The 72,089-nt window shown below is 45.9% G+C and overlaps 1 protein-coding gene and 1 long non-coding RNA gene across 2 annotated transcripts; both read right to left on the bottom strand.

The window, feature by feature from the left end:
- Positions 1-11,921: 11,921 nt before the first annotated feature.
- LOC137349200 (zinc finger protein 229-like) lies at positions 11,922-45,736 on the bottom strand (the record flags this gene model as incomplete). The annotated part of the gene is made up of 2 exons (XM_068014637.1): positions 11,922-13,453; positions 45,066-45,736. Coding segments are annotated over 2 exons (1,215 nt in total), but the record flags the coding sequence as incomplete, so codon positions are not given.
- On the bottom strand, positions 13,603-17,403 carry LOC137349201 (uncharacterized). The gene is made up of 3 exons (XR_010969282.1): positions 17,318-17,403; positions 16,628-16,748; positions 13,603-13,932 (listed from the first exon to the last, which is right to left on the bottom strand). It is a non-coding gene; the product is annotated as an uncharacterized lncRNA (long non-coding RNA).
- Positions 45,737-72,089: the final 26,353 nt, after the last annotated feature.

Consider the following 72,089-nt stretch of genomic DNA (forward strand, 5'->3'; position numbering starts at 1 on the left):
ATGCTGACGGATACATGGTGGGGAACCAGAGGAATCTTTAATAAGGAACTGTCTGGGGTTTTACCTGTCAGTGTAGGTCTAGGGGTGAATGATGCCACACTCCCCGAACTGTCTTACATTGAACCCAGTTTGGAACAAGATGAATTCAGTTTCCAGGAGAAAAGGGAAAAATATCACCCACAATTGAGGGAGACAAAAGCAGCCATTAGAGAAGCTGAGAGATCTTTGGAAAAGAAGATGATGCACAATTGTGATAATAGCGAAATCTTTTCCAGCTATGTTAGGAGACAGAGACATAGTATGATAGAGTTATATAGAATTACATTGAGTACATAGAGGCACATCGAATTGACAGCAGTGGTTCTCAAAGATTTATGGCTGAAGGGCCCCTTTTCAAATGGATTAATATTCACTGACCCCCTCCCCCGACCTAAATTATACTGTAAACTCATACAGTAATAGAGTCATAAACTCCTTGTATATTTACATTTCTGTAAAGTTCATCACTGTCCTGCTAAAGGGACTTGCAGGAAAGTTTACCAGGGCTGTTCGATATAGTGAACATTGATGTGATTGGTGATGTGAAAACTTTTATCCTCCCTTCAGCTGAAAAGTAACCCGACAGGAAATATCCACTGAGTCTCATTCTAAAATTAATTAAATAGTGAAAATGATACATTTGAGTTTAATACAGCTTTCTATCACCTCCCAGTGGGCCTGTCCTGTCCTGTCGCTGCTGGGTCAGATCCTGTCCAGTTCCACCAGTCCCGATAACATGGGCCATCTCGACATCCATGTGTGAGAAACTCAATCCCAGATCTGACTTGCTCCGAATTAAATTTCATGTTTAATTGAAGGGTCTCATTTCACTCTTAGGCATTGGGGGTGGCGTGGGGGTGTCGTTTTTTTCCCTGAGGTTAACATTATCATTAACATGACAACACTCACTGTGTCCATCCAACGTTCTCCTGGCCACACCATCAACTCACAGTCAGGATCATGTGTCTATAAAAGGGAGGTTATTCTCCTATCTATGCCACCCTGAATACCCTTGCCCTATATCTGCCAAGAGTAGGAGGTCCAGGGATTGTGAGAGGAGCCTCAGGCTATCAGTCTCAGTAATTCTGTAAAATAGAGGAAAACACGAGTGGGAGGAGGCTATTCAGCGTTTTCAGCCTGTTTTACCATTCAATTACATCAGGATTGATCTGTATCTCAGCTACATTTACCCAGTTTGGTTGCATATCCCTTAATAAACTTACCCCCCCCCCCCCCCGCCCCCCCCCCCCCCCCCCCCGCCACAAACTCCAAAAAGAAATCAATCTCAAGTTTTGATATTCAGTCTGTCAGTCTCTCACTATCCGTCACCCACTCCCTCTCTCTCTCTTTCACTCTCTCTTTCTGTCTATCTCTCACCTCCCCCACCCACCTGCCCGTCTGTGACGCACTCTAACTCTCACTTATTGTGTCAGTCTCTTTGTCTTTCATTTTCTCTATCTCTCACCCTCTTTCTGTCCCTCTGTCTTTCTCACTCGGTCATATTTTCTATTCTGCTGACATTGATTCTCCACCTCAGACACAGAGTAGCTGCCACTCCAAGGTCAACACAACACCCAAGATGAACCCAGGACTGTGACCTCATACAGAACACAATTGAACCAATGTTCCCAGTCATTTCCAATCAGGGTCCGTGAAGCTGACAGTGGATAAGAACAACATTAACCAGAGTGGAAGGAAATCAGACTCATCTTGGTGTGAATCAGCTGCTGACTTAAAGCCCCACTGATCTTCCATTTGTCTAATATCACCGTCTCCTTACTGTGAGTATTAGGAAAAGGCTGACTTGAGTGCAGCAGAAATGCTGATTTATCCAGAAATGTACAGAATTGCCACAATATAAATCCCAATTTAATTTTAAACTAATGCCCACAGATTTAACTGTGGGTTTATAACGTTGGCTCCTTCAGAGTGTCTCAACAACTAAAAGTCTCCTGTTAAGTACATTTCTTGAGTAGATTAACATATAAAACCAAGCTTTCAGGCATGATCCTCGATTCACACATCGAAGATGAGAGAGATGCTGTGGAAAAACAATAATTCCAGTATCTGAAAGTGATGAACAGACTGTGTTTTGCATTTATTGATCATGCGAATGTTACTGAATACCAAGGCTAGGAGAGGCTCTCTGGAAGGGATGAGGAGCTGGGACCTGTCCATGAGAGTAACTGAAAGGAAAAGAGCTGAAATAATCTAGAGCCAGAAAGGAGAAAATAGAAAAGTGGGTAACAGGACATCGATTAGTCTCCTCTTCTCCTGGGGAAATTAAAGACCTGACAAAGTGTGCCTTCGAAACAACATGAATTCATTTGACAGATATCAGAATATTAAACTCCAGCCCATTTACAGAGTTATTAACAGCAGGGCAATTAAATTCTATCAGAATGAACATGGTTCAGTCCTGGATGTGATTAACTACAGCAAAAGCAGAAGAATCCAACCCGAGAAGTCAGTTGTGAGCTTGCTGGCAAATGAGTGTTTATTCACTATTTGCCTGGATGAGTGCAGCTTCAACAACATTCAAGAAGCTTGACATCATCCAGGAGAAAGCAGCCGCTTGATTGGCACACCATCCACAACCTTACATATTCACTCTCTCCACCACAAGTGCACAGTAGCAGCAGTGTGAACCATCTATAAGATACGCTGTAGCAACTTGCCAAGACTCCTTCGAAAGCACTTTCCAAACCCCAACCTCTGCCACCTAGAACAACAAGGGTAGCAGGTACATGGGAACATCATAAACTGCGAGTTCCCCTCCAAGCCACACACCATACTTACTTGGAAACAGATCACTGTTCCGTCATTGTCGCTGAATCAATATCCTGGAAATCCCTTCCCAACATCACTGTTCGTGCACTGCAGAAGTTTAACAAGGTGGCTCACCACCATATCAAAGGGATTGACAACAAATTCTGGTCTTGTGAGTGATGACCACATTGTTAATAGCTACAGATGTCCAGTGTCAGCATCTTCAATACTTACTAAGAAATATAAGCTGAGCAGATTCTCTGCCCTCTACTATATCGTATATTGATCCATCAATCAGAGTAAACATGCAAGTCTCGCATGTCCACGGTCACTTGAACAAGGTCAGCCCACTGGATGAAACCTCTGGCACCCTGAGCTAGATCTCCAGTGCCTCCAGACCCCACAGCCCCCTTACATCAGTATCCCCTCACTTTTATACCCTGTAGTGATCCAGCTCTGGCACCTGACTCTTCTTTCTCTTTGTTACAACCGACTGCTCCTGTCAAAGCCCCCAATCAAAATATATGATTCTGATTGTGGTGGGATCAATGCACTATTAATTCAATCCTGCCACTCCACAGATCGGCTATCATTTAAAACTTTCCAAATTAAAGAAAGACCCAGCCAAATTGTACAATATATTAACCACCCCCCACCCCCCGCCCGAATGAGACTAACCAAGCCAAATGTCTCTAAATCAAAAAATTAACTCTTTAATTAGAAAAACTAAATTCTTAAACACTATGAAGATATGAACAACATTTTAAATAGAAAAAAATAGAGTCCTTGTAAATGTACAGTCCAGTGTTACTTGAAGTCCTCACAGTCATCTGATGCGGGAAAAGGGCTCTTCCACAGTAGAACGGTTCAAAGTCTAACTTCTTGCTTTCCTTCTCCAGTGAATTTCAACAATGAACGACTTGCAAACTTGCAAACACTTTCAATGGAATCAAGCTGTCTTTAGAGTTTTTGAGGAATAAAAGATTGTCACAGCCTAACTTCCCTTTCTTCATTTCAAATTGTCAGAGATCTCTGTTTTGGCTTGACTTTTTTTTTTAAACTTTGAGAGATAATAATAAACAGACTAAAATCCTTTCCCTTCAGTTTAAATGGTTGTGAGCTCTTTTTCCAGGTGCTGTCACCACAGCTGCGTCCGTGTTCTGTTAGAACAAACTGTCTTCAACTAAAAATCCAGTTCAAAACTGAATTGTAACAAATGTATCACATGAGACTCGCTCCCAGTGGCTTTTTCTATGGTGACGAGAATGCACCCTTTGAATCGCAGTCTCCAAATGGCTGTTTCTAAGGCAACGAAAATGCACCTTCCTATAACTCCTGAGGCGTGCTGGTTCTTAAAACAATACTGATCCTGCAAACCTTAAAGGCAAACCACTCATTCTCAGAAAAAAAATAACTACAGGACGATGACAGTCTTCGCTGTTGGGTTTTGACAAGAAGTGAGGAAAAGACAGCTGAAACTTCTCTAATCTGTCATTTTCAAGGACACATTCCCTGGTTCCCAGCAGTTACGTTTCTTCAGTAATTTTCTCATTATCCTTAAACTATTCTGTCTGCTGTTCATTCTGTTATTTCTTATAGTTTTACAATTATAGGTATAAACATCACACATTATATTCTAATCCATTCTATTACTCACTCTGGTTTCAGCTTATATTGTGGTTAACAACAAACACTGTCCTTTCCCCTGATCTGATTAGAGTTTCCAATGAAACAAAAACAAGAAATGCTGGATTCACTCAGCAGGTCTGGCAGCATCTGTGGAAAGAGAAGCAGAGTTAACGTTTCGGGTCAGTGACCCTTCTTCGGAACTGACAAATATTAGAAAAGTCACAGATTATAAACAAGTGAGGTGGGGGTTGGGCAAGAGATAACAAAGGAGAAGGTGCAGATTGGACCAGGCCACATAGCTGACCAAAAGGTCACGGAGCAAAGGCAAACGATATGTTAATGGTGTGTTGAAAGACAAAGCATTAGTACAGAATAGGTGTGAATAGACTGAATATTGAACATCAGCAAGTGCAAACCTGAAGAAAAACAACCTGAAAAAAACAGTGGGTAAGCAAACTGAACAAACTAAGATGAAATGAAATAAATGCAAAAAAAGATTGTAAAAAATGTAAAAAGGAATGCAAAAAAAAGGGAAGAAAAAATAACTAAAAATGACTAAAAATGAAAGTAAAGTGGGGGGCTGTCATGCTCTGAAATTATTGAACTCAATGTTCAGTCCGGCAGGCTGTAGTGTGCCTAATCGGTAGATGAGATGCTGTTCCTCGAGCTTGCGTTGATGTTCACTGGAACACTGCAGCAATCCCAGGACAGAGATGTGAGCATGAGAGCAGGGGGGAGTGTTGAAATGGCAAGCAACCGGAAGCTCAGGGTCCTGCTTGCGGACTGAGCGGAGATGTTCCGCAAAGCGGTCACCCAGTCTGCGCTTGGTCTCCCCAATGTAGAGGAGACCACACTGTGAGCAGCGAATACAGTATACTACATTGAAAGAAGTACAAGTAAATCGCTGCTTCACCTGAAAGGAGTGTTTGGGGCCTGGGATAGTGAGGAGAGAGGAGGTAAATGGGCAGGTATTACACCTCCTGCGATTGCAAGGGAAGGTGCCCTGGGACGGGGACGAGGTGGTGGGGGTAATGGAGGAGTGGACCAAGGTGTCGCGGAGGGAACGATCCCTTCGGAATGCTGACAGGGGAAGGGACGTCCAATCGCTCTACACCTCCATCCCCCACCAGGATGGTTTGAGGGCTCTCCGCTTCTTCCTGGAACAGAGGCCCAACCAGTCCCCATCCACCAACACCCTCCTCCGCCTGGCTGAACTTGTTCTCACATTGAACAACTTCTCCTTCAACTCCATGCATTTCCTTCAAGTAAAAGGTGTCGCTATGGGTACCCGCATGGGTCCTAGTTATGCCTGTCTTTTTGTGGGATATGTCGAGCATTCTTTGTTCCAGTCCTACTCAGGCCCCCTCCCCCAACTCTTTTTCCGGTACATTGATGACTGTATTGGTGCCGTTTCCTGCTCCCGCCCCGAACTAGAAAACTTTATCAACTTTGCTTCCAATTTCCACCCTTCTCTCACCTTTACATGGTCCATCTCTGACACTTCCCTTCCCTTCCTCGACTTCTCTGTCTCCATCTCTGGGGATAGGTTGTCTACCAATATCCATTATGAGCCCACTGACTCCCACAGCTACCTCGACTACACTTCTTCACACCCTACCTCCTGTAAGGACTCCATTCCATTCTCCCAGTTTCTCCGTCTCCGACGCATCTGCTCTGATGATGCTACCTTCCATGACGGTGCTTCTGATATGACCTCCTTTTTCCTCAACCGAGGATTTCCCCCCACTGTGGTTGACAGGGCCCTCAACCGTGTCCGACCCATTCCCCGCACCTCTACCCTCACCCCTTCCCCTCCCTCCCAGAACCGTGACAGGGTTCCCCTTGTCCTCACTTTTCATCCCACCAGCCTCCATATCCAAAGGATCATCCTCCGCCATTTTCGCCACCTCCAGCGTGATGCCACTACCAGTCGCATCTTCCCCTCCCTTCCCCTGTCAGCATTCCGAAGGGATCGTTCCCTCCGCGACACCTTGGTCCACTCCTCCATTACCCCCACCACCTCGTCCCCGTCCCAGGGCACCTTCCCTTGCAATCGCAGGAGGTGTAATACCTGCCCATTTACCTCCTCTCTCCTCACTATCCCAGGCCCCAAACACTCCTTTCAGGTGAAGCAGCGATTTACTTGTACTTCTTTCAATGTAGTATACTGTATTCGCTGCTCACAGTGTGGTCTCCTCTACATTGGGGAGACCAAGCGCAGACTGGGTGACCGCTTTGCGGAACATCTCCGCTCAGTCCGCAAGCAGGACCCTGAGCTTCCGGTTACTTGCCATTTCAACACTCCCCCCTGCTCTCATGCTCACATCTCTGTCCTGGGATTGCTGCAGTGTTCCAGTGAACATCAACGCAAGCTCGAGGAACAGCATCTCATCTACCGATTAGGCACACTACAGCCTGCCGGACTGAACATTGAGTTCAATAATTTCAGAGCATGACAGCCCCCCACTTTACTTTCATTTTTAGTCATTTTTAGTTATTTTTTCTTCCCTTTTTTTTGCATTCCTTTTTACATTTTTTACAATCTTTTTTTGCATTTATTTCATTTCATCTTAGTTTGTTCAGTTTGCTTACCCACTGTTTTTTTCAGGTTGTTTTTCTTCAGGTTTGCACTTGCTGATGTTCAATATTCAGTCTATTCACACCTATTCTGTACTAATGCTTTGTCTTTCAACACACCATTAACATATTGTTTGCCTTTGCTCCGTGACCTTTTGGTCAGCTATGTGGCCTGGTCCAATCTGCACCTTCTCCTTTGTTATCTCTTGCCCAACCCCCACCTCACTTGTTTATAATCTGTGACTTTTCTAATATTTGTCAGTTCCGAAGAAGGGTCACTGACCCGAAACGTTAACTCTACTTCTCTTTCCACAGATGCTGCCAGACCTGCTGAGTGAATCCAGCATTTCTTGTTTTTGTTTCAGATTTCCAGCATCCGCAGTATTTTGCTTTTATCTTGGTACTTGTTTGGTGATGAAGCATTTCGCCAAATGACTTTGGCAGTCTGCTCGGGGAACCATCCGACCGGATCCACCATCTCCTTTTCCTGTAGGGCCTTGCGGACATTCCGTGCAGACCACTGCCTGATGGATTGGTGGTCAAAGGTGTTTTCCAGCAGAAACTTTCCCACGAAGGATGGGTGGTACGGCACGATCCAACTGGATGAAGCGTTCCGCGGCAATGTGACCAGCCCCATCCTTCGCAACACCGGGGACAGATAGAACCTCAGCACGTAGTGACACTTGGAGTTTGCGTACTGGAGGTCTACACACAGCTTGATGCAGCCACACACAAAGGTAGTCATCAGGATGAGGACGATGTTGGGTACATTTTTCCCACCCTTATCCAGAGGTTTGAACATCGTGTCCCTCCGAACCTGGTCCATTTTGGATCCCCAGATGAAGCGGAAAATGGCTCGGGTGACCGCCACAGCGCAGGAGTGGGGTGTGGGCCAGACGTGCGCCATGTACAGCAACAACGTGAGCGCCTCGCACCTGATGACCAGGAAGGAGGGCAGGGTGCAGTTGTGAAACTGGTTGTGAAGCACCAGTTCAAAGCCTTCCTCAATGCATTACTGAGAGTGTGTAAGGCGAGGTGCACTTCTGATCACTCCTCACAGTGAGTGATGGTGACGGGATCAAAGTATTTTTTACATGAAGATAACCATAGCCAGCCTCAACATCGACGATAGCAGGCGGACTCTCCGCAGATTTCACAATCTCTCAGTCCTCAGGGAAGGGAGATATGTGGTGAACGTTCTGCAGGAAACCCACACCATTCTGGGGGACGAAGCCACCTGTCTTCTGGAGTGACAGGGTGGGGTCTACATGAGTCATCTCACCCCTATTTCTGGTGAGGTGGTTAGCTTGTTAGCCCCGACTTTTCAGCTGGAGATCTTGGAGGTCAAGGAGCTTGTGCCAGGCCACTTGCTGCACCTCACTGTTTGCCTGGGTTACATGACGCTCCACTTTGTGAACATGTTTGTGCCCAGGTCTGGCACGTTACAAGCGCACTTCTTTAAAGAAGTCTCCATTCTCTTGAGCTCTATCGATAGTGGTGAGTAAATTATCCTTGGGGAGGGGGATTTTAACTGTACCCTCGAGGTGAGGGATTGCTCTGGTTCCCATCGCGGCCAATTGTCATTGGAGAAGTTGAGGGAAATGACCAGCTCCCTTGACTTGGAGGGGATCTGGTGGAATCTTCATAACAATTTCAATGTCTTCACTTGGATGTCTGGAGGAGGAGGGTCACTTCTACATTACACAGGCATATGTCTCCAGCATCTCAGTGGCCTCCATGCGGCTGGTGCTGTGCTCGGACCACCATCTGGTGTGGGCAGAGCTCACTCCGCTCTGCAGTCAGGCAGAGTCTGCATATTGGCACTTTAACAACCAGCTGCTGGAAGACGAGCGATTTCAGGACTTGTTCCATTGATTCTGGGCCGACTGGAGAAGGAAGCAGGGGGGGCTTCCCCTCTTTAGAATCATAGAAATTTTAAGGCACAGAAAGAGGCTGCTCGGCCCATTGTGTCTCTGCCGGCTGAAAAATGATCCACCTATTCTAATCCCATCTTCCAGCATTTGGTCCGGAGCCCTGCAGATTATGGCACTTGAGATGCATTCCTTTTGAATGAGTTGACCGTTTCTGCCTCAACCACTCTTTCAGGCAGTGAGTTCCAGGCCCCCAGCACCCTCTAGGTGAAATGGTTTTTCCTCATCTCCCTTCTAATTTTTCTACCAATCACTTTATATCTATGCCCCCTCGTCACTGACCTGTCTGCTAAGGTAAATAGGCCCTTCACCTCCACTCTGTCCATGCCCCTCAAAATGTTGTACATTTCAATCAGATCTCCCCTCAGCCTTCTCCGTTCCAAGGAGAACAAGCCAGCCTATCCAATCTTTCCTCATAGCTGCATTTTTCCAGTCCTAACAACATCCTCGTAAATCTCCTCTGTACCCTCTCTAGTGAAATTACATCCTTTCTGTAATGAGGTGACCAGAACTGCACACAGTACTCAAGGTATGAGTACTTTGAGGCTGTGTTGCGATGTGGGCAAGATTCACATGTGCCTCCAGTCAGGAGTATGCGAAGGTGTCAACCAAGAGGCAGGAGGCCGAGATAAGTGCCTGGAGAGGGAGGTGCACAACATGGCCAGGCTGTGACAGACCCAGCCCTGTGGCAGGAGTACTAAGTGAAGAAGGGCGCATGGAAGGACATGCAGCTCCTAGGCTCCTGAGGCACATACACGAGGTCGCGGATCCAGATCCTGGAAGATTTGGATCGCGTTTCACCCTCTACTCGCTGGTAAATGCCAGTGGGTCCGTAAGCAGCTTGTTGAGCTGCTGGCCTATGATCCTCCATTTTGGTCCATTGTTCTGTCTGGATCCATCCAGGGAAGAGGCTGGAACATGGTCGCCTCCAGTCAGGATGCTCCTCTCCTGGCAGAGGAGAGGGCCCCGGCTGTCAGGGAGTCAGTTCTGGGGATGGAACGACGGGTTGGAGGAGTAGTCAAAGCCTCTGCGACACCCCTCACTGCGGGTGATGTGGGGGCTCAGGAGTGTGGAGAGCTGGCCCTGGCTCGGCCGGAACTGCTCATTGGATGCAGGCCTGAAACCCTCCTTGGGAGCCGGTCCCACACAACCCAAGCCCCTCTCAGAAATGCCCTCTGTACCATTCCACACCACGTGGAGGACAGTTCCAAGAGGGGCTGCTCCTGCACACTCTCCACTTCCTCGTCCTCATCGGCCATCAGGACATGCCATCTGGTGGCGAGGGCAAACCCCAGTGAAGGTCTCTATATGGTGAGTCCTCCCCTTTTATATCAAGAAGCTGGACTGGAGGGTGCTGAACAGGACGGTCCCGTGCAATAGACTTAAGTAGGTTCATGGACTCCCAGGCCGCCTGTAATTTCTGCGGCTTGGTTAGGTCCGTGTTCCATGTTTATACGGAATGTGTGAGCTTGCAGCCCCTCTTTAAGTGTATAAGAGGGCGGCTCCTCAAGTTTTGATTGAACTTCAGCACCATGCTCCTGATATTTGGGCACCCGGTGCAGAGGGGGGTGGGCCGGGAGGAGGATTTCGTCGGTCTGCTCCTGGGCCTGGCTAAGGTGGCAATTCACAGGTCCAGGCAGCAGGCCATCAGGGGTCTGTCCACCCTGATTGCCTGCCCTTCGTCCAAGGTTAGATTTGTGCCCGGGTGTCCCTGGAGAAGGAACATGTGACTTCCACTGGTTCGCTTGAGGCCTTCCTCGCCCGGTGGGCAATGCAGGGGCTGGAGTGCATCATAAACGCCAAAACTGGCATTTTCAGTTTTCATTTTATTTATTTTATTTTAATAAAGTCATTTATATAAAATATATATAAGGGGGCCTGAGGAATAAAGGCCCCACGACAAAAATAAATAAAAGGGGCCTGGGCCCTTTTTAGGCCACCTTGAAAAAAATGGGTTAGATACAGAGTGTGTGTGTTACCCATTCCTTTTCAGAAGGCTTTTGATAAAGTCCCTCACAGGAGGTTAGCAAAAATAAAGTACATGGGATAGGAGGTAACATTCAGGCATGGGTAAAGGATTGGTTTACAGGTAGAAAGCAGAGAGTAGGAATAAACGGGTCATTCTTACGTTGGCAGGCTGTAACTAGTGAGGTACCGCAGGGATCAGTGCTTGGGCCCCAGCTGTTCACAATATATATCAATGATTTGGATGTGTGGACCAAATGTAGTATTTCCAAGTTCACGTATGACACAAAACTAGGTGGGAATGTGTGTTGTGAGAAAAATTCAAAGCAGCTTCAGGGGGATTTGGAGAGACTTAGTAAGTGGTTAAGAACGTGGCAGATAGAATATAATGTGGAAAAATGTGAGGTCATCCACTTTGGTAGGAGGAAGAGATGTGCAGAGTATTTCTTAAATGGTAAGAGATTAGAAAGTGTAGATGGACAAAGGGACCTGGGTGTCCTTGTCAATAAGTCACTGAAAGCTAACATGCAGGTGCAGCAAGCAATTAGGAAGGCTAAAGGTATGTTTATCACAAGAGGATTTGAGTACAGGTGTAGTTAAGTCTTGCTTCAATTGTATAGGACCTTGGTTACACTGCACTTGGAGCATTGCGTGCAGTTTAGGTCCCTTTACTGTAGGAAGGATATTATTGCCATAGAGGGAGTACAATGAAGATTCACCAAACTTGTTCCCAGGATGGCAGGACTGTCTTATGAAGAGAGATTGGGAAACTGGCCCTGTATCCTCTAGAGGTTCGAAGAATGAAAGGTGATCTCATTGAAACCGAGAAAATACTTAAAGGGATAGACAGGTTAGATGCAGGTAAGATGTTTCCCCTGGTTGGGGAGTCTAGAACCAGGGGACACAATTTCAAAATAAGGGGGAAGCCACTTAGGACCGAGACGAGGAGAAACATCTTTACTCAGAGGGTTGTGAATCTTTGGAATTCTCTACCGCAGAGGGCTGTGGAAGTTCAGTCATTGAATATGTTTAAAGCAGAGATTGACAGATTTCTAAATACAAATGACATAAAGGGATATGAGGATAGTGTGGGAAAAAGGCATTGAAGTGGATGATCAGCCATGATCATATTGAAGGGTGGAGCAGGCTCGATGGGCTGACTGGCCCACTCCTGATCCTATGTTCCCATGTTCCCTGGATACCAAGGCAAGGAGCTGCATTCTGGGGAGTTGAGACTTGTCCATGAGAATAACAAAGGTACAAGAACTGAAATAAATTGGAGATTTAGACAGAAGATGAGGTGTTAGTTGTAGCTCAGTGGTTACATTCTCATCACTGAGTCAGTAGGTTGTGGGTTCAAATCCACCTCCAGAGACTTGAGCATAAAATCTAGGCTGATATTCCACTGCAGTACTGAGAGGGTGCTGCATTGTTACAGGTCCCATCTTTCCGATGACATCTTCAGCTGAAGGGTATAAAAGATCCATTGATGTCATTCTGAAGAGCAGAGGAGATCTCCCCAGAGTCTTGGTCAATATTCATCACCTAATCAACATCACTAAAACTGATTAACTGGACATTATCACATTGCTGTCTGTGGGAGCTTGCTGTGTGCAAATTGGCTGTCACATTTCCTGCATTACAACAGTGGCTGCAGTTCAATAGAATTTCATTGGTTGTAAAGTGCTTGGAGATGGCCTGATGTCATAAAGGCCTGAAAAAAATACAAGTCTTTCTTCGAGAGAGGAGACCAGGCCCAGAAATGGAGCAGTCGAGAACAGGATTTCATTTACTCTCTTCTTATCCTGGAGGAAACAAATACTCGACACACTGTGTGTTGGAAACAAAGCTCATTTATTTGCTATTGATCCAGAATATGAAACCTCAGCGCAGGTGGAGGATCATTAATATCAGCAGAAACAAACTCCAACAGAATGAACATGGTTCAGTCCCAGATGTGATTAACAGCAGCAATAACAGCAGAATCCAACCCCTGTAATCACTTGTGAACTCGCTGGTGTCTCAGAAGGTTTGATGACTGAGTGAATCCCTTCCCACACTCGGAGCAGGTGAACGGCCTCTCCCCAGTGTGAACTCGCTGGTGTTTCAGCAGGGTGGAGGACTGAGTGAATCCCTTCCCACACACGAAGCAGGTGAATGGTCTCTCCCGAGTGTGAACTCGCTGGTGTGTTAGCAGGGTGGATGACCGAGTGAATCCCTCCCCACACACAGAGCAGGTGAATGGCCTCTCCCCAGTGTGAACTCGCTGGTGTCTCAGCAGGGTGGACGACTGAGTGAATCCCTTCCCACAGATGGAGCAGGTGAAAGGCCTGTCCCCAGTGTGAACTCGCTGGTGTGTCAGGAGGTTGGAGGAGCAAGTGAATCCCTTCCCACATAAGGAACAGGTGAACGGCCTCTCCCCAGTGTGAACATGCCGGTGTGCCAGCAGGTTGGATGAGCAAGTGAATCCCTTCGTGCACACAGAGCAAGTGTACGGTCTCTCCCCAGTGTGAGTGTGTTGGTGTGTCAGCAGGTCATCTTTACTTTTAAAGTTCTTCTCACATTCAGAACATACAAAACATCTCTTATCAGAGTGAACAAGTTGGTGTCTCAGGAGATGGTATGACTGAATGAATCCCTTCCCACAGACAGAGCAGGTGAATGGGCTCTCCCCAGTGTGTGTGCGTCGATGAATTTCCAGCCGGGATGGATACTTGAATCCCTTCCCACAGTCCCCACATTTCCACGGGTTCTCCGTAATGAGGGTGTCATTATGTCTCTCCAGGTTGGATAATCAGTTGAAGCCTCGTCCACACACAACACGTGTCTGGTTTCTCTCCACTGTGAATGGTGTGACGTGTCCTCAAGCTGTGTAACTGGTTAAAGCCCTTTCCACAGTCAGTGCACTGGAACACTCTCACATTCAAAGGTCAATGATATTCAGGTCCTGATGAATTGAGTCAGATCTTGGTGAGAGGTTTGTTTTGAGTTTCCCGTCTGCCAATCCTCACCTTCTAATACCCTGCAAAATGAGTTGACAAAAGTCATCACGATCAGTCCAGGATAGAAATTCAGAACAGACAATTCTAGTTTCTATGGAAATTTTTTGGTACCACACCCCTGCCTGTTCGCCGTAGACCTGACAATTTTTTCTTGTCCGATAATTATCTAGTTCTCTTTTGAAGGCCTCAATTGAATCTGTCTTCGTCAAACTCTCAGGCAGTGCATTCCAGATCCTCACCACTCGCTCTATGAAAAGGTTTTTCCTCATGTTGTCATTGCTTCTTTCAAAATTACTTCTGGTTCTGGATCATGATCTGGAACATATGGTCCAATCAAACTAAAAGAAGCCAAAAGCACATTGGGCTCCTGTAGTCATTGATAGAGGACTTTCTGACCCACGGGGGATCCTGGGTAATTAATCTGCCATTGAAAGCTCCAATTGCTGAATGGATGATTCATTACATGTCATCCCATTGAGATTGGGGCTGGAGAGCCAATGAAGAAAATTATTAAATAAATTATAGAGATACCAGAGTGCCAAGACATCAACTGTGGTGCAAAGTACACTGGGAACTCTGTTCTTTACCCACATTTGGACTCAGGAACTAGATGTGTTTTCACAATTTGCAGATGACACTAAATTGGGTGGTAGAACTAATAATGTGGAGACTGCACTGAAATCCAGGAAGACATAAACAGGCCGGCAGACTGAACAGATAAATGGGAAATGAAATTCAACATAGTGAAATGTGAGCTGGTTCATTTTGGGAGGAGGGATAAGGAGGCCAGTTATTGGTTAGAATGTCAGAAATTAAATGGAGCAGGGAAGCAAAGAAATCTGGGAACAGAGCCACATAAATCACTAAAAAGGGCAATATAAGTCGATAAGAGAGCAAAGAAAGATCTGATGTTCTTTTCTAGAGGAATACAATGCACCAGCAAGGAGGGAATGTTAAATTTATAGAGAACCTCGCTTAGATGGACTGTTCTGGTCTCCATATTAAAAAAATATTGAAGCACTGAAGAAAGTGCAGAATAGATTTACAAAGATGTCACCAGAGAGGATGCTACTATCCAGCAAGATTGAGCAGGCTGGGGCTCCCTTGTCTGGAAAAGAGAAGACTAGGAGGAGATCTGATCGAGGTCTTTAAAATTATCAGTGAGTCAGATCACTGGGGCAGCAATATAAGACAGACATTAACAGGTCAAATAGAGAACTTAGGAAGAATTTCTCTACTCAAAAGTGGTGAGAATGTGGAACTCACTGCCACGAGGACTGGTTGAAGCAGATAGCAATGATGTGTTTAAGGGGAGGCTCAATACATTTATGAAGGAGAAGGGAATAGAGGGATATGGAGTCAGGGTGGGACAAGGGAATTAGACTGGGAGAAGGAACATGTGGATTATAAACACCAGCAAAGGTCCAGGGGTGGATTAATGCTCGGCTTTACAGGGTCCAGGGGTGGATTAATGCTCTGCTTTACAGGGTCCAGGGGTGGATTAATGCTCTGCTTTACAGGGTCCAGGGGTGGATTAATGCTTGGGTTTACAGGGCCTGGGGTGGATTAATGAAAGTTCAGGCTCTAAGTTTTTGACTATGGCCCCTAGTACTGGGTTCCCCAACCGAGGGAAATAATTTCTCTCAACCAACCTTATCTGTTCCAATTAATATTTTGTAAACTTGGATCAAATTAAGCCTTAATCTTCTCAATTCCAGGGAATACAACCCTCATAATGAGGTGATCCATTTTAGCAGAAGGGATAGGGGTAGGCAATATGTACTTAATGGCACAGTTCTAAGGAGTGTGCAGGGACAGAGGGACCTGGGGTTTCATGTCCATAGATCATTGAAGGTCGCAGGAGATATTGAGAAAGTAGTTAGCAAAGTATTTGGCTTTATAAATAGAGGTATTGGATGCAAAAGCAGGGAAGTTACACTGAACCTTTATAAAGTTCTCGCTCAGCCGCAACTAGAATATTGGGGCCTGTTCCGGTTTCCACACTTTAGGAAGGATGTGAAGTTCCTTCAGAGGATGCAGACGACATTTACCAGAATGGTTTCAGTGATGAGGGTATTTAGCTACATGGTTAGGTTGGAGAAGCTGGGGTTGTTCTCCCTGGAGCAAAGGAGATTGAGGGGGAGATCTGATAGAGGTGTTCAAAATTACGTCAGGTTTAGACAAGGTAGACAAGGAAAAGTTTTTCCCATTAGCTGATGGTACAAGGACTAGGAGACACAGATTAAGGTTTTGGGCAAGAGATACAGAAAGGATGTGAGGAAGAACTTTTTTTTTTTACACAGTTAGTGTCAATGACCTGGAACTCATTGCCTAAGAGGGTGGTTGAAGCAGAAACGATCAATGATTTCAAAAGAAAATTGGATGGACACTTGAGGGAAATAAACCTGTAGAAGTACGGGGATAGAGCTGGGGAATGGGACTGGATTGTTCTACAGAGAACTGGCATGGAATCAAAAAGCTGAATGTCCTCCTTCTGTGTTGTACTGACTTTGACTAATTTGTGTAATCTCTCCTCGTAATTGGAGTCCAGGTATAATTTAGTTAAATCGACACTGCACTCCCTCCAAGGCCAATATATCCTTCCTATTATGTGGTGCCCAGAACTGAACACAGTACTTCAGGTTGTGTGTATCTCAGTGTTTTTCCAATCACACTGTTACCTGAAATCTTTTCCGACAGACAGAACAGACAAACCTTTTTCCTTCCACTTTCAAAGCCGATGATATTCAGGTCCTGATGAATCGATTACCTCTGTCAGTCCTTGATGGAATGCTTGGGTTGAGTTTCTGTCTGCAAATCCTCCCTTTCTAAGCCCCTGTAAAAGGAGTTCGCAAAAGCCATCAATGTCAGTCCAGGATAGAAATTCAGAAGAGACAAATATTTTCTTGGTTTGAATTTCCAATCCGCAAATACTCCGCTGGAGGAAAAGGGGGAGCAGTGTGTGTGCCTGCCCTGATATCCCCCTCCCCAGGCCTGTCAGTCAAACCCCCCACTCGTCCCAGTCCACAGCTCAGCCTAGCAGCTTCCTGCACCTTGAGCCAGCCCTGCCCAGGTGTGGCCCAGTCCAAGGGGGAGTCTTTGTGGAACCAGGGATGAGGGTGGGGGGGTCCTCCTGCCCTGTGTTGTGTCCCAAATGGTTCCTCCCTCCCCCAGGCCCCTTTATAACTGAGCTCAGTTTCCTTTAAAGTTTTGTCCTTTGATGTGACAATTTATTAATCCCTAATTCCTGCAAGAGAGCTGGAAATCTGGCGGCCGTTAGTCCCGGGCCTTTCACCGGTAGAAGCCGCGCAGTTGCCGTTCCACTCGGTGCAAACAGGGGACCGGGAGCTTCTTATTGCGGGTGTCGAGGCCTACACCGGGTGTTCCTGAAGGCTCCCCGCTCACCCGCCAGCTCCGTTCCTCTCCTGCACTCCGCAGTTTCTCACCCGCTGCGGATCCGACTCGCCCAGCGCCAGCGCCCGGACTGATTGACGGCAGCTGCGGACCCATAGGAAGCCAGGGGGCGGGACTGGAGGACCGTGAGTCCTCCAAGCAATCGGAGCGAGTGAGGGGCGGGGCTCGCGGCAGGGAGTGGGTGTGGCCGTCCTCTTGTGCTATTGGCCCGGAACTGCCGTCAATTACCAGTGAGGTGAGAGGTCGCTGGCGGGGGGGCGTTAAGTCCCGAGTCCGCAGAGTGCATTGTGGCAGAGCATTTGGAGCATGCGCCTTGCGAGTGAAGACGGTGACCACTTCTTCATATCTGCAGCTGGCCGCGAGAGAGACAAAGGCAGACAGAGAGATGGAAACAGACAGAGACACACACACATACAGACAGAGAGAGAGAGAGAGTTAGAGACTGAAAGGTGTAGATACATTTCAGAATTCCATCTCTGGGTTCGTTCAGAAAGAAAGATTTGCATTTTATGGTTTCTTTCATGACCTCAGGACACCCCAAAGCGCTTTCCAGCCAATGCAGTACTTTTGAAGTGTTGTTAATGTAAGGACAGTGTTACAGAAAAAATGCAGAATCGCAAATTGCAAAGTAGCATCTTAAGAATGATGTGGAAATATGGAATATTTGTTTCCATATTGTCTCTTTGTTTGATGCAGATGCAGCAGATGTAAAAGTTTGCTGAATTTCGAAATGCTGCCCAGTTTAAATCTCACTCGTCCATCACTTTACAACAGACTGGCACCAAGAATCAGCTCGCCAAACATCTCATGACTAGATGGTCTGAAGTTCTCTTATGAACCTATTTTCATGGTTAATATTTCGGGTAGGAATCCTTAAGAAGGGATACTTCCTGCAACATAGAAGATCCACGGCTCATTTTCTGATGTTAAACAGTTGGAAATATTGCATTGTGCTCAGTAATCTCTCTGCCCCGTACCCCACCACCTGTAATCGTATATATCATGCTGCATGGCACTTCTTACATCCTTACCAACTTTGAGAACAAAATCTGAAGAGTTGGGGTGGATGCAGATGGGAAACAGATTAAGAAAAAGGAGAGTGAATAAATAATAAGGAAAGATAGAAGCGAGAAACAACCATGGCTGAATGAAGGAGCAGTGGAAAGAAAACTGGAAGGTGGGAAACACTGGTTATTAAGATTGTCTCCCAGGCAAATTTATTCCAGCAATCAGCTGCAAAACATTGACTAAAATAAATGCCTGTGATATAACAAACATGAATTGTACAAGTAATTCCTGTTTATATGATATTCCTAGTAGTTCTACCAATATTTGGCTCTTTCTGAGCCAGAGGATCTGTTGTTTTACAACCATAGGGATGTTACACGGTAATAGGGACTATTTATCAGAGCCACTGATTAATGTTTGTAAAATCTGTTCATTTCCCATTTTATTGCATGGAAATTATCACTGTACTTTCAGTGGGGATCATTCACGATGTCGAGCAATGTTTGGCACGTGTGGGGTGCAAGTGATGGCAGTGGAGAGACACTTGTGAGTGCCAACTACAGCTGGTAAGCGAAGGGAGCGATAGTGCGAGGCGGGTGAGCGGGGAGGCTTCAGAAACACCCGGTGAAGGGCTCAACACCCCAATAAGAAGCTCCCGGGCCTGCGTTTGTACCAAGCAGGTCGGCAGCTGCGGGGCTTCTCCCAGTGACAGGCCCGGGGTTAAGAGCCGCCAGCTTTCTCGGGGGCAATGTGCAGCAGGGCGCATGTGCAGCCATCTTGTGTCAGGAAGCAGGAGGAGAGAATGTTGTGAATTTCTATCCTGGACTGACAGTGATGGCTTTTGTAAACTCCTTTTACAGGGGCTTAGATGAGGAGGGTTTACACACAGCAAACTCAAACCAACAGAAATGTTTCTCTCTTCTGAATTTCTATCCTGTACTAACAGTGATGGTTTTTGTAAACTCCTTTTTACAGGGTATTAGAAGCGGAGGATTGACAAAGGGAAACTCAAACCAAGCATCACATCAAGGTCTGACAGAGTCACTCGATTCATCAGGACCTGAATATCATCACCTTTGAACGTTGAAGGAAAAATGTTTGTCTGTTCCGTCTGTGAGAAAACATTTTAGGTATCAGTGTGACTGGAAAAGCACTGAGATACAAAAAACCCTGGTTAGACCACATTTGGAGCACTGTGTTCAGTTCTGGGCACCACACCTTAGGAAGGATCTATTGTCTTTGGAGGAAGTACAGTGTAGATTTACCCGAATGATACCTGGACTCCAAGGGTTAAATTACAAGCAGGGATTACACAAATGAGTCATAGTAATTACGACACTAATGGAGGACATTCAGCTTTTTGATTCCATGTCAGCTCTATGTCGAACAATCCAGTCATTCCCATTCCCCCACTTTATCCCCGTAGTCCTGTAGGTTTATTTCCCTCAAGTGTTCAATTAATTTCCTTTTGAAATCATTGATCAACTCTGCTTCTACCACCCTCGTAGGCAGCAAGTTCCAGGTCGTTAACACTCATAGAACAGTACAGCACAGTACAGGCCCTTCGGCCCACGATGTTGTGCCGACCCTTTAACCTACTCTAAGATCAAACTACCTACATACCCTTCATTCTACTATCATCCATGTATCATCCAGTTAGCTGGCGTTGCCTGTGGGTTTCTACAGCTGAGGCATTTCACATGGGTTTTGCGACCTCAGTACATTTTCGCAGAGCTACAGGACAACTGGGCGGAAAGGAACGGAAGAAAGTAGTACAGTTACTCGCAACTGAACTCTGCAGGTTTTACCCAACCAGCCTGATTTTACATGTGCTGTGGGTGTGAGGCTACATTCTCCATCCTCGACCATGAACAATACGCAAAGCTCTGGTGTTCTGCAAAACCTGCGAGGAGCTTCACTGCCCTCTTTAGCCAGTCTGTGTGATACTAAGAAACATGATTATCCCCTCAGCATGGAATAGTTTATTCTGGAACATTATTCGATGGAAACCACCTCCCAGATAAATGATGCATTCAGTAAGGCACCGGCATGTATCCGTAGTTTTACGACATACCTACACGATATATAGAAACTGCATAAGTGATTGCTCATCATTGTATCTCGATCCAAACATTCTACGTAGCGGTATTTTAACAGTTTGAATTCTGATTGTGATTTTTCCATAGAATTTGCTGCACGTAAACTGGCCATTTGGTCAGAATATGGGTATGGTAGCCTACTGCTGAACGTAACCCAGAATGCCTGGACTAACGATTGGAAATTGTCAGTTCAAATCCCACCGTGACCACTGGGGAGTTCAAAATTCTGTTAATTAAATACATTTTGAATTATCAGCAATAGTGACTATGATTGTCACAAAAAAACCCATCTCGTTCACTCATGCCCTTTCGACAAGAAAATCTGCCGTTCTTACTCAGTCTGGCTTCTCTATGACTCCAGAACCAAAGCTATGTGATTGACTCTTCAATGACTTCTGAATTAGCCTCGCAAACCTCTCAGCTGTATTCAGGAAGTTGGCTCGCCACCAGCTTCTCGAGGGCACTTAGGGATGGGTAATAAATACTGGCCTTGCCAATGATGCTCAATGAATGATATTTTAAAAAAACAATCCATGCCAGTATTTATGCTCCACATGAGACTCCTCCCACCCTTCTTCATCTAATCACCCTTCTTCATCCAATCCTGTCAGCATAGCTTTCTATTCTTTTCCACTGCTAATATGATAATGAGTTCTACATTTTCACAATTCCCCAGGTAAAGGAGTTTCTCGTGAATTCCTTATTGGATTTATTGGTTACTATCTTATAGTGATAGCCCCAAGTCCTGGTTTCCCCCAATGAGTGGTTTGTGCATGATTTACATTAACCTGCTGTTAGTGTCATGTGGAGCACAATTTTCATCAAATCATCAAATATTTTTGCACTTTATTTTAATGTCAGCTGTGGCTCAGTTGATCGCGCTCTCACAGCTGGAGGTTGTGGAAATTAGAAACTCTAAGAAGAAAAAGTCACTGATAGGCGTAGTCTATAGGCCACCAAATAATAACATCACATTGGGGCGGGCAATAAACAAAGAAATAACGAATGCCTGTAAAAATGGTACGGCAATTATCATGGGGGATTTTAATCTACATGTAGATTGGTTGAACCAGCTCAGTCAGGGTAGCCTTGAGGAGGAGTTTGTTGAGTGTATCTGTGATAATTTTCTTGAACAGTATGTAATGGAACCGACGAGGGAGCAAGCTATCCTAGATCTAGTCCTGTGTAATGAGACAGGAATAATTAATGACCTCATAGTTAGGGATCCTCTTGGAAGGAATGATCACAGTATGGTTGAATTTAGAATACAGATGGAGAGTGTGAAGATAAAATCCAATACCAGGGTCCTGCGCTTGAACAAGGGGAACTACAACAGAATGAGGGAGGACTTGGCTAAAGTAGACTGGAAACAAAGATTTTATGGTGGGACAGTTGACGAGCAGTGGAGGACTTTCAAAGCAATTTTTCAAAGTGCTCAGCAAAAGTATATTCCAGTGAAAAGGAAGGACTGGAAGAAAAGGTGTAATCTGCCATGGGTGTCTAAGGAAATAAGGGAGGCTATCAAATTGAAAGAGAAGGCATACAAAGTGGCCATAAACAGCATGAAACTAGAAGATTGGGAAAACTTTAAAGGTCAACAGAAAGCCACAAGAAGAACGATAAAGAAAAGTAGGATAGAACATGAGAAAAAACTAGCACAGAATATAAAGACAGATAGCAAAAGTTTCTATAAATATATAAAACGAAAAAGAGTGGCGAAAGTAAACGTTGGTCCTTTAGAGGATGAGAAAGGGAATTTAGTTATGGGATATGATGAAATGGCTGAGGCATTGAACAGGTATTTTGTATCGGGCTTCACAGTGGAGGACATTAATAACATGCCAGTAATTGACAAAGAGACGAACGTAGGTGAGGACCTGGAAACAATCATTATTACGGAAGAGGTAGTGTTGGGCAAGTTAATGGAGCTAAGGATTGATAAGTCCCCTGGCCCTGATGGAGTGCATCCCAGGGTACTAAAAGAAATGGCGGGAGAAATAGCAGGTGCACTGGCGGTAATTTTCCAAAATTCACTGGAATCTGGGGTAGTCCCAGCAGATTGGAAAACAGCAGATGTGACGCCACTGTTTAAAAAGGGAGGTAGACAAAAGATGGGGAATTATAGACCGGTTAGCTTAACCTCTGTAGTGGGGAAGATGCTTGAGTCTATTATCAAGGAAGAAATAACAGGGCATCTCGCTAGAAATTGTCCTGTTGGGCAGATGCAGCATCGGTTCATAAAGGGCAAGTCATGCTTGACAAATCTTTTGGAATTCTATGATGACATTACGAGCAAGGTGGACAATGGGGACCCAGTGGATGTGGCCAAAAGGCCTTCGACAAGGTGCTGCACAAGAGGCTGCTGCATAAGATAAGGATGCATTTCGTTAGGGGTAAAGTATTAGCATGGATAGAGGATTGGTTGACTAACAGGAAGCAGAGAGTGGGGATAAATGAGTGCTATTCTGGTTGGCAATCAGTCGCTAGTGGTGTGCCTCAGGGATCGGTGTTGGGACCGCAATTATTTACAATTTATATAGATGATTTGGAGTTGGGGACCACGTGTAGGGTGTCGAAGTTTGCAGATGACACTAAGATGAGTGGCAGAGCAAAGTGTGCAGATGACTGTGAAACTTTGCAGAGGAACATAGATACATTGAGTGAGTGGGCAAAGGTCTGGCAGATGGAATACAATGTTAATAAATGTGAAGTCATTCATTTCGGTAGGAGTAACAGTAAAAAGGATTATTACTTGAATGGTAAAAAGTTGCAGCATGCTGCTATGCAGAGGGACCTGGGTGTCCTTGTGCATGAATCGCAGAAGGTTGGTCTGCAGGTACAGCAAGTAATTAGGAAGGCAAATGGAATTTTGTCCTTCATTGCTAAAGGGATTGAGTTTAAAAGCAGAGAGGTTTTGTTGCAGCTGTATAAGGTACTGGCGAGGCCGCAGCTGGAGTACTGTGTGCAGTTTTGGTCTCCTTACTTGAGAAAGGATATACTAGCACTGGAGAGGGTGCAGAGGAGGTTCACTGGGTTGATTCCGGAGTTGAGGGGGTTGTCTTATGAGGAGAGACTGAGTAGATTGGGATTATATTCATTGGAGTTCAGAAGAATGAGGGGGGATCTTATAGAAACATTGAAAATCATGAAGGGAATAGATCAGATACAAGTAGAGAGGATGTTTCCACTGGCAGGTGAAGCTAGGGCAAGAAGGCATAGCCTCAAGATTAGAGGGAGCAGATTTAGGACTGAATTAAGAAGGAACTTCTTCACCCAGAGGGTTGTTAATCTATGGAATTCCTTGCCCAGTGAAGTAGTTGACGCTTCTTCAGTAAACGTTTTTAAAGCTAAGGTAGATATCTTTTTGAACAATAAAGGAATTAAGGGATACGGTGAGAGCGCGGGGAAGTGGATCTGAGTCCACGAAAAGATCAGCCATGATCTTATTGAATGGCGGAGCAGGCTCGAGGGGCCGGACAGCCTACTCCTGCTCCTAGTTCTTATGATCTTATGATCATATTTACCGTGGAGAAGGTCCTGGAAGCTAGTGAGTTCAAGGGAGGGAACACCGATATCCTGGAGCATATCAGCGTTACAAAGGAGGAGGTGTTGGAGGTTTTGAAGTGCATTAAGGTGGATAAATCCCCAGGGCCTGACCAGGTGTATCCTAGGATGCTATGGGAAGCAAGGGAGGAGATTGCTGGGGCCCTGGCAGAGATTTTTGTATCATCGTTAGCCACGGGTGAGGTAACGGAAGATTGGAGGATAGCTAATTTTGTGCCTTTATTTAAGAAGGGCAGCAGGGATAAGCCAGGGAACTACAGGCCGGTGAGCCTTACATCAGTGGTGGGAACGTTATTGGAAGGGATTCTGAGAGACAGAATTTATATGCATCTGGAAAGGCATGGTCTGATTAGGGATAGTCAGCATGGCTTAGTGCGTGGGAAATCATGTCTCACGAATTTGATTGAGTTTTTCGAGGAGGTGACCAAGAGGATTGACGAGGGCAGGGTGATGGACGTTGTCTACATGGACTTTAGCAAGGCCTTTGACAAGGTCCCGCATGGTAGGCTGGTCCAAAAGATTCGAACACATGGGATCCAGGGTGAGCGAACAAATTGGATACAAAATTGGCTTGGTCATAGGAGGCAGAGGGTGGTAGTAAAGGGTTGTTTTTCAGATTGGAGGCCGGTGACCAGTGGTGTGCCACAGGGATCGGTGCTGGGCCCTCTGTTGTTTGTCATATATATTAATGACTTGGATGTGAATGTAAGGGGCGTGATTAGTAAGTTTGCAGATGACACCAAAATTGGTGGTATAGTGGACAGTGAAGAAGGTTGTCTAAGGTTACAACAGGATATAGATCAGCTGGGAAAGTGGACAAGGGATTGACAAATGGAATTTAACGCAGACAAGTGTGAAGTGATGCATTTTGGGAAGTTAATCCAGGGCAGGACATATACAGTGAATTGCAGGGCCCTGGGGAGTGTTGTTGAGCAGAGAGACCTTGGGGTGCAAGTACATAGTTTCCTGAAAGTGGCAACACAGGTAGACAGGGCGGTGCAGAAGGCGTATGGCATGCTTGCCTTCATGGGCCGAGGCATTGAGGACAGGAGTTGGGACATCATGTTACAGTTGTGCATGACATTGGTTAGGCCGTATTTGGAGTACTGTGTGCAGTTCTGGTCGCCGCACAACAGGAAAGATGTGATTAAGCTAGAGAGGGTGCAGAAAAGATTCACAAGGATGTTGCCTGGTTTGGAGGGCTTGAGTTATAAAGAGAGATTGGATAGGCTGGGTCTGTTTTCCCTGGAGCGAAGGAGGCTGAGAGGGGACATGGTAGAGGAATATAAAATTATGAGAGGCATAGATAGGGTAGATAGCCAGAGTCTGTTTCCCATGGTAGGGGTGACTAAAATTAGAGGGTATAGATTTAAGGTGAGAGGGAGGAGGTTTAAAGGGGATCAAAGGGGTAAATTATTCAGACCAAGAATAGTGTGTATCTGGAATGAGCTGCCAGAGGAGGTGGTGGAGGCAGGAACAGTAGCGACATTTAAGAGGCATCTGGACAGGTACTTGAATGAGCAAGGTATAGAGGAATATGGAATTAATGCAGTCAGATGGGATAAGTATAGATAGGCATTATGGTCGGCATGTATGTGGTGGGCCGAAGGGCCTGTTTCTATGTTGTCTGACTCTATAACTGCTCACAGTCCTTCTAAGCAAGGTTCTCTGTAAATTTAACATTCTCTTCCTGCTGTTGCATTGTATTCCTCTGGGAAAAAAAAACATTAGCTCTTTCTTCGCTCTCTTGTCGACTTGTGTTGCTGCTTTTAGTGATTTATGTGACTCGGTGCCCAAATCACTTTGCTCCTCTGCTCCATTTAATTTCTTAAACACTAACCAATAACTGGCCTCCTTACGCCTGCTCCCAAAATTAACCAGCTCACATTTCACTAGGTTGAATTCCATTTCTCATTTATCTGTCCAGTCTGCCAGCCTGTTTCGGTCTTCCTGGATTTCAGTGCAGTCTCCATATGGTTAGTTCGACCACCAATTTGGTGTCATCCACAAATTATGTAAACATCCCTCTAATTCCTGTGTTCAAATGTGTGTAATGAACAGCAATCCCATTGTACTTCACACCATAGTTGATGCCCTGGGCACTTGGATTTCTGTATAATTTATTTAATAATTTTGATCTTCGTCTGTCCGGCTCCAAGCATCATGGGATGACACAAAAATAGTCATCCATTCGACAGTTGTTGCTTTCAATGGCAGCTTAATTTCCCAGAACTCTCCATGGGTCAGAAAGTCAATGATTACAGGAGCCCAGTGCGCTGGTGGACTGTGTTCTGAGCATGTGCAGTACAGCTGATGGGGAGACGGACTGAGGTGGAACAGGCAGCTTGGGAGGCGGGAGGAGGGGGTGGAGGTGGAGGGGCGAGATTCCGGGTGCAGGGGATGAACTGGAGCCGTGGGTGGGTGGGAAGCTTCATAAACACCCGGGATCGGCCTCAAGCCCTGAATATGAGGTCACAGGCCCCGTGTTTACCCCGCGGTGACTGGCCTTGGGGGGAGTGGGGGGGGGGGCACTGGCCGCCACTTTGGACAGTGTGGCTATCTTGGTGAGGGCACAGTGAGTGGGCGGGGCTTCACAGTCTGTTCTGAACCGGATCCTAGTGCCCGGGAAATGGAGCATCCTGGACAACAGGGTTTTAAGCAGCTTCACCCACTCCCAGGCAGCATGTTTGCAGCCCAGAGGAGTCCGTGGGCCATGTACATATTCAGTGTGAGAGTTTACAGACCCTGTATAGTTACCTGAAGGGGCTGATCCTCAAATTGAATATCATAGAAATTGACAGCATGGAAGGAGGCCATTCAGCCCATCGTCAGCAAGGAGCCATCCAGCCTCATCCCACTTTCCAGCTCTTGGTCCATAGCCTAGTAGGTTAGGGCATTTCAGCTGCATATCCAAGTACTGTTTGCATGTTGTGAGGGTTTCTGCCTCTACCACCCTCCCAGGCAGTAAGTTCCAGATCCCCACCATCCTCTGAGTGAAAATATTTCCCCTCAAACCCCCTCTAAACCTCCTACCTCTTATCCTACATCTGTGCCCCTGGTTATGGACCCCTCAACCAAGGTGAATAGGGCCTTCCTATCCACTCTATCCAGACCCCTCATAATTTTATACACTTCAATTATGTTTCCCTTCAGCTTCCTCTGTCCCAAGCAAAATAACCCTAGCCTATCCAATCTTGCTTCATATCTAAAATTCTCCAATCCTGGCAACATCCTTGTAAATCTCCTCTGTACCCACTCTAATGCAATCACAACTTTCCTATAGTGCGGTGACCAGAACTGCACGCAGTACTCCAACTGTCACCTAACCAGTGTTTTATACAGTTCCAGCATAACCTCCCTGCTCATATATGCTGTCCCTCGATTAATAAAGGCAAGTATCAGGTATGCCTTCTTCACCACCTTCTCTACCTGCCCAGCCACCTTAAGGGATCTTTGGGCATGCTCACTCAGGACCCTCTGTTCCTCCTTACTTCTCAGTATCCTACCTTTTATTATGTATTCCCTTGCATTGTTCGCTTTTCCCAAATACATTACCTCACACTTCCTCGAATTGAATTCCATTTGCCACTTGCCGACCTGACGAATATATTGATATCCCCCTGTAGTCTACAGCTTTCTTCTTCATTATCAACCACATGGTCATTTTTTTTTAATCATCTGCAAACTTCTTACTCATACCCATTCAAGTCCAAATCATTGATATATACCACAAAAAGCAAGGGACCGAGTAATGAGCCCTGCGGATCCCCACTGAAAACAGCTTCCAGTCACAAAAACACCATCAATCATCACACTTTGCTTCCTGCCTCTGATCCAACTTTGCCTCCAACTTGTCACTTTAGATTAGATTGGAGATACAGCACTGAAACAGGCCCTTCGGCCCACCGAATCTGTGCCAACCATCAACCCTATATTTTCCTACCACCTACCTATACTAGTGACAATTTATAATGGCCAATTTACCTATCAACCTGCAGGTCTTTTGGCTTGTGGGAGGAAACCGGAGCACCCGGAGAAAACCCACGCAGACACAGGGAGAACTTGCAAACTCCACACAGGCAGTACCCGGAATCGAACCCAGGTCCCTGGAGTTGTGAGGCTGCGGTGCTAACCACTGCGCCACTTTGCCTTGGGTCCCATGGGCTTTTTACTTTCGTGACATATTTTCCATGTGGGATCTTATCAAAAGCTTTGGTTACACTTTAGTCCCACTCTAAGTCTTTGGTTGCTTGGTGTGGAGGCAGATGGATATGTCAGAGACTCTTCTCCTGGACTTGCTCTTGGACCTGGTTAAAACGGCAAAGTGTAGATTCAGAATGTGCGGGAACCATGTTGGGTGTGGGTGGGGGGGGGGTGGAGGGTCACTCTGGATGCCAGCCTCTCTTCCGTGGTCTTGTCCGTGCCCAGGTGGCCCTGGACAGGGAGAAAGCTTGATATCTTCTGTGTCCCGGGGTACCTCAGGGTACAGAGGGTCTCATAGACACTGGTAACAACATTCTAGTTCAGTTAGTCATAGAGAGAGATACAGCACTGAAACAGGCCCTTCGGCCCACTGAATCTGTGCCAACCATCAACCACCCATTTATACAAATCCTACATTAATCCCATATTCCCTACCACATCCCCTCCTACATTAATCCCATATTCCCTACCACCTACCTACACTAGGGGCAATTTACAATGGCCAATTTACCTATCAACCTTTTTGATATTGTTTTTGAAATTGTTGGAACGTTGTTGCCTATTTTGGCTTATTTTACTTTGAATGGACCACATGGTTGGGGGAACAAGAGAGAAAAAAATGTTCCCTAGAAACTAGAATTGTTTGTTCTGAATTTCTATCCCAGACTGACAATGATGAATTTTGTAAACTCCTTTTGCAGAGTATTAGAAGGGGAGCATTTGCAGATGGGAAATTCAAACCAAACATCACATCAAGATCTGACTCCATTCATCAGGACCTGAATAGCATCATCCTTTGAATGTTGAAAGAGAAATGTTTCTCTGTTTTCCCTGTGGGAACAGATTTGAAACATCAGTGTGACTGGAAAAGGACCGAGACACACACACACACACACATGAGAGTGTTCCAGTGCACTGTGGAAAGAGCTTTAACCAGTTACACAGCCTGAAAAAAACATTACCATTCACAGCGGGGAGAAAACGTTCACATATTGTGTGTGTGGACGAGGCTTCAACTGATTATCCAACCCGGAGAGACACAAGGACACCAGCACCACGGAGAAATCGTGGAGATGTGGGGACTGTGGGAAGAAATCTAATTACCCATCCCAGCTGGGAATTCATCAACACACTCACACTGGGGAGAGACTGTTCACCTACTCCGAGTGTGGGAAAGGATTCACTCAATCATCCAACCTGCTGAGACACCAGTGAGTTCACACTGGGGAGAGGCCATTCACTTATTCTGTGCGTTATCCCACTTCACTGAACACCAACTTGTTTACACTGACAAGAGACCTTTTAAATGTTTTGAATTTGAGAAGAGTTTTAAAAGCAGAAATTATCTGATGAGACACCGAAACACTCACACCAGGGAGAGGCCATTCACCTGCTCCGTGTGTGGAAAGGGATTCACTCAGTCCTCCCACTTGCCGAAACACGAGCCAGTTCACAAGTGACTGTAGGGTTTGGATTCTGCTGTTATTACTGCTGTTAATCACATCCGGGAGTGGACCATGTCGGGGTTTATTTCAGTTTATAATCCCTGTACCTGAGTTGGAGTATATTCTGGATATCCATCACATAAGTCAGCTTTGCTCAAACAAAGAGTGTTCCAGTCCTTGATTTCTCCAAGTTGGGAAACTGATGCTCTGTTGCTGAGTGTTCCATTTTTGGGCCTTTTCTCCTTTGTTAATGGAAGACTTGTATTTGTATAGCACCTTTCATGACCTCACGATGACCCATAGTGTTTTACAGCTAATGACATTCTTCTGATGTGCGCTCTGTGCTGTTGGCAGCCGTGGCTGTGTGGGTAGCACGCTCACCTGTGAGTCAGACGGTTGTGGGTTCAAGTTTTCTCCAAGACTTGAGTACGAAAATCAAGGCTGACACTTCAGTGCTTTACTGAGAGAATAGCTCAGGTCCCGTCCTGGCACCCTGTCATCCCCCTCAGATGGATGTTAAAGATCCTGTTTCGCTATTTCAAAGAAAAGCAGGGGAGTTATTCCCAGTGTCCTGGTCAACATTTATCGCCTCATCAACATTAGTAAAACAGCTGATCTGGTCATTATGGCTTTCCTGTTCGTGGGATCTTGCCGTGTGCAAATTGGCTGCTGTGTTTCCGACATTACAGCAGTGCCGACACTTCAAAAGAAATTCATTAGCTGTAAACTGATTTGGAACATTCTGAGGTCATGAAAGGTGTTATATAAATGCAAGTCCTTCTTTTAATATTGGAAATACGGCAGGAAAATTGTGCACAGCAAGTCCCACAAACAGAAAGGTGGCCATGACCACAGAATCTTAATGCCACACACACAAGAAGTGTGATTATACAAATTCTGGACAAAATCTGAAAAGTTATAAAAACTGACTTTGTCGTTTAAAAAAATAGACTTTTCTTTTAAAAAGTGAACAATGCTTCAAAATGGCTGCCAAAGGAAAAAGGACTTGGACTTTGTATATTCAAACAGTCTGACAAGGACAAAGGAAAATATTGTAAGCTAAGAGGTGTCAATTACACCCATCCCCCAATATTCCAGAATTGAATGGGTTCTTCTGAAACAAAGAAGGTGTGAAGTAGCCACGTCCTGGGCCATTGTGCGATCACCACTGGGGAGAGACCAAAGCGTCTCCTACCCGGAGGTGAGAAGTAATGCAGCTTTATCTTAAAAAGCAGCCAAGAGAGAGACACCCGAGAAAATAGAAGGCAGTGTCCAGAAACATGTTTCCAGCAAACCAGAAAGCACATGCCCTGCTGCAGAATTCTGTATCTACTCTGTACAACAGTGAACTAGAAGTGATCCACTGACTTCAATTGAACTTTCAACCAAGAGAGAAATTTAAAAACACCTCAGGCCTGCAACCAATGAGAACTGGATTTCCAATAGAATTTAACAGGTTTACCATGACCTCTCCAGAAATATACCCCCTGCTCCATTATAATTACTTCACCTTTTTCCCTCTCTCTCTGTCTCTTCTGTCTGTGTGTGAGCGAATGCATGAGTGGATGTGGTTGTGAGAATTTCGGGATAAGGCGTATTGAGCAATAAACAATTGATTTTCTGTTTTAAAACCGACATGAAAACCTGTTACTGTCTGTTTATTTGACAAATAAAACACCAAGGGGCTAAATCCTTATAGCAAAGCACACTTGCTGTAGCCAGGTGGGGGTTGAACAGTGGGAACCACTCAAATCTCACCCATTGGCCGTAACATTAGTGATGTTGCTTGAAGGATAAATATTGACAGCACACTGGGGAGAAAACCTCTGCTCTTCAAAATAACTTTTTGGGATCGTTTGCGTCCATCTGAGAGGACAGATGGGGTCTTGATTGAAGGTATCATGTAAAATACGGGACCTCTGACAGTTCAGTGTTCCCTCAGTGCTGCATTGAAATATCAACCGAGATTTTGTGTTCAAGTCTCTGGTTGTGGATTTGAACCCACAACCTACAAATGCAGAGATAAGAATATAAGCACAGAGCCACGACTAACACGTCATCGTTACTCTAGGTTATTTCATTTCTCAGAACTTCGGTTATTCTCATGGCCAGGTCCCAGCTCCCTGTAAATTCCAGAGTGCCTCTCCTAGTCTTGGTGTCCAGGGAAGGTATAGATAACATGCACATGTATCTGCCCTTGAAGTGTTTTATGGGACAGTTGAGATGGAGCTTAACTTTGTATATAACCCCGTGCTATACATGCCCTTGGAATGTTTGATGGCAGAGTGTAGAGGGAGTTTTACTCTGTATCTAACCCACGCTGTATCTGGCAGTTCTCTGAATGCCCCATTCCTGGGCACATTTCCAGAGGTACAATGAGTGTCCCCGACATTTTTGTACATTCTGCTGGATATTTCATCCCTGTGTCTGAGTCTTTTGGGGATGATTTGAATTTGATGTCGTCTAGTTACTGAGCTACCGACTAGTGGAAAAAGTTTTTCCTCATTTACCAGATGAACTTTTTTACCCCTCCCTCAGATCTACAATGACCCTTTGTTCTAAAGAAAAGAGCCCCAATTTCTCTAATCTCTCCCTGATAACTAAAGCCTCTCATCCCTGGTATCATCTCAGTGAATCTCTTCTGCACCCTCTCCATGGCCTTTACATCCTCCCTGGTGTAAGATCCTAAATCCTGACCCAGTATTCTAACTGCAGCCTAACCAATGATTTGTACAGGTTTTACATAACTTCCGTCCATTTGTACGCCACACCCCGAATTAAAATGTCTCGGATCCTATGTGCTTTTTAACAACTTTATCAATGTGTCCTCCTACTTTTGAAGGTTTGGGTCTCTGAACCCCTTGTAGGTTTCAGATATTAATGCAACATGGCTAAAATGCATTGCCGTCAAATGTCTGATATAATGCACATTATGGAACAGAGAAATTTAATCTGAGTTAGAAATTCAAAACAGGCGCTTTGTCGCAGACAGGTTGCCATGGAAACCGTGATATGACACTTCATTCCACAGAATAAGCTCATTGGAAACTCTAAAATAAAAGCAAAATACTGCGGATGCTGGAAATCTGAAACAAAAACAAGAAATGCTGGATTCACTCAGCAGGTCTGGCAGCATCTGTGGAAAGAGAAGCAGAGTTAACGTTTCGGGTCAGTGACCCTTCTTCGGAACTGACAAATATTAGAAAAGTCACAGATTATAAACAAGTGAGGTGGGGGTTGGGCAAGAGATAACAAAGGAGAAGGTGCAGATTGGACCAGGCCACATAGCTGACCAAAAGGTCACGGAGCAAAGGCAAACAATATGTTAATGGTGTGTTGAAAGACAAAGCATTAGTACAGAATAGGTGTGAATAGACTGAATATTGAACATCAGCAAGTGCAAACCTGAAGAAAAACAACCTGAAAAAAACAGTGGGTAAGCAAACTGAACAAACTAAGATGAAATGAAATAAATGCAAAAAAAGATTGTAAAAAATGTAAAAAGGAATGCAAAAAAAAGGGAAGAAAAAATAACTAAAAATGACTAAAAATGAAAGTAAAGTGGGGGGCTGTCATGCTCTGAAATTATTGAACTCAATGTTCAGTCCGGCAGGCTGTAGTGTGCCTAATCGGTAGATGAGATGCTGTTCCTCGAGCTTGCGTTGATGTTCACTGGAACACTGCAGCAATCCCAGGACAGAGATGTGAGCATGAGAGCAGGGGGGAGTGTTGAAATGGCAAGCAACCGGAAGCTCAGGGTCCTGCTTGCGGACTGAGTACCAAGATGTAGTTTGGCTGGTGGTGAGAAGAGCCCTCCCCATCAGATCCTTCCTGCATGCCCGAAGTCTCACCCCCTCTGCACAATGCCCTCGAGGTGGCTGTGGTGGGGAAGAGACGGTTGCCCACCTCATTCTGGAATGTGTCTTTACAAAGCAGGTGTGGAAAGAGATGCAGTGGTATTTGTCAAGGTTCATCCCAAGCAGCTCTGTAACGCAGGAGTCTGTGCTGTACGGGCTGTTCCCAGGGATGTACACCGAGATCAACATCAACTGCTGCTGGAGGACTATCAATTCAGTGAAAGACGCCCTTTGGTCTGCCCAAAACATGCTGGTCTTCCAGCGCAAAGAGTTGTCCACGACCGAATTTTGCAGACTGGCACATTCCAAGGTCCAGGACTACGTGCTGAGGGATGCACTAAAGCTTGGGGCAGCCGCAGCAAAGGCTCAATGGGGAAAGACCACAGTGTAAGGTCCCGCCACCAAGCTGAGCTGAGGGGCTGGATCCATGGAAAACCCCTCGAACTGTATCCAGAAAATATTTGTTTGCTGTAAAATGTACATGGCACGAAAAATTAAAAGGAAGGATTGTGAGGCAACTCACTCCTGTATTGAAGGAAACTGACCTCCTTTGCACTATTTGTATTTTTTGACTTGGTGCTGTTTGGAACTGTATTGTAATGTATTTTTTTTTACAGATTTTTATGAATAATGTATACTTTGGAAATTAAAAAAAAAAACTGTACCCTGCCCTCCATCTTGAGAGTGGCACGGATGGACCAGTTGATCAGCACCAGATTCAACCACCGGCCGAGGGCCAACTGAACTTTATTGTGGCAACCCATGCAGGCCGCAAGGAAGTCCTGGAGTTCCGGGTTGGGGATGGGAGGAGACTCGGTAGGAGGCACGAGGGAGTCCACCGCCTCACTAGTGATGGATTCAAGATCATCCTCTGTGCCCCACACCAAGTCCCCATCCTCCTCCACGCCATCACCGCCAGCAGCCGACACACCCACCATGCAGCATGGGGGTGGACATCCCGGTCGCGTTAGCTGGTCCACTTCCATCACGATCTCACCCCCAGGATCAATGGCAGAGGAGTCCTTGTTGGGTTCTTCTATGGAACTGGAGCCTATGGCGCCAGTGGTTCAGGACCCTACCCCCCACCTCTGTCCCCAGGCTAGTGAGTGGCCCAGTGGAGATGGTAGTTCCCGACTCCGGAAATACAGTCAGAACTGGGACCAGAGGCAGAGAGAGGAGGCCATTTCCCGCCTCGCCAGTGCCCACAGGCCCAGCGGATGGGGAACTACGCAAATTGGCCTCTGGGTTGGGTATCCTGGACTGGAGTATCAGGCTGCTGGGAGGGCTGACCCTCACATGTCTTGCCCTCACCCAGGACATCCGACCCATCGGCCAAAGCAGTAATTTCTCCCGTGGTCCACCACAGGCGGGCCCTCTCCAGGTCTCCAGGCTCGGACCATCATCTGGTGTGGGCGGAGCTCCCTCCACTCCGCAGTCAGGCAGAGTCCGCATATAGGAATTTTAATCAAATCCAGGTCTTAACGATCAGAGACTCCAGGTATTTGGGTTTCTGTATGAGTTATTTAATAATTTCATCACAGTCCGACTACAGAGTATCACTTTTCGTCACGAATTGGGGCTGCAAACGGCTCGTTTGTTACCCAGCATTCGCCGCATCAGTGAACGTGCTCTATGTACGCTACAGGAGCCCAGCACGCAAGCGCAGTGTGAGCCTGTATCTGGAGCATGCGCAGTGTCAGTATGATCAAAATCGTAGAAGCGCTGGAGACGCTTTTGCGAGTGAGAGTGGGCGGGGCTTCAGCCCAGGTGTTAAGCAGCCTCCCCAGGCTGCTTGTGATGTTTGCAGACTAGAGGAGTCCATGGGCCATGTATATATTCAGTGTGAGAGGTTGTAGTCCCAGTATAGTTATTTAGAGGAGCTGTTCCTCATCTTTTAGTTACATTTTAGCCCCAGGCTGCTAATCTTTGGTTGCTCAGTATGGAGGGGGTGGTTAAGTCGGAGGATTTTCTCCTGGACCTGCTCTTGGGCCTGGTTAACACTGCAATGTGTAGGTCCAGTATCTATTGATGCTGGGAGTGTCACTCTGGCTGCTATCCTCTCTTCTGTGGTCTTGTCCGTGCCTGGGTGGCCCTGGAGAGGGAGCACACTTGATACCTTCTGTGTCCGTTGAGCACCTTAGGGTACAGAGTGTCTCACAGACACTGGTAACAACATTCTAGTTTAGTTGGGAAGGTTCCCTTTGCTTTAGGCACTTTACAGCATTCTAGGCTCAACAGTGAGTTTAACAACCTCAGATCATGAACCCCATTTTGATTTTTTATTTGACCATGTGCTAATCTTAAACTTGTTTTTCGGACAGAGCTGTTCATTATTCTGCCATTAACACACTCCCTGGACAAATGCTTTTTCTTTTACTGCAACTGTTAGCTTTCCCTTTGCCTTCTGTTCCACGACATCTTTGTAATTTAATCTTTCCCACCCTCTGCCCTATCTCAGACCTTCCCTTTTGTTGTTCTTCCCCCACCCCCCCACTCCTCCCCTGCTTTTACTTTTTTACTTCCTCAGAACCTATTACATTTCTAACTTTGGCCAGTCCTGATGAAAGCTCATCGAACGGAAAAGTTAATTATGTTTCTCTCCACAGTTTTACTACCCAATTTGCTGTCATCTGCAAATTGTGAAAACATCCCTCTAATTCCTGAGAACACATGAAGGTAAAGAAAAGAAACTCCAGTATACTTTACACCATAGTTGATGGCCCGGGCACTCAGATACCTGTACAATTTATTTAATAAATAATACTTAATAATTTTTTCAATTGCCTCTCTGGCCCTAATCTCGATGCGGTGACACAAAAAAATCATTCCGTCAACAATTGGAGCTTTCAATGGCGGAGTGTTTACCCAGGACTCCCCACGGTCAAAAAGTCCCCTATCAATGGTAACAGTAGCATAGTGTAGTGGCGCAGGTTCGGACTGTGCATGCGCAGTGCAGGTAGTGGAGATGAGCTGAGGGGGAACAGGCGGCTTTGGATGCGGGAGGAGATTAAAGTCCACCATGATTACAGTAATGCCTTGTTACATGCGCCTCTAATTTCCTGATCTACACTCTGCCCTACACAACAACTATTGTTAGGAGACTGATAAACAACTCCCACCAATATTTTCTGCCTCTTGCTGTTTCTTATTCCCATGAAACTGATTCTACTTGTGGATTTGCTGAATTAAGATCCGTTCTCCCTACTGTCTTTATTCCATCCTTTATTATCAGGGCGACTCCTTCTCCATTTCCATTCTGTCTATCTCTGCTATAGGTTAAGTATCCTGGAATACTTAGTTCCCAACCTTGGTCACTTTGCACTCATATCTCTGAAATGGCTATGAGATCAAACCTATTCATTTTTATCTGTGCTATTAATTCATCTAATTTGTTGTGAATGCTTCGTGCATTCAGATATCGTACCCTTAGCTTTGACTTTTTTTCTAATTTTCCCTGATGTTACCTTTGTCACTAATGTCCTATTATCTTTACTACTCTCACTGTCCCTTCCTGACCCATTCGGCTTATTTTCATCCAAAACACTGCTCTGCTCTGGAGCCTTGGCATTTTCCTCGCTGCTTTTCCATTTACCCTTTCCTGAACCCAACCCCCTCACCCCTCCCCGGACATCCTAGACAACAGGGTTTTAAGCATCTTCACCCACTCCCAGGCTGCAGGTGATGTTCAAAGCCTGGAGGAGACCCAGGACCATGTAAATATTCAATGTGAGAGGTTACAGCCCCTGTACAGTTAACTGAAGGGGCTGCTCTTCCACTTTGGTTATACTTGAGCCCCACTCTCCTAATCTTTGGTTGCTCAGTGTGGATGGGGGTGGGTAAGTCAGAGGATCTTCTCCTGGACCTGCTCTTGGGCCTGGTTAACACAGCGATGTGTAGGTCCAGGATGTGCGAGAACCATGTTGGGGGTGGGGGGTGTCACTCGGGCTGCCGGCCTCTCTTTTGTGGTCTTGTCCATGCCCAGGTGAAGAGGGAACATACAGTGTTCACCGGTATGCTTGATACCTTCCACAACCAGTGGGCACCTCAGGGTACAGAGTGTCTCTTAGATACTGGTAACACCATTCTGGGACTTTGTTGCTTATTTTGAGTACTTCAGATTGATTGGACCACACGTTTGGGAAGACGAGAGACAAGAAAGAATGTTCTATAGAAACTGGAATTGTCTGTTCTAAATTTCTATCCTGTACTTACAGTGATGATGTTTGTAAACTCCTTTTACAGGGTATTAGAAGGAGAGGATCTACAGAGGGGAAATTCAAACCAAACATCACGTCAAAATCTGACAGAGTCACTCAATTCATCTGGACCAGAATATCATCAGCCTTTGAATGTGGAAGGAGAAATGTTTGTCTGTGGGTAAAGATTTCAAACATCAGTGTGACTAGAAAAGCACCGAGACACACACACCCGAGTGAGCGTGTTCCAGTGCACTGACTGTGGAAAGAGCTTTAACCAGTTACACAGCCTGAAAAAACATCACACCCACAGCAGGGAGAAACCATACACGTGTTCTGTGAATGGATGACGCTTCAACTGATCATCCAACCTGGAGAGACACAAGGACACCCGCACCACGGAGAAACCGTGGAAATGTGGGGACTGTGGAAAGGGATTCAATTACCCATCCAAGCTGGAAACTCACCGACGCAGTCACACAGGGGAGAGGCCGTTCACCTGCTCCGAGTGTGAGAAGGGATTCACTCAGTTATTCTGCCTTCAGTCATACCACTGAGTTCACACTGGGGACAAGCTGTTCAGTTGGTTTCAGTGTGGGAAGATTTTCAGGCAGTCATCCAACCTCACTGAACATCTACGTGTTCACACCGGGTAGAGGCCGTTCAGCTTCTCCGGGTGTGGGAAGGGATTCATTTGTTCTTCCCACCTCACTGATCACAAATGTGTTCACACTGGAGAGAGACCATTCATCTGCTCCTTGTGTGGGCAAGGATTTATTAAATCATCCCACCATCTGAGACACCTGCGGGCTCACACTAGGGAGAGACTGTTCACCTGCAGAGTGTGGGAACAGATTCACCGCTTCATCCACCCTGCTGGCGCACCAGCGAGTTCACACTAGGGAGAGACCATTCACCTGCACAGAGTGTGGGAACAGATTCATCAGTTCATCCGCCCTGCTGGCGCACCAGCGAGTTCACACTGGGGAGAGACCGTTCACCTGCACAGAGTGTGGGAGCAGATTCACCAGTTTCATCCACCTTGCTGGCGCACCAGCGAGTTCACACTGGGGAGAGACCATTCACCTGCACAGAGTGTGGGAGCAGATTCACCAGTTTCATCCACCTTGCTGGCGCACCAGCGAGTTCACACTGGGGAGAGACCATTCACCTGAACAGAGTGTGGGAACAGATTCACCACTTCATCCACCCTGCTGGCGCACCAGCGAGTTCACACTGGGGAGACACCGTTCACCTGCACAGAGTGTGGGAACAGATTCACCACTTCATCCACCCTGCTGGCGCACCAGCGAGTTCACACTGGGGAGACACCGTTCACCTGCACTGACTATGGGAACAGATTCACCACTTCATCCACCCTGCTGGCACATCAGTGAGATCACACTGGGGAAAGGTCGTTCACCTGCACTGAGTATGGGAAGGGACTCACTAGTTCATCCACCCTGCTGAGATACCAGCGAGTTCACACTGGGGAAAAACCTGTTTACCTGCCCCGTGTGTGGGAAGGGATCCCAGCTCAGCTGACACAAACTTGTTCCGACTGTGAGGAGAGCTTCAAAAGCAGAAATAATCTGATGAAACACCAGACACTTCACACGGGGGAGAGGCCGTTCACCTGCTCCGAGTGTGGGAAGAAATTCACATGTTCACCCACCCTGCTAACACACCAGCGAGTTCACATGTAGGGTGGTTAGAATTAGCTTTACTTTATTCTTTAATCCGATACGAACACATTAATTAAAGGAGTCAGTTTTATTTTATACAAATGTATTAACAATTAATCCTAAAACCTGACTGAGTTATGAGTTCTATATATATTAAATTGTATCCATCTTGATTATGTAGCTTGAATGTAGCTTTACTAAAGTAGATGCTCAAAGAATCAGTTTCTGTAACTCACGAATACAAATTTCATATTGTCTGTATGAGCACAAAGGGATGATAACTAAAGTGAATAGAGCCTTTGACAGCTACTGGCAGGTATCCTATCCGTTCAAGTCCCAATTAAAATAGGCTAGCAAGTGACATCACAAGGTCTGAGCCAACCATCAGGCCAAACACAAGGTAGCCTGTTGGTCAGAGAAAGGGTTAAAAGTCAGGGTCCGCAATGCCTCAGGGCGCGGAGACCAGGAAGCTTCACAGAAATGAAACCACAGATGTAGAAAGACTCCAACACATGACTTTGAGAGAACAAAAGAACCATTGATAGACTGAACAGGCTTTCATGTCATCTGCAACCAAAACTTGATCAGAAAGTGCAACCGTGAGAGCTGTGAAGTCATTACCTGAATTTTGTAATTATCACTCCTTATTTATTCATAGGTTTTCCTGAATTACTACCCCCAAGCATCTTGTTGCCATATTGGTTATAATCTTATCAGGACAAGAGTTAAAAGTGAGACACAAAGAAAATAAAACTCGCTTATAATTAGTGACCATGAAGGGACAAGTCTGAAACAGGAATATTTGGTCAGTAAGGAAGGATTTTAGGTGTTTCGTCTGGTTAAAAATCACACTAGAAAGGGTGCTGGATTATTGTGAACTGAGATTCTTTAAGAAAATGACATCTAGAACAGTATCTTCTCAGTACAAGGAAAAGTTGGACATAATGTCTGACATCGATATTCAGACATTACAGACAGAGTATTTAACAAAGGGAGAACAAGACCAGTCAAAGACGTAATAGCTTTTATTCAAGAATGAGTAGACAGTAAGAAGTTGAAGACCATGAAGACAAAGCACCTTCTGGCATACAATGCATATTTTTGTGCCCTAAAAGACGATGAGATTGTCAGGGGAAAGAGAACGAGATTGAAGATTTTAAGCAGTTACTACAAAAATAAGAAAAGCAACCAAAAAAAAAGCTGGAGTGAGAGAACGTAAATGAGCTGAAAGATCAGGAAATGTGAAACTTACAAAGGCGGGTCGATCAACTGAGAAGAGAGGCTGATCAAATGGTGTATGTGCTGTGACAGCAGAGCTATTCTGGTATTACTGCTGGAGCCATAAGGGTAGAAGCGCAACAGTTAAAACAAAAACTTAATGAGTGTAAGAACAAGGACACAAAGCTCAAGCTAGAGCTGGGAGACAATAGGGGTGCTCTTTGAGAATACACTAACCATCGCCACTGAGAGGCAGCCCACTTTCAGTGTGAGCTGGAAATTTATGAACTAAAATGGAAGTTGGATAGGCAGCAAGCCCTGGTGTCTACCATTACGAGGGAAGGTGAGCTCCTCTTAAAACGGGAGAATGATCTGGATGCTTGTGTATCTGGTGGTGACTACACCCAACATAGTAAATGGCTGCAAACAACCAAAATGAGGGACTCTCCAGAAGTACCATTTTCCACTGTTCCTGTTATTACACCTCCATCCCCCACCACAAAGGCACAGAAGTCCCTGCTTCTGTCACAACGAAAGCCACTATTAAGAATGTGCAAGGTATTACCTGCCACCCTGGTTTACTAAAAGCTGTTTGGTTCATGGCATAACAGAGACAGTTCAAATATAAAATAAAATCCTGGGTTATGGAGAATGGCGAAGGGGAGAAGAATTAAGTTAAAAAGGCCCACAGCAAAAGTCAAAAACTGCTGTGAGAAAAGAATGTGTGTGTGCCATGTTCTGTTTTTAAGAGAATGGCAACTGGATTTTGTTTGGATGTTGGAAGCTTCTGCAAATGAACCTCTGTTCTTATCTGTTAACGCCTGTGCTCTTTTCTGCAGAGCTAAATGTTCTTAACTGTTTGTAGTCTGGCTGTTGACGTTACAGGCATAAGCTTGTTACTTGTCCTCCCTATGTATACCTTTTGTGTGAAACTTGAAACATGTTTTGGTTGTGAATCGGTTGAATCCTTGTGTGTTCCTTGGGCTCAGGAATGGGAATTTAACACAACTTTTTTGGCACTATGAATGCATAAACCATTACAGGAATCAATATTTCTAAATTGTTTGGAATTTAAAAAGTGTGAATGTGATTGTTTTCAATGAGGAGGAAACTTCTCAAAACACAGAATAATACAGTGCAGAAGAAGCCCGAGTCTGCACCAATGCATTAAAGACACAAATACATGCAATTGCGTCACTTTACATAACTTTTCTTTTGAAGAAAAACTTTCCTGATCAAGAAAAAAAAACAAACTCCAAACCAAACTTCATTTTAAACGTTTTTTCCCCCCAATTCTTTTTGGCATTTCTGACTTCAATTTTGCTCAAATCCTAAGAGGAGGTCGAGTGTAGCCCCTTCTTTAGTAGGGCCATTCACATACTGCTTCAGAAAACTATCCTGGACACACTTAACAAATTCTTCCCCATCTGATCCCTTAGCACTAAGGCAGGCCCAGTCAATATCAGGGAAGTTAAAATCGCCTACTATTACAACCCTATAATTCCTACACCTGTGATTTCCCTACATATATGCTCCTCCAATTCCCTCTGATTATTGGGGGGCCTATAGAATAATCCCATCAAAATGATCACCCCTTTCTTATTTCCAAGTTCTACCCATATGGCCTCTCTGGACATTCCTCCCTAATCAATAGTGCAACTGTCCCTCCTCTCTGACCTCCACCTCTGTCACGCTGGAAGCATCAGTACCCCTGAACATTGAGCTGCCAGTCCTGCCCATCCCTCAACCATGTTTCTGTAATAGCTATAATATCACAATCCCATGTACCAATCCATGCTCTGAGTTCATCTGCCTTACCTGTAAGGCTTCTTGCATTAAAGTGTAGATCACAGGATAGCAGCCGTCTGAACAGAAAGTAAAGGGATTCAGAAAGAAACTGTGACAGGGGCGGGGTGCAAAATATAACCCAGAAAAATAACGTAAGTAAAGGAAAAGAAATGGGGGTAGAGGTAATGATCTAAGGAAAAGGACAAAGAACAATCAGAGTAAGAATAATTAACTGGGGGAAAGCCAACTTCAATGGGGTAAGGAGGAAGCTGGGGAGAATAAATTAGAGTCAAAGGTTGGCAGGAAAACAGTAGCTGAGCAATGGGCTACCTTCAAAGAAGAGAGAGTTTGAACACAATCAGGGTATGTTCCCTCGAAGGGGAAAGGGAGGGCAAATAAATCCAGAGCTCCCTGGATGACAAAAGAGGTAGAGATTATGATAAAGAAGAAAAATGTGCTTATGACAGATGCCAGGTAGAAAATACTATTGAGAACCAGAATGAATATAGAAGGCCCAAAGGGGAAGTGAAAAAGAAAATAAGAGAAGATAGAGAGCATGAAGAGAGACTGGCAGTTAATATTAAAGGGAATCCAAACGTTTTCTATGGACATACAAATAGTAAAAGGGTGGTAAAAGAATTAGTGGAGCCGATTAGGGACCAGAAAGCAGATTTACACCCGGAGACAGAGGGCATAGCTGAGGTATTAAATGAATACTATGCATCTGTCTTTACCAAGGAAGAAGATGCAACCCAGGCAGTGGTGAAAGAGGAGGTAATTCGGACACGAGAAGGGTTTAAAATTGAAAAAGATGATGTATTAGATAGGCTATCTGTACTTAAAGTGGATAAAGCACCAGGACCGAATGAGATGCATCCAAGAAAACGGAGAGAAGTGAGGGTGGAAATCGTGGAGGCACCGGCCATAATTTTTCAGTCTTCCTTAGACTCGGGAGTGGTGCCAGAGGACTGGAGAATTGCAAACATTACACCCTTGTTCAAAAAAAGGGGTGTAAAGATAAGCCCAGCAACTACAGGCCAGTCAGTTTAACTTCAGTGGTGGGGAAACTTCTGGAAAAAAAATAATTCGGAACAAAATTAATAGTCACATGGACAAATGCAGGTTAATTAAGGAAAGCCAGCATGGATTTCTTAAGGGAAAATCACGTTTAACTAACTTGCTGGAGTTTTTTTGAGGAAGTAACAGAGAGAGTTGATGAGGGCAATGCTGTTGTCTATGTTGTGTACATGGATTTTCAAAAGGAGTTTGAAACAGTGCAACACAACAGACTTGTGAGCAAATTTATAGCTCGCGGAATAAAAGGGATGCTAGCAACATGGATACAGAATTGGCAGAGTGACAGGAAACAAAGAGTAGTGGTTAAAACAAATGGATGTTTTTGGGGGAGCTGGAGGAAGGTTTGTAGTGGAGTGCCCCAGGGGTCAGTTTTGGGACCCTTGCTTTTCCTGATATATATTAATGACCTAGACCTTGGCGTACAGGGCACAATTTCAAAGTTTGCAGATGATATGAAACTTGGAAGCAGTGAACTGTGAGGTGGATAGTGTAGAACTTCAAAAGGACATAGACAAGTTGGTGGAATGGGCAGACAGGTGGCAGATGAAGTTCAATGCAGAGAAATGTGAAGTGATTCATTTTGGTAGGAAGAACATGGAGCGATAAATAAAAATGAAGTGTATAATTGTAAAGGGGGTGCAAGAGCAGAGGGACCTAGGTGTACATGTGCATAAGTCATTGAAGGTGGCAGGACAGTTTGAGAGCGCGGTAATAAAGCATACAGTGTCCTGTGCTTTATTGATAGGGGCACTAAGTACAAGAGCAATGAAATTATGTTGAACTTGCATAAGACACTAGTTTGGCTTCAGCTGGAGTACTGTGTCCAGTTCTGGGCATTTCACTCGAGGAAAGACTTGAGGGCATTAGAGAGACTACTGAAAAGATTCATGGGATCAAAAGGTCCCACAAACAGCAATGTCATAATGACCAGATCATCTGTTTTAGTGATGTTGATGAAGGGATAAATAATGGCCAGGACACTGGGGATAACTCCACTGCTCCTCTTTGAAATAATGCCATGCGATCTTTTACATTCAGCTGAGGGGGAAGACGTGGCCTCAGTTTAACGTTTCATCCGAAAGACAGGACCTGTAACCATGCAGCACTCCCTCCGTACTGCACTGGAGTGCCAGCCTTGATTTTTGTGCTCAGATCCTGGAGAAATCTTGAACCCACAACCTTCTGACTCAGAGGTGAGAGTGTTACCCACTGAGTCACAGCTGTCAACAGCACTGAGTAAACATCAAAAGAACTTCATTTCCTGTACAACACTGTGGGATATCCTGATGTCATTAAAGGCACTATACAAATACAAGTCTTCATTAACAAAGGAGAAAGGGCCCAAAAATGGTTCAGTCCTGTTAGTGACATCAGTCTCCTCTTATCTTAGAGAAATCAAGAACTGGAACACTGTTTGATGCAAAGCTGATTTATTTGACGTATCCAGAATAGTAAACTACAGCCCAAGTACAGGGATTATAAACTGAAATAAATCCCAACATGGTCCAGTCCAGGATGTGGTTAACAACAACAATAACAGCAGAATCCAATCCCTGCAGTCACTTGTGAACTCGCTGGTGTTTCAACAGGTGGGATGACTGAGAAAATCCCTTTCCACAGGTGGAACAGGGGAACGGCCTCTCCCCAGTGTGAACTCGCTGATGTTTCAGCAGGGCGGATGAATGAGTGAATCCCTTCCCACACACTGAGCAGGTGAACGGCCTCTCCCCAGTGTGAACCCGCTGGTGTGTCAGCAGGGCGGATGAGTGAGTGAATCCCTTCCCACACACTGAGCAGGTGAACGGCCTCTCCCCGGTGTGAGTGTGTTGGTGTCTCAGCAGGGAGTAAGACCGAGCAAATCCCTTCCCACACTCAGAGCAAGTGAACGGCCTCTCCCCGGTGTGAGTGCGCTGGTGTTCAGTGAGATCAAATGATCGCTTGAACCCAATCCCGCAGTGAGAGCACCTGAACGGTCTCTCGTCAGTGTGAACACGTTGATGGGACATCAGTTCAGCAGGACTTTTATAGCAATTCCCACAGTTTCGACATTTAAAAGGTCTCTCATCAGTGTGAACTCTCTTGTGTGTCAGCAGGTTGCATGACCGAGTGAATCCCATCCCACACTCTGAGCAGGTGAACGGTCTCTCCCCAGTGTGACTGCGCCGATGAATTTCCAGTTCTGATGGGTAACTGAATCCCTTCCCACAGTCCCCACATTTCCACGGTTTCTCCGTGGCGCGGGTGTCCTTATGTCTCTCCAGGTTGGATAATCAGTTAAAACCTCGTCCACACTCAGAATATGTAAGTTTCTCTCCGCTGTGAATGGTGTGATGTGTCCTCAGGCTGTGTAACTGCTTCAAGCTCTTTCCACAGTCAGTGCACTGGAACACTCTCACTCGGGTGTGTGTGTCTCAGTGATTTTCCAGTCACACTGATGTTTGAAATCTTTTCCCACAGAGAGAACAGACAAATACTTCTCCTTCCACATTCAAAGCCTGATGATATTCAAGTCCTGATGAATTGAGTGACTGTCAGATTCTGACATGATGCTTATTGTGAGTTTCCCATCTGCAAATCCTCCCCTTCTAATACTCTGTAAAAGGAGTTTACAAAAGTCATCATTGTCAGTACAGGATAGAAATTCAGAACAGACAATTCTAGTTTCTATAAAACATTCTTTCCTCTCTTGTTCTCCTGAAGCATGTGGTCCATTCAAATGAAAAGAAGCCAAAATAAGCAACAAAATTCCAACAATAACAAAGCGAACCTGCCTAACTCGACCAGAATAGCATTACCAGTGTCTATGAGACCCTCTGTACTCTGAGGTACTCCCCGGAAGCAGAAGATATGAAGATATCAAGTGTGCTCCCTCTCCAGGGCCACCCGGGCACGGACAAGATCACGAAAGAGAATCCGGCAGACACAGATACACCCTCATCCCCAACTCAGTCCCTGTACATCCTGGACCTACACATTGCTGTTTTAACCAGGCCCAAGAGCAGGTCCAGGAGAAGATCCTCTGATTAACCCAACTCCCTACACACAGAGCAACCAAAGATTCGGAGAGTGGGGCTAAAGTGTAACCAAAGCTTTTGATAAGGTCCCACACGGCAGATTCGTCACCAAAGTAAATGCCTATGAGATCCAAGGCAAAGTGGCAAGTTGGAGCCAAAAGTGGCTCAGAGGCAGGAAGCAAAGGATAATGGTCGATTGTGTTTTTGTGTCGGGAAGGCTGTTTTCAGTGGAGTTCTGCACAGCTTCGTACTCGGTCCCTTGCTTTTTGTGGTATATATCAATGGTTTGAACTTTAAGGGGTTTGATTAAGAAGTTTGCAGGTGATAAAAAAAAATTGACCGTGTGGTTGATAATGAAGAAGAAAGCTGTAGACTGCAGGAAGATATCAATGGACTGGTCAGGTGGCAGAACAGTGGCAAACGGAATTCAGTCCAGATGCATATGAGGTAATCTATCTGGGAAAAGCAAAATAGGCAAGGGAATATACAATAAATGGTAGGATACTGAGAAGTATAGAGGATCACAGGGACCTTAGTGAGCATGTCCACAGATCCCTGAAGTTGGCTGGGCAGGTAGATAAGGTGGTTAAGAAGTCATACAGGATACTTGCCTTTATTAGCCAAGGGACAGAATAGAAGAGCGGGGAGGTTATGCTGGAACTGTATAAAACACTGGTTAGGACACAGCTGGATACTGTGTGCAGTTCTGGTTGCCGCACTATAGGAAAAATGTGAATGCATTCGAGGGTACAGAGGAGATTTACAGGGACGTTGCCTGGACTGGAGAATTTTAGTTATGAGGAAAGATTGGAAAGGTGAGGATTGTTTTCTATGGAACACAGGAAGCTGAGGGGAGACTTAATTGAAGTGTATAAAATTATGAGGGGTCTGGATAGAGTGGATAGGACAGCCTTATTCCACTTGGTTGAGGAACTGTAACCAGGGACATAGATTTAGAGTAAGAGATAGGGGGTTTAGAGGGGAAATATTTTCACCCAGAGGGTGGTGGGATCTGCAGCGCACTGCCTGGGAGGGTGGTAGAAGCAGAAACCCTCACAACAATTAAAAAGTACTTGGATATGCAAATGAAGTGCCCTAGCCTGCTAGGCTATGGACCAAGAGCTGGAAAGTGGGATTAGACTGGATGGCTCCTTGTTAACGATGGGCTGAATGGCCTCCTTCCGTGCTATAAATTTCTATGATATTAAACTTGAGCAGCAGCCCCTTCAGGTAACTATACAGGGGTTTTAACCTCTCACACTGTATATATACATGGCCCATAAACTCCTCTAGGCTGCAAACATCACATGCAGCCTGGGAGTGGGTGAAGCTGCTTAAAACCCTGTTGTCCAGGATGCAGCATCTCCTGGGCTCGAGGAGCTGTTTCAGAACTGTGATACCCTGCCCACTCTCTGTGCCCTCACCAAGATGGCCACACGTGCGCCCTGCTCCCCTGGGCCTGCTCCCACGGGGTAAACACGGGGCCTGTAGCCTCATATTCGGGGTCTCAGCCCGACCCCTGGTGTGTATGAAGCTTCCCAGCCCACCCACGGCTCCAGTTTCTCCCCTGCGCCCACAATCTCCTCCCGCCTCCCCAGCAGCCTGTGCTGCCTCCATCACCTACACTGCAAATGCTCAGAATATAGGCCGATTTTCCACCAGCGCACTGGGCTCCTGTGGTCATGAATAGGGGACTTTCTGACCCGCAGGGAGTCCTGGGTAATTAAGCCGCCATTGAAAGATGTAATCGTTAAATGTATGATTATTTTCACACCATCCCATTGAGATTGGGGCCGCAGAGACAATGAACAAAAATATGAAATAAATTATACAGAAACCCGCGTGCCCGGGCCATCAATTATGGCGTGAAGTACATGGGAACTCTGTTCTTCACCCACATTTGGACTCAGGAATTAGAGGATCTTTTCACAATGTGCAGATGACACTAAATTGGGTGGTAAAACTAATAATGTGGAGACTGCACTGAAATCCAGGAAGACATAAACAGGCTGACAGACTGGACAGATAAATGGGAAATAAAATTCAACAGTGAAATGTGAGCTGGTTCATTTTGGGAGGAGGAATAAGGAGGCCAGTTATTGGTTAGAATGTAAGAAATTAAATGGAGCAGAGGAGCAAAGAGATCTGGGAACAGAGTCACATAAATCACTAAAAGGAGCAACACAAGTCGATAAGAGAGCAAAGAAAGAGCTGATGCTCTTTTCTAGAGGAATACAATGTAACAGCAGAGAGGGAATGTTAAATTTACTGAGAACCTCACTTAGAAGGACTGTGAGCAGTTCTGGTCTCCAGATTAAAAAAGGATATTGAAGCACTGAAGAAAGTGCAGAATAGATTTACAAAGATGTCACCAGAGAGGATGTTACTATCCAGCAAGATTGAGCAGGCTGGGGCTCCTTTCTCTGGAAAAGAGAAGACTTGGAGGAGATCTGATAGAGGTCTTTAAAATTATCAGTCAGTCAGAACAAGGGGACAGCAATATAAGACAGACATTAACAGGTCAAATAGAGAACTTAGGAGGAATTTATCAACTCAGAGAGTGGTGAGAATGTGGAACTCACTGCCACGTGGAGGGGTTGAAGCAGATAACAATGATGTGTTTAAGGGGAGGCTTAACACATTTATGAGGGAGAACGGAATAGAGGGATATGGGGGCAGAGTGAGGCGAGGTAATTGGAATTTGAGGAGGCTCATGTGGATTACAAACACCAGCACAGATTAGTGGGGCCGAAAGGCCTGTTTCTGGGCTATAATTCTGTGTATGTACAGCAAAGGTGGATTAATGCTCGGGTTTACAGGGCCCAGGGGTGGATTAATGCTCGGGTTCACAGGGCCCAGGGGTGGATTAATGCTCGGGTTTACAGGACCCAGGGGTGGATTAATACTCGGGTTCACATGGCCAGTGGTGGATTAATGCTTGGGTTCACAGGACCCAGGGGTGGATTAATGCTCAGGTTTACAGAGCCCAGAGGTGGATTAATGCTCGGGTTTACAGAGCCCAGGGGTGGATTAATGCTCGGGTTCACAGGGCCCAGGGGTGGATTAATGCTCGGGTTTACAGGACCCAGGGGTGGATTAATACTCGGGTTCACATGGCCAGTGGTGGATTAATGCTTGGGTTCACAGGACCCAGGGGTGGATTAATGCTCAGGTTTACAGAGCCCAGAGGTGGATTAATGCTCGGGTTTACAGAGCCCAGGGGTGGATTAATGCTCGGGTTTACAGGGTCAGGGGTGGATTAATGCTCGGGTTTACAGAGCCCAGGGGTGGATTAATGCTCGGGTTCACAGGGCCCAGGGGTGGATTAATGCTCGGGTTTACAGAGCCCAGGGGTGGATTAATACTCAGGTTTACAGGGCCCAGGGGTGGATTAATGCTCGGGTTCACAGAGCCCAGGGGTGGATTAATACTCAGGTTTACAGGGCCCAGGGGTGGATTAATGCTCGGGTTTACATGGCCCAGGGGTGGATTAATGCTCGGGTTTACATGGCCCAGGGGTGGATTAATGCTCGGGTTTACAGAGCCCAGGGGTGGATTAATGCTCGGGTTCACAGGGCCCAGGGGTGGATTAATGCTCGGGTTTACAGAGCCCAGGGGTGGATTAATGCTCGGGTTTACAGAGCCCAGGGGTGGATTAATACTCGGGTTCACAGGGCGCGGGTGTGGATTAATGCTCAGGGTTACAGAGCCCAGGGGTGGTGGATTAATGCTCGGGTTTACAGGACCCAGGGGTGGATTAATGCTCGGGTTTACAAAGCCCGGGGTGGATTAATGCTCGGGTTTACAGGGCCAGGGGTGGATTAATACTCAGGTTTACAGGGCCCAGGGGTGGATTAATGCTGGGGTTTACAGAGCCCACGGGTGGATTAATGCTCGGGTTTACAGGGCCAGGGGTGGATTAATACTCAGGTTTACAGGGCCCAGGGGTGGATTAATGCTCGGGTTTACAGGGTCCGGGATGGATTAATGCTCAGGTTTACAGGGCCCAGGGGTGGATTAATGCTCGGGTTTGCAGGGCCCAGGGTTGGATTAATGCTCTGGTTTACAGGGCCCAGGGGTGGATTAATGCTCGGGTTTACAGGGCCCAGGGGTGGATTAATGCTCGGGTTTGCAGGGCCCAGGGGTGGATTAATGCTCTGGTTTACAGGACCCAGGGTGGATTAATGCTCGGGTTTACAGGGCCCAGTGGTGGATTAACGCTTGGGTTTACAGGGTCCGGGATGGATTAATGCTCAGGTTTACAGAGCCCAGGGATGGATTAATGCTCAGGTTTACAGGGTTCAGTGGTGGATCGGTGCTCAGGTTTACAGACCCAGTGGTAGATTAATGCTCGTGCCTAAGGGCCCGGGGTGGATTAACGCTTGGGTTTACAGGGTCCGGGGTGGATTACTGAAAGGTCTGGCTCTAAGTTTTAGACGATGCTGCCGAGTATTGCAGGTGATGGAGAATAGTTTCTCTGTCTGCCCAATCGGTTTCATTTAATAACTTGAAAACTTTGATCAAATCACCCTTTCTGAATTCCAGGGGCTACAACCCTTGGAGCTGATGCATTCTGCCAGAAAGAATAAGGAGAGGCAACATTCACTTAATGGTACAGTTCTGAAGAGTGTGCAGAGATAGAGGGACCTGGGGGTTCATGTGAATAGATGTTTGAAGGTGGCAGGATATATTGAGAGAGTAGTTGGCAAAGCAAATGGGATCTTGGACTTCAGGAATAGAGGTATTGAATGCAAAAGCAGGAAGTTATAAAGCTCTGGTTTGGCCACAACTCGGGTATTGTGTCCAGTTCTGGTCACCACACTTTAGGAAGGACGTGAAGGTCCTTGAGAGGGTGCAGAGGGGATTTACCAGAATGGTAAAGGTTTGGTTGGAGAATCTGGGGGTCTTCTCCTTGGAGCAAATGGGATTGAGGAGAGGTCTGATGGAGTAATGCTCAGGTTTGAGTATTATGAGGGTGAAAATGATGACAGGTTTAGATAAGGTAGACTCAGAAAAACTGTTCCCATCCAATTAGCTGATGGTACAAGGATTAGGGACACAGATTAAGGTTTTGGGCATGAGATATAAGAGGGATGTGAGGAAGCAGTTATTTTGACTCAGTGAGTGGTAATGACCTCACTGCCTACGAGGGTGGTGGAAGCGGAGATGATCAATGATTTCAAATAGAAATTGGATGGACACTTGATGGAAATAAACCTGCAGGATTACATGGATAGAGTGGGGGGATTGGGAATGAGTGGATTGATCTACAGAGAGCTGGCATGGAAACAAAAAGCTAAATGTCCTCCTTCTGTGCTCTAATGACTATGACTCATTTGTGTAATCTCTACTTGTAATTTATGGAGTCCAGGTATCATTCAAATAAATCTACACTGCACTACCTCCAAGGCCAATACATCCTTCCTAAGGTGTGGTGCCCAGAACTGAACACAATACTCCAGGTGTGGTCTAACCAGGGCTTTGTGTATCTCAGTGCTTTTCCAGTCACACTGATACCTGAAATCTTTTCCCACAAACAGAACAGACAAACCTTTTTCCTTCCACATTCAAAGGTCGATGATATTCAGGTCCTGATGAATCAAGTGACTCTGTCAGATCTTGATGTGATGTTTGGTTTGAGTTTCCCCGTCTGCAGATCCTCCCCTTCAAAGGCCCTGTAAAAGGAGTTTACAAAAACCATCACTAACAGTCCAGGATAAAAATTCAGAAGAGACAAATATTTCTTTTAGTTTGAATTTGCTATGTGTAAATCCTCCCTTCTTCGCCCCGATAAAAGTAGTTTACAAAAATCCATCACTGTCAGTCCAGGACAGAAATTCACAACATTCTCTCCTCCTACTTCTTAGCCAAGGATGGCTGAACATGCGCCCTGCTGCACATTGTCCTGAGGGAGGCAACATGCAATCCTGGATTCAGAAACGCCTATCTATTCCCCTAACTATTCCTATCACTATTGCTCTTCCAGTCATCTTTATGCCCCCTGTGCAGCTGAGCCAACTGTGATGCCATGGACTTGGCTCTGCCTACACATCCCAGATGAACCATCACTTTCCTCAGTATTGAGAACTGAACACTGGTTGGACAGTGAGATGCACTCAGGGCTCTCCTGCCTGTTTCTTCCTGTCTTTAGGCCACCCATTGCCTTTGTCCGGGATATTCTTAAGCTGTGGGGTGACCCCATCCATGAACATGCTATCCACAAAGCTCTCAGCCTCACGGATGCACCAGTACAACGCCACCTGCTGCTCATGCTCTGAAACCCGTAGCTCGAGCTGTTGCAATTGACGATACTTCCCACACAAATGTCTAGCCAGGACATGGGAAGTTCCCACATGGCACAGGATGTGCACTCTAGAGGTTTGAGAAGCCCCATCATTCCTCTATCTATTCAATAATAAACGTTCCTACTACTAATAAACCTTACTACTTAAAAATAAAACACTCACTCGCTACTCACTTCCCTTCTGTCATAGAGTCACAGTCATCTATGGCATAGGAGGCCATTCAGCCCATCAAGTCCATTCCGACTCTCCACAGAGCTATCCAATCAGTCTCACTCTCCCGCTTGATTGCCCTAGCCCTGCAAGTTTATTTCCTTCATTAGTTTCCTTAATTAAATGAGTGTACCTTTAAGTCTCACTGCAGGATGTCACGGTATAAAGACATTTCTTCCACTGTTATTTGAACCCAGCTCATGACTCAATGAAAGCAGCAGAGGGAGGAATTCCATAACCACATGAGGCCCTCCTACCTTAGTATCCAACAACACATTGCAACTTTTTCCAAACTTTGGGAGATATCGCCTTGCCTCATGTGTTAAAGTTCAGGTATCCTGCATCGAAGAATCTCCAATGCAATCAGCTATTTACTTATACTGCATCAGGTTACAAGAAACTGGCAACACAACAGCAGCACTAGCTGACTGACTCCATCCTCTTCTGCTTTCCTTATTGTTGGCAGCATCTCACCTCACTTAAATCTAGGGAAGTTGCCCCTTGTTCTGAAGAAAACTGGAATGTTTAATTTGCAGCTCCTTGGACTAACTTCCTAACTTTGGAGAAAGGGAAACAAATCTACAACACTTACCATCCAATCAACTTACAGGCTTCCTGACTCGGTGGAAACGAGAGAAGGAAACGGCAGCTCGGGTGGCGGGAAGCGGCGGCAAGGATAAGGGAGGCGTTGCACCATTGCTTTAATGGTGCCACTTCCCTTTCCCCGGGGCCCTCGCCGCAGGTCCGCCAGGCCAAGCGACTCTGATTCGGGGCCTGAGAATCGCTGAGACTCAGTATTACTGAACCTGCGCACGGCCCCGCTCAGCTTCCTGAAGCCGCACTGCGCATGCTCCCTGCAGATGCGTATCTCCGGGGGCGGGCCCTCCCGCGCATGCGCATTGCTGCCCTTCTGATGGCGATCGGTCGTATTCACTCCCGCGGAGCATTTTGGGCACTCTTGGCTGCCATTTAGACATCGGAGAATGGATGAATAGTTCATGTTTCCGACACACAAAAGTAAAATTGAGGTCGCGTCTCCTGGCAACGTGGCCACTACGTGGTGCATCACTGGCACATGCGCAAATGCAGCCTCATCGACTGAAACATTGCGGCGTCTCAGGCAGTTGCCAGGATTAAAGATGGCGCTGCTCAATTTGACACAAACACGAATTAAACCCAAACCGCCTCAAACACCGCTTCTTTTCTCTGCACCCTCCCGCGCCCGTCTGCTCGCCATTTCCGACGACTATCCGCTCCCTTCCACCGCTCGTATTGGGAGGTTCAATGGTGGAACTTCAACCCAACAGTCTCGGCGCTAAAAAAAAAATAAATCCCGATTGACTCCACGGAAGTCGACGGCGCAGAGTTTCGAGCATGCGCAGTGCGAATGATGGCCGGAGACGGGAGCTTGTGCGTTGCATCTAGGGATATCAGGGCAGGTACACACACCGCTTTCTCTTGTCCTTCTGGGATGTTTTACTGGAGTTGTCTTGGTGAGTGTTTCTAAACTCTGTCTCTCTATCCTGGTAATTTCGGTGGATTGTAGGTTGTTGTGAGTGTTGGACTATATTGCCTCTCCTCATCCCACTCCGAGTTCCAGGCTGCAGGCTCCGGTGGCTCGATTTGCCTGAAATGTTTACTCTGTTTATCTCTCCACAGACCCTGCCTGACCTGCTGAGTATTTCCAACATTTCCTCCTTTTATTTCAGATTTCCAGTATCCCCAGGATTTGTGCTTTATTTTAATGCAATCGTTGCTAGTGGAGAAACACAGACGGATGAATTAAGAGCTGGTTTGTATCGGGGTGGGTGTTGGATGTGGAAGTCAGTCCCTGACCTGTTTAGGTCTTTTTTGTTGAATCAGTTTGATCTAGAGTGGAGATAGAGGAGCAGCTGTTGGCTTTAATCCCGAAAAGTTTTGAACCCACTGAGGCTCAGCAATTTCCAATGTGAAGCGGTCAACGGAGGAGGATTCCAGGAGAGATGAGGTTGCTAAACGGACCTGGAATGGGCCGGCTGCCCGACGAGGAAAGATTGGACAGGCTAGGCTTGTATCCTCTGGAAGTTAGAAGAATAAGAGGCGACTTGATTGAAACATGTAAGATCCTGAGAGGTCTTAACAGGGTGGATGTGGAAAGGATGTTTCCCCTTGTGGGAAAATCTAGAACTAGGGGGCCACTGTTTAAAAATAAGTGGTCGCCCATTTAAGACAGAGATGAGGAGAATTTTTTTCTCTGAGTGTCGTGAGTCTTTGGAATTCTCTTTTTCAAAATATGGTGGAAGCAGTCTCTTTGAGGGAGATAAATTCTTGATAAGCAAGGGGATGGAAGGTTTTCGGGTAGGTGGAAATGTAGAGTAATCAGTTCATCCATGAACTTATTGAATGGCGGAGCAGGCTCGAAGGGCCGAGTGGCCTCCTCCTCCTAAGTTGTATGTTCTTGTGGACCCCAACCACTCAGTGTAAAAGAGTATTGTTTTGGTAACAAGTAATTCTGTGGAGGCTTTTAATGCATTTTACATACGCAATTTTTTTCTTCCTTCCTGGGATATGGACGTAACTAGTCAGATCCACATATATTGCCAATGCCCATTGAGAAGGTGATGGTGGGCTTTCTTCTTGAACCGCTGCAGACCCTGTGGTGAAGGTGCTCCCACAATGGTGTTAGGGAAAGAGTTACAGGATTTTCACCCGGTGATGGGGCGGTGCAGTGCCCAGCACCACAGCCTCACCGCTCCAGCGACCTGGGTCTGGTACTGGGTACTGCCTGTGGGGAGTTTGCAAATTCTCCCGGTGACCGCGTGGGTTTCCTCCGGGTGCTCCGGTTTCCTCCCACATGCCAAAGACTTGCGGGTTGATGGGTAAATTGGCCGTTGTAAATAAATTGCCCCTAGTGTAGGTAGGTGGTAGGAGAATTGAGGGAAGGTGGGGATGTGAGAGGGGAAAAATGGGATTAATGTAGGATTAGTATAAATGGGTGGTTGGTCGGCGTGGACTGGGTGATGAAGGAACGGTGATATCTGTCTAAGTTAACAACAACTTGTATTTATGTAGCACCTTTAATGTAATAAAATGTTTCAAGGCATTTCACAGGAGTGTTTATAAAGTAACATTTGATACTGAGCCACATAAGGAGATATTAGGGCAGATGACCAAAAGCTGGATGAAAGAGGTGAGTTTTAAGAAGTGTCTGAATCACGAAAGGTGAGGTGAAGAGGATTAGCAAGGGCAGCTGAAGGCACTGCCACCAGTGATGAAGCAATGAAAATCGGGGATGCTTAAGATGTCAGAATTAGCTGAGCTTTGATCTCTTGTAGGGCTGGAGGAGATTATAGAGATAGTGAGGGGTGAGGGCATGGAGGGATTTGAAAACAAGGATGAGGATTTTAAAATTGAGGTGCTGCTTAACTGTGAGCCTGTGTAGGCCAGCGAGCACAGTGGTGATGGGTGAACAGGGTGACCCCCTCACCCCCAACATGGTCCCCGCACATCCTAAACCTACACATCGCTGTGCTAAGCCGGCCCAAGAGCAGGGCCATGAAAAGATCATCAGACTTACCCATTACCCCCTCCACACCGAGCAGCCAGAAATCAGGAGAGTGAGGCTAAACTGTAAGTAAAATGTTGAGGAGCAGCCCCTTCAGGTAACTATACAGGGACTGTAACCTCGCACACTGAATATGTACATGGCCCATAGACTCCTCTCGGCTGCAAACATCACATGCAGCCCGGAAGCGGCTAAGACTCTGTTGTCCAGGTTGCTCCATCTCCCGGGCACTCGGACCCGATTGAGAACAGACCATGAAGTCCTGCCACTCTGTGCCCTCACCAAGATGGCCGGACATGTGCTCCATCCCCGCCCTGTCCAAGATGGCTGCCAGTGCCCCTGCTCCCCCGGGCCTGTCACCGCGGGGTAAACACGGGGCCTGTGGCCTCTTATTCGGGCCTCAGGCCGACCCCGGGTGTTGATGAAGCTTCCCGGCCCACCCACGGCTCCAGTTCCTCCCCTGCGCCCACAATCTCCTCCCGAACCGCTTGTTGCCGCCTCAGTCAGTCAGTGTTTTTGCTTTTTGTTCCTGGATATTCCTGGTCTCCCTTCAATCGGGGAACTTAGTCCCTCCTTTGAATTTATTATTAATTTCAAACAGGGCTTGTCACCGCCAGAGTTGATGTCAATAAGGTAATGTCACTGGACTAGTAATTCAAAGACCTAGGCTAATGCTCTGGGGACACCGGTTCAAGTCACACCATAGCAGGTGGTGAAATTTGAAGTCAATTAATAAATCTCGAATTAAATGCTAGTCTAATGGTGGCCATGAAACCACTGTTTCCAAACCCATCTGGTTCACTAGTGCCCTTCAGGGAAATCTGCCGTCCTTACTTGGTCTGGCCTACATGTGACTCCAGAACCATAGAATTGTGGTTGATGCTTAACGGCCCTCTGAAATGGCCTAGCAAGCCACTCAGTTGTATCAAACCACTATAAAGTTTAAGAAAAGGAATGAAACCAGACAGCCCACCCGGCATCAACCGTGGCATTGGAAATGACACTGGCAAGCCCAGCCCTGTCGACCCTGCAAAGTCCTCCTTACTACCAACTGGGGACTTGTATCAAAATTGGAAGAACTGTCATATAAACATATGAATTAGGTGCAGGAATAGGCCACTCGGCCCTTCAAGCCTGCTCTGCCATTCAATAAGTTCACAGATGAACTGATTACTCTACATTTCCACCTACCCCCGATAACCTTCCACCCCCTTTCTTAACAAGAATCTATCTACCTCTGCCTTAAAAATATTCTAAGATTCTGCTTCCACTGCCTTTACAGAAAGAGCGTTCCAAGGACTCACGACCCTCTGAGAGAAAAAAAAATCACCTCATCTCTGTCTTAAATGGGCGACCCCTTATTTTTAAACAGTGACCCCGAGTTCGAGATTCTCCCACAATGGGGAAACATCCTTTCCACATCCACCCTGTCAAGACTCCTCAGAATCTTACATGTTTCAATCAAGTCACCTCTTACTCTTCTATATTCCAGCAGATGTAAGCCTAGCCTGTCCAATCTTTCCTCGTAAGACAGACTGCCCATTCGAGGTATTAGTGCAGTAAACCTTCTCTACTGCCACCAACACATTTACATCCTTCCTTAAATAAGGAGACCAGTACTGTACACAGTACTCCAGATGTGGTCTCAACAATGCCCTGTATAACTGAAGCATAACCTCCCTACTTTTGTATTCAATTCCCCTCGCGATAAACAATAACATTCTATTAGCTTTCCTCATCACGTGCTGTACCTGCGTACTAACCTTTTGCAATTCATGCACTAGGACACCCAGATCCCTCTGCATCTCAGAGCTCTGTAATCTCTCACCATTTAGATAATATGCTTATTTTTTATTCTTCCTGTCAAAGTGGACAATTTCCCACTTTCCCACATTATACTCCATTTGGCAGGTCTTTGCCCACTCACTTACCCTATCTATGGGCGGCACAGTGGCGCAGTGGTTAGCACCGCAGCCTCACAGCTCCAGGGACCCGGGTTCGATTCCGGGTACTGCCTGTGTGGAGTTTGCAAGTTCTCCCTGTGTCTGCGTGGGTTTTCTCCGGGTGCTCCGGTTTCCTCCCACAAGCCAAAAGACTTGCAGGTTGATAGGTAAATTGGCCATTATAAATTGTCACTAGTATAGGTAGGTGGTAGGGAAATGTAGGGACGGGTGGGGATGTTTGGTGGGAATGTGGGATTAGTGTAGGATTAGTATAAATGGGTGGTTGATGTTTGGCACAGACTCGATGGGCCGAAGGGCCTGTTTCAGTGCTGTATCTCTAATCTAATCTAATCTATATCCCTTTGTAGCCTCCTTATGTCCTCCTCACAAGTTACTTTCCTACCTACCTTTGCGTTATCAGCAAATTTAGCAACCATACCTTTGGTCCCTTCATCGAAGTCATTTATATAAATTGTAAAAAGTTGAGATCCCAGGACAGATCCCTGTGGCACACCACTCATTACATCTTGCCAATCATAAATGACCTATTTATGCCTACTCTGTTTCCTGTCAGCTAGCCAATCTTCTATCCATGCCAATATGTTACCCCCTACACCATGAGCTTTTATTTTCTGCAATAACCTCTAATGTGGCACCTTATCAAATGCCTTCTGGAAATCTAAGTTAATACATCCACTGGTTCCCCTTAGTCTGTCCCACAGACTAGTCAAGCAACAGCCTGATATAGTCATAATCATAGAATCATATCTGACAGGCAATGTCCCCAACACCATCATCCCCATCCCTGGGTCTGGCCTGCCGCTGACTCTGGACCTCATGAAGTCTCGTGGCTTCAAGTCAAACATGGCCAAGGAAACCTCCTCATTATTACCACCTACCGTCCCCTCCTCAGCTGATGAATCAGTGCTTCTCAGCCGACACTGCCACGATGGGCCAAGTGGTATTTTGCTGTGCTATAAACTTTCTATGATTCTCCATGTTGAACACCAATTGGAAGAAGCACTCTGGGTAGCAAAGGCACAGAATGTATTCTGGGTGGGGGACTTCAATGTCCATCACCAAGAATGGCTCGGTATCACCACTATTGAATGAGCCGGCACAGTCCTAAAGGACATAGCTGCTAGACTGGGTCTGTGGCAGGTGGTGAGGGAAAAACATACTTGATCTCGTCCTCACCAAACTACTTCTCGCAGATGCATCTGTCCATGACCGTATTGCTAGGAGGGACCACCACACAGTCCTTGAAGTCCTGTCTTCATATTGAGGATACCCACCACTGTGTTGTGTGACACTACCACTGTACTAAATGGGATAGATTTCAAACAGATCTAGTGACACAAAACTGGGTATCCATGAGGTGCTGTGCACCATCAGCAGCAGCAGCAGAATTGTACCCCGTCACAATCTGAAACGTCATGGTTTTCAACCTGGAGAAGTGTGAGGTGATGCATTTGGGAAGGTGAAACAAGACAAAGGAATATACAATTAATAGGAGAATACTGCGAGGTGTAGAGGAAGGGAGGGATCTTGGAGTGGATGTTCAGAGATCCCTGAAGGTAGCAGGGCAGGTTGATAAGGTGGTTGCGAAGGCAGATGGAATCCTTTCCTTTATTAGCTGAGGATGGGAGCCTGAGGGCAGTTTCAGATAGGACAAATTCAGAGCAGGGAAAGGAAGGCAGACAATTAGCGAGTGATACTGAAAAACAGAAGAAGCAAAGGTTAAAAAGTGTACAGAACAAGAATTTGGTAGTGTTAAAAGGTATTTTTTAAATGCAAGGAGTATAGGAAATAAAGCCGATGAGCTGAGGGCACAGATAGACACATGGCAGCATGATATCATTGCTATAACAGAAACTTGGCTTAAAGAGGGGCAAAAATGGCAACTCAACATCTCTGGATATAGAGTTTTCAGGCGGGATAGAGAGGGGATAAAAAGGAGGGGGTGTAGCATTATTGGTTAAAGAATCAATAACAGCTGTGAGAAGTGATATGCTAAATGAATCATCAAATGAGGCCATATGGGTGGAGAACAGAAATAAAAAAGTGGCAGCCACACTACTAGGAGTGCAATATAGACTCCCAAATAGTGAGAGGGAGATAGAAGAACAAAAATGTAAGCAAAAGTCTGAGTGTAAAAACTATAGGGCAATAATAGTTGGGGATTTCAACTACCCCAGTATCAACTGGGATACAAACAGTGTGAATGGCATAGCTGGAACAAAATTCTTGAACTGCATTCAAGAGAACTTTTTTAGTCAGCATGTCACAAGCCCAACAAGAAGGCGCACAATTCTAGATTTAGTCTGAGGAAATGAAGCTGGGCAAGTGGATGAAGTCACAGTGGGTGACCATTTTGGAGATAATGACCATAATACAGTTATATTTAGCATTATTATAGAAAAGGACAAAGATAGAACTGGAGTAAAAGTTCTAAACTGGGGGAAGGCAAACTTCACGAAGCTGAGAGGTGATCTCGCGAAAGTGGACTGGATACAGCTACTTAAAGGAAAATCAGTGGCAAACCAGTGGGTGGCATTCAAAAGTGAGATTCTACAGGTAGAGTGTAGACATGTCCCCGTAAAGAAAAAGGGTGGTTCTGTCAAACCTAGAGCCCCATGGTTATCTAGAAGCATACAGGGTAAGATAAAGCAAGAAAAGAAAACGTATGGCAGTCACAAAAAGCTTATTACTTTAGAAAGCCTTGAGGAGTATAGAAAGGGGTGAAGTTAAAAAGGAAATTAGGAAAGGAGATTTACAAGGATGTTGCCGGGACTGGAAAAATTCCGCAATGGGGAAAGAGTGGATAGGCTGGGGTTGTCCTCCTTAGAACTGAGAAGGCTGAGGGGAGATCTGATTAAAATGTACAAAATTGTGAGGGGCCTGGATAGAGTGGAGGTGAAGGGCCTATTTACCTCAGCAGGCAAGTCAGTGATTAGGGAGCATAGATTTAAAATGATTGATAGAAAGATTAGAGGGGAGATGATGGGGGGAAAAGAAAATCACTGAGAGGGTGGTAGGGGTCTGGAACTTACTGTGTGAAAGGATAATAGAGGCAGAAGCCCTCAACTCATATAAAAGGTGTCTGGGTATACGTCTCAAAAGCTGTAACCTGCAGGGCTAAAGACCAAATGCTGGAAGGTGGGATTAAGCTGGGTGGCTCGTTTTTGGCTGCCACAGACACGATGGGCCAAGTGGCCTCTTTCTGTGCTGTCAACTTTCTATGACGCTATGATTCATGGTCGGGTATACCCCTTACTCCACCATTACGATCAAGGTGGGGGACCAACCCTGGTTTTGAAACACGTGGCTTTAACCATTTAGGCTCCAGTGCCGTGATAGTTTTTCTCCCTTTAGTGGCTGTGGGTAATAAATTGGTTTTAAGCCCCTGTGAGGTGTCTGCGTTTTCCTCTGGGCCCTTGTTCCTGCTGAATTGACATTGTTGGGTTTGATTAGCTTTGGGTTTGGGCCCTGATCATTGGGTTCTTTCAGTGGGTAGATCCATGCTGAGCTCGCTTTTAGTGCTGGATTTTAAGCAGCCTTTGACATTGAGATCAGGGGCGGGGCAGGGCAGGGTTTCTTCAGATGACTCTGGATGAAGCTTGCTACGGACCTCGATGCCGGCAGGGCCCAGCCCGATCCTCCTGGCAGCGGCGAGGCACCATGGTTACCCCTCCCCCCGCTCAGTGATGGGACCACAATCACCATATTAAATTAACTGAATTAAAACATTAACGTATTCATAGGTTTAATCTTGAGGGCCCGCTGTGATATTCGGCATGGCGGCTGGCAGTCCCGCACCTTCAGATCCCTGTCTAGGGAAACGAGGCGTGACACTGGTGGGGAGGGTGGAGGAGGTAAGATTATCTGTTCGGGGGTTGGGGGGGTGGGAAATGGGGTCAAATAAACGTCAGTGACGTAGGGGATGGTGGTAAGGGTTGTGCTTTAAACATTATGCAGTTTGTGGGGGAAAGGGGAGATGTTACAGGTAGGTGTTTTTTGGGGCGGGAAGAGCAATTAGTTAATGGGGGGTGTGGGAGAGGAGCAAATGAAATGTATTCATTTAATTTGACTGTATATGTCTTTAAATATTTACGTTTCCTGGCAGGGCTGACTGCCCTTTACAAAATGGTGTCAGCGCCTGCGCACAGGTAGCTGACCCCATTGCTGGGGACGGCCAGCTCGCCCCGCCACGTGATTGGTGGGTGGGGTGGGGGGGGGCAGACCATCCTGGCTATTTAAATGAGCCGCTGTGCTTGAAATTGCGGTGGCTCATTGGCGTGCAGCCTGCACGGCAGGCCGTCATCTTTGGAGCTCGCGCTGATAAACTCCAGGCCTTTAGTTTTCAGGTGAGTCACGCAAATGCTGTTTACTTTAGGGCATTTTTGTTTCCCTTTACTGTGCAGAGTGTCTCTTTGTTAATCTGCCCCATGTCCTCAGGGACATTGCTGCTCACAGGTGTTTGTCCAGCTTTCACTGCACTCCCCTGTGGCACTTCAACTAGGTGAGGCATCACCCTCACTGTTGCTTTGCCTTTTTGGGGAACTTTCTTTGTCCCTGCAGGTTTCCATAAATGCTATTAGCAGCCTTGATGGGGTTCCTCTTTGGCCTGCATTTATGTAGGAGAGTGTGGGGTCTAATCTTCCCAATGTTTCAGGGTTGGCTAATCGGACAGTATGTGGTTCCCACTGGGGCTCCTCCTCGCCCTCCTCTAACTTGTCCTCACTGTCCTTCACATTCCCTTCCTCCCTCCCTGTCTGACAGACATGTGCTTGTCTGTCCCCTTTTGTTTTCGGTCGGGGTCTCACACAATCCACCAGCCCTCTGCCTGCGGTTCCCTAAAGCAAGTATGGGGATTCGGGGTGCAGGTTTTATTGCCGGTTGGGACTTCCCCACAACCTGACACGTGTAGCAATTTTTACAGAACACTACCACATCTTTGTGGAGCTTTGGGCAATCTGCTATCTTATGCGGGCTTTGGTTTCTCGTACACGGACATGTCCAGCCATTGGAAGGCCATTCTTAATATTGCTTTACAGTACCTCGACGGCACCACTGTCTGGTCAACCACTGTCCATTCTTCATCTGCAGTCTGTGAGGAGGTCTCCACTTCCTCATTAGCACCTAATTCTTTAAATAGTAGCACTCAGGGACTGCCTCTGCTTCAGTTTCGGTTTCGGTTTGGGCAGTCTGTGCTAACTTCTTTACTGTCGGGTCGGCTTGCTGAGCCTCGACTAGGTAAGATCTGTCTAATCCATCCTCTGGGTCCTCTAACTTCCCACAGGTTCCAGATAACCAGATGGTATGGTCATCTGTCTAGAGCCAGTTCAGCCTCCTCTGACGAAGCTTGTTTGGCCATCGACCGAGTCACCACACAAACAGGGAAAATACTGGGGACCGTCTCCTGCAGCTGCTCCATCTCTCTGACCGTCTTCGGGCTCTTGACCACTACTGGGAAGCTACCACCTTCGCCCCTGCCAGATCGTTACCCAGCTGCAGGTCGACCCCATCCACAGGCAAACTAGGAACAATCTCCATGTTTACTGGTCCTGAAACTAGGTCGCACTCTAGGTGCACCCGGTATAAAGGTATGGGCATACATCGCCCTCCAATACCATTCATTAACACCCTAGCATTCATTGAATTCTCTGGGAGAAAGGTCATGCCTTTTCCTAGCAGAAGGGATCTGGTGGCACCTGTATCCCTGAGTATGACTATGGGCTTGTTTGCCTCACTCTAGGGGCCACCCTTCCTTGGGATGCAAAATCCTGGTACCCTTCATGGATTTTGTTAAATTTTCCCGCACTCAGCAGTAGGTTTACTGGGTCTTACTGCTGCAGTTAAAGCCACAGCCTGTTCTGCTGTGCTTTCCACGAGGGCCCCTTCTCCTGCACTGGTCTGGTGTGCCCTGATTAATCCTACAGGTTTTCCCCATAATTTGCAGCAGTCAGCTCGAAGGTGACCTGCTTTGTTACAGTGGAAACACACGGGTCTACGGGTCTCACTCCTGCTCTCAGCCTTTTTTGACTTGAAGAGGGCCCCCTGTGTTTCCAGCTTTCCGTTCTTTACCAGCGCTCTCATCTTTTATCCTGTTCTGGGTTTTGGGAGTGACTAAGGAAGGGTTTCCCCTAGAATAAGGACTTGTGTACAAGGGTAAATTCATCAGCCAGAATTGTGGCTTTGCCTGGCTCTTTGAACCTTTTGGTCCTCTACGTGGGTTTTAACAGGAAGAGGAAGTGAGTTTTTAAATTCCTCAAGAAGGATCACCTCTCTGAGGTTTTCATATGTGGGCTGTACCTTTAGTGCCCTTATCCACTGGTCAAAAGCATGCTGCTTAACTCTTTCAGACTCCAGGTAAGTTTGGGCAGGCTGCTACCTGGAGACCGTAGCGGCGGGAGGCGGACCTGGGAGGAGGCTGATCCGGAGCGGGACCTGAAAAGGAAGGAGCGGGGCTCGGGACCCTTACTTACCTGGAGACTGAAGCGGTGGCAGGCTCTCTCTCTCTGTGCTGGCGCACACTGAAATTCAAAAGAGGAAACAAAGACTTACATTGACATCACGGGTAATCTGAAAGGTGATTGCTTGGGTTAGTAACAGCAGTGAGTGTATTTAAATAGCTTTTGTTTAAAAAAAAAAAGGGGAAAGTTTATTTTTGAAAAAAAAACTCGTGATATGGTGAGTACTACTAAAGTGTGTTTTTTAAAATTAGTGTAATTTGTTAAGGACTTTAGATTGTAGTGGGTAGTGTTTGGAGTGGAACAAGCCCCCTACTGTAATTAGTATTTTTTATGGGGAAAGGTAAGTCATGGCAGGAGAGCTCGCACTGTGATATGCTCCTCCTGACGACCATGTGTGCAGGAAGTGTATCCATCTGCAGCTACTGGCGACCCGCATTATGGAGCTGGAGCTGTGGGTGGATTCACTGTGGAGCATTCACGCTGCTGAGGACATCGTGGATAGCATGTTTAGCGAGGTGGTCACAACACAGGTAATGGCTGCACAGGCAGAAAAGGGATGGGTGACCACCAGGCGGAGTGGTAGGTGCAGGCAGGTAGTGCAGGAGTCCTCTGTGGCCATCCTCCTGTCAAACAGATATACCGCTTTGGATACTGTTGGGGGGATGGCCTCCCAGGGGAAAGCAGCAACAGCCAAATTTGTGGCACCACGGATGGCTCTGCTGTACAGCAAGGGGGGAAAAAGACTGGGAGAGCCATAGTGATAGGAGATTCAATTGTAAGGGGAACAGACAGGCATTTCTGTGTCCACAAACGAGACTCCAGGATGGTATATTGCCTCCCTGGTACTAGAGTCAAGGATGTCTCGGAGCAGCTGGAGGACATCCTGAAGGGGGAAGGTGAACAGCCAGTGGTCGTGGTACATGTTGGTACCAACGACATAGGTAGAAAAAGGGATGAGGTCCTGCAAGATGAATTTAAGAAGTTAGGAGCTAAATTAAAAAGCAGGACCTCAAAGGTAGTAATCTCAGGATTACTTCCTGTGCCACGTGTTAGTGAGTGTAGGAACAGGAGAATAGACCAGATGAATGCGTGGCTGGAGAAATGGTGCAGGAGGGAGGGATTTACATTCCTGGGGCATCAGGACCAATTCTGGGGAAGGTGGAGCCTGTACAAGCGGGACAGGTTACACCCAGGCAGGACCAGAGCCGATGTCCTCGTGGGGACATTTGCTAGTGCTGTTGGGAAGGATTTAAACTAGAATGGCAGGGGGATGGGAACCTGAGCGGGGAGACTGAGGAGGAGGAAACAAGGATAGAAACGAAAGACAGGCAACAAAAAGGCAAAAGTGGAAGGCATAGAAATCAAGGGCAAGAGACAAATAGGGCCATAGTGTAAAATAATGCTAAGATGACTAAGAATGTTAAAAAGACAAGCCTAAAGGCATTGTGTCTCAATGCGCGGAGTATTCACAATGAGGTAGGTAAATTAACCGTGCAAATAGATGTATATGGATACGATATAGTTGCGATTACGGAGACATGGTTGCTAGGTGACCAAGGATGTGAAGTGAGCATCCAGGGGTATTCAATATTTAGGAAGGACAGGCAAAAAAGGAAAGGAGGTGAAGTAGCGTTGTTAATAAAAGAAGAAATCAATACAATAGTGAGGAAGGATATTAGCTCAGAGAATCCTGATGTGGAATTTGTATGGGTGGAGCTAAGAAACACCAAGGGGCAGAAAAAGTTGGTGGGGGTTGTATATAGACCCCCAAACATCAGTGGTGATGTAGAGGATGGCATGACACAGGAAATTAGAGATGCATGCAATAAGTGTAGAACTGTAATTATGGGTGACTTTAATCAACATATAGATTGGGAAAACCAAATTAGCAATAATACTGTAGAGGAGGAATTCCTGGAGTGCGTACGTGATGGTTTTTTGGACCAATACGTTGAGAAACCAACTGGAGAACAGGCCATCCTAGACTGGGTATTGTGTAATGAGAAAGCATTAGTTAACAGTCTTGTTGCGCAGGGTCCCTTGGGGATGAGCGGCCATAACATGATAGAATTAAGATGGAGAGTGAGAGAGTTGATTCCGAGACTAGGGTCCCGAATCTAAATAAAGGAAACTATGAAGGTATGAGGTGCGAGTTGGCTATGATAGATTGGGGAGTGTTACTTAAAGGGTTGACAGTGGATAGGCAATGGCTAGCATTAAAAGAGTGCATGGATGAATTACAACAATTGTTCATTCCTGTCTGGTGCAAAAATAAAACAGGAAGGGTGGCTCAACCTTGGCTTACAAAATAAATTAGGATAGTATTAGATCCAAGGAGGAGAAATATAAAATGGCCACAACAAGCAGCAAACCTGAGGATTGGGAGCAGTTTAGAATTCAGCAAAAGAGGACAAAGGGATTGATTAAGAAGGGGAAAATAGATTATAAGAGTAAGCATGCAGAGAACATAAAAACTGACTGTAAAAGCTTCTATAGATATGTGAAGAGAAAAAGATTAGTGAAGACAAACTTGGGTCCCTTACAGTCAGAAATGGGGGAATTTATAATGGGCAACAAAGAAATGGCAGACCAATTAAACATATACTTTGGTTCTGTCTCCATAAAGGAGGACACAAATTACCTCCCAGAAATGTTGGGGAACATAGGGTCCAGTGAGAAGGAGGAACTGTATGAAATCAGTATTAGTAGGGACATGGTGTTAGGGAAATTGATGGGATTGAAAGCCGATAAATCCCCAGGGCCTGATAATCTACACCCCAGAGTACTTAAGGAAGTGGCCCTAGAAATAGTAGATGCATTGCTAGTCATTTTCAAAATTCTATCGACTCTGGAACAGTTCCAATGGACTGGAGGGTAGCTAATGTAACCCCACTGTTTTTTAAAAAAAAAAAGGAGGTAAAGAGAAAATAGGGAATTATAGACCGGTTAGCCTGACATCAGTATTGGGGAAAATGCTAGAGTCTATTATAAAAGATGTAATAGCAGAGCACTTGGAAAACAATGACAGGATCGGACAAAGTCAACATGGATTTACGAAGGGAAATCATGCTTGACAAATCTACTGGAATTTTTTGAGGATGTAACTGGTAGAATAGATAAGGGAGAACCAGTGGATGTGGTGTATTTGGACTTTCAGAAGTCTTTTGATGAGGTCCCACATAAGAAATTAGCGTGCAAAATTAAAGCACATGGGATTGGGGGTAAGGTACTGACATGGATAGAGAACTGTTTGGCAGACAGGAAACAAAGAGTAGGAATAAATGGGTCTTTTTCCGAGTGGCAGGCAGTGACTAGTGGCGTACCGCAGGGATCAGCACTAGGCCCCAGCTATTCACAATATATATTAATGATATAGATGAGGGAATTAAATGTAATATATCCAAGTTTGCAGATAACACAAAATTGGGTAGGAGTATGAGCTTTGAGGAGGATGCAGAGAAGCTCCAGTGTGATTTGGACAGGTTGAGTGAGTGGGCAAATACATGGCAGATGCAGTATAATGTGGATAAATGTGAGGTTATCCACTTTGGTGGCAAAAACAGAAAGGCAGATTATTATCTGAATGGTATAGATTGGGAAAGGGGAGGTGCAGCGAGACCTGGGTGTCCTTGTGCACCAGTCGCTGAAAGTAAGCATGCAGGTGCAGCAGGCAGTTAAGAAGGCAAATGGTATGTTGGTCTTCATAGCGAGAGGGTTCGAGTGCTGGATCAAGGATGTCTTGCTGCAATTATACAAGGCCTTGGTGAGACCACATCTGGAGTATTGTGTGCCGTTTTGGTCTCCTTATCTGAGGAAAGATGTTCTTGCTATGGAGGGAGTGCAGCGAAGGTTCACCAGACTGATTCCTGGGATGGCAGGACTAATATATGAAGAGAGGTTGGTCGCTTAAGCTTGTATTCGCTAGAGTTTAGAAGAATGAGAGGGGATCTCATAGAAACCTACAAAATTGTAACAGGACTGGACAGACTAGATGCAGGAAGAATGTTCCTGATGGCAGGGGAGTCCAGGACCAGGGGTCACAGTCGAAGGATAAGGGGCAAGCCATTTAGGACTGAGATGAGGAGGGATTTCTTCACCCAGAGAGTGGTGAACCTGTGGAATTCTCTACCACAGAAAGCAGTTGAGGCCAAATCATTAAATATATTCAAGAAAGAGTTAGATATAGTTCTTTGGGCTAAAGGGATCAAGGCATGCGGTGAGAAAGCAGGAACAGGGTACTGAGTTTGAACGACCAGCCATGATCATATTGAATGGCAGTGCAGGCTCAAGGGCCAGATGGCCAACTCCTGCTCCTATTTTCTATGTTTCTGGAAGGTTTGGAATTTCTGGCGATATGCTTCAGGTACTAGCCCATACGCCCCCAGGATAGCATTTTTAGTCATCTCATAATCTGATGAACTTTCATCTGACAGTACTGAATAAACTTCATGGGCTTTTCCTATTGGCTTTCTCTATAACAACAGGATCCAGCTCTCGGCCGGTCATTTCCATTGTCTTGCAAACCTTTCGAAAGTGATGGAAAATGCTTCCACATCCCCCTCACTCAACTTTGGAATCAACTGGGAAAACTTTTAAGAGCTCAGCACACAGCCCTGAGCTAGGGGTAGCTTCCTCATTAGCTATGCCTTCCCTGGGTGTACTGGGCTGCCCCCTCCTAGTTAATTCAAGCCACCTTAGCTCTCTTTCCTCCCCCTCCTTCTGGAAAGCTCTCTCTTTGTCCCTTTCTTGACACTCTCTCTGCTCCTTCTCTCTCTGGAATTCTAATTCGAGTCTCCTCTGTTCTAATTGTATTTTTGCTACCATTACCCTGTCTGTTTCTGACTCTCACCCTGTTTCTGAATCTTCAGGTTCAAGTGAAAAATAGTTGGCCACAAGTTTTAGCATTTTGGATTTCTTAGATTTTGCATGGAAAGTAATCCCTAACTGTCCAGCTATATTCCTCAACTCTTCAATAGAAAGGGCCTTTAACTGATCCCAAGTTACTTCGCCCTGGCTTAGGAAGGTACTGGTCACAAATATGGACATGTTAGTATTGTAGCAGTGAAACATAATTTTCAAAGAAAATTATCGGGATCAATTTGGATTCCCACTTCCAATTTTATTATTCCTTCCATTCTTACGAAATTGCAAGTGCAAAAATCCTTTTTCACCGTTAACCCGTTTCTTTATGAATGTATGTGTGTGTGCATGAGGGCTCGGGAAATAAGGAGCTTTTGTATATAGATCGATCTCATAATTGGTTAAGACCTTGTTTATTAATAGTTATTTTTTCTTGTTGGTTAAGAAACCTGGTTGGTGTGCTTTATTCTGGGGAACAAATAGAGTATGGAATTGGCTGTTCTTCAGTAGGTGAAAAAATTTATTGATATGCTATGACCCATGCAGAAGTGGGTCTGAATTAACATGGCAATCCTTCTGTCTCGGTCGGAACAACACACAAATAGATTACAATGGGGAAAAAAAATAGATTTGGTGGTTGGATTAAAGTCCAGAATAAATGAATGTTAAATACATAGTCTGAGGTTGGATAATACGCTAGTCTTCTGGCTGGAGTTGTGTTCTTGTGGTGGTCAAAGTGCACTTTGGCTGGCTTACTTTGCTTAGGGTTTTCTTGAATGTGGCTTTCTCCCCCCTGTTCTCTGGCTGTAGCAGTCTGTAGGCTTGGAGGGCCCGCAGTCACAGTCAGTTTTCAAACTTGATGTTTTCTGGAGAGACAGCACAACAGAGAGACAGAGCGTGACAGAGAGCAGCACACAGCCTCCGCTGCTGCTGCACACTCAGTTACTCCTCGTCATTTTGTCCAAAGGAAAACAAAACTAGCTTCCCCCGAGATGGACAGACAGTCACATGACGAGCTTCAGGTTTCCTGGAGCTCCAGGATGTCAATATTCACTAGGAGGGTGTTTGCTCTTTCAAAGTCAATATGTTAGGATTGCCTTGACTGCTCTGCTAATGAAGCCATTTCAGGTAATTTGATCACTTCAAGCAAGCCATTGTTCTGGGTCCATGCTGCTCAAATCTCTGGCTCTGACTGGATATTTTGAACACCACTACTGAGACTAGCTTTCAATTTCAAATTCTTATTACTTAAATTACATTTATCGATCCTTTGAATTTAAATTTCACTGGGAGGCATAGTGGGATTTGAACATGACCCCTCGGGGCATTAGCCTGTATCTCTGGATTACTAATCCAGTGACAGTACCACTCTGCCACTGTCTCCCCCTCAGCTGAGAACGATAAAAATCTACAATAATGTGTTTCAAACAAAGCTGATTTATTTGACATTTACCCAGAATATTAAACCCCAGTCAGGTTATAAGGATTATTCACATCAGCAGAAACAAACCCCAACTGCCACAATAGAAACATAGAAAAGTTATGGCACAGAAGGAGGCCATTCAGCCCATCATGTCTGCGCTGGCTTTCAAGAGCTATCCAGCCTGATCCCACCTTCCAGCTCATGGTCTGTAGCCTCGTAGGTTATGGCTCCTCAGTTGCATTTCCAAGTACTTGTTAGATGTGATAAGGGTTTCTGCCTCTATCACTCAGACAGTGAGTTCCAGACACCAATCCCCCATCGCACCACCACCACCCCCCACACCCCACACCCAACCCTCTGGGTGAAAAGGTTTCTCAACTGTCTTCCAATCCTTCCCCAATTACTGTAAATCTATGTCCCCAGGTTGTTGACCTCTCTGATAATGGAAATAGCTCCTTCCCATCCAATCTATCTCAGCTCCTCATAATCTTACACACCTCAGCCTCCTCTGTTCCAAAGTAAACAACCCTAGCCTAACCAATCTTTCCTTACAGCTAAAATTCTCCAGTCCTGGCAACATCCTTGTAAATCTCCTCTGTACCCTGTCTAATGTAATCCCATTCTTCCTGTAATGCAGTGACCAGAACTGCACACAGTACTCCAGCTGTGGCCTAACCAATGTTTTATACAGTTACAGCACCAACTCGGCCAGTAAAGGCAAGCATCATGTCTGCCTTCTTAACCACCTTATCTACCTGTCCAGCCACCTTCAGGAACTTGTGGACATGCAATTCACCGTCCCTCTGTTCCTCCACACTTCTCAGTATCCTATTTTGTGGATTCCCTTG

The sequence above is a fragment of the Heterodontus francisci genome, chromosome 34 (genome assembly GCF_036365525.1).
Source record: "Heterodontus francisci isolate sHetFra1 chromosome 34, sHetFra1.hap1, whole genome shotgun sequence".
NCBI classification, from domain to species: Eukaryota; Metazoa; Chordata; class Chondrichthyes; order Heterodontiformes; family Heterodontidae; genus Heterodontus; species Heterodontus francisci.